This window comes from Cucumis melo, chromosome 8 (genome assembly GCF_025177605.1).
Source record: "Cucumis melo cultivar AY chromosome 8, USDA_Cmelo_AY_1.0, whole genome shotgun sequence".
Classification (NCBI taxonomy): Eukaryota; Viridiplantae; Streptophyta; class Magnoliopsida; order Cucurbitales; family Cucurbitaceae; genus Cucumis; species Cucumis melo.
In genome coordinates, this window is record NC_066864.1 from 31173455 (window position 1) to 31244324 (window position 70870).

A 70870-nucleotide genomic window follows, 5' to 3' on the forward strand; every position below is an offset into this window, starting at 1 on the left:
TTATCTCAAATTCTTTAATCTCCACAAGTATCTTGTCTTTCCCCCAAATCAAATTAGAAGCAAAAAGGTCATCTTACGACATTATTTAAAAAAAAAAAATTCCAAAGTTCAAAACAGGTACACAATTCGTTGGAATAGTAATAACACAATTGAGTAATTTCATATAACATAACTTAACTATATGTAGTAGTAGTAAAATGCTGCGGGCTACACATTTACTATTGCAGCCACTTCAGCCTCCCCTACACTGTTTTCAACGGCGGTAATTTTCAAACTCACCACCGCTACCAAACATTAAAACCACACACCCAACAGACAAACCAAAACCAAAACAATGTAAAAAAGTAAAAGTAAGAAGTTACCACACCTCGGTAACTTTTCCTACACCTAGGATTCGGAATTACACACACTTATAATTGCTGTAACTTTTTTAACCCTAAAAAAGACCCCCATTGTGACCAACCTACTTTTTAACTTCCTACTTCTCCCCACTACTCCAAACTTTCCCGGGTAAATAAGAGGGAAAATTTTGAAAAAAAAGGAAAAAAAAAAAAAAAAGAAAAGGAGGGAGTTTCAAACGCGGAAATTCTTTCCCGTGAATGTCTGACCGAACTGCCAATTAGAAGGAGCCACGTTCCATGAAGTTGAAGTACGACGGTCACTGCCGGTGACGCGGAAGGAAAGGGTCTGGCCCACTAAAACAGCGTTGGATTGCCAATTTTGCCCCCAGTTACGACTCATGCTCATCCAACCGGTGTTTGATCCTTTTACGCTGACCCTCACGATATCCCCTGCACCCGCGACGTTGGTGATTAACACCAAATTGAAGTAACGGAAACCGTTGATTGTGAACCTGATTCCTCCTTGTTTCCTACATGGCACCCTAATGATACAAAACATATAAAACGAAATATATATCATTAATACTTTTATGATTTTTACGAATTCTAATATCTTATATTATTACATTACAATATATCGACATTTCTGTGTGAGGTATGTTAACATTTACAAAAATTAAATTAAATTAAATTAAATTTATAAGATTTTTAATTTTTTGTTAACTAACAAAAAAAAATAATCCCACTAAGGGCAGTTTAGGGAATGTCACTCACTACATTTTCTCGATGATTATTTCAACATTATTGTGAGAAACAGATCCTAAAACAACTCTAATATGGAAACAGAGCAAAACAATTATGCTGGAAAGATAAGAGTAAATTTCCAGATCTGTTCCAAAAATGGAAATGGGGATTTCTCTTTCTAACTTTGCCTTCCTTTCCCAGTTTCCAAACAAACCAAATTCTTACACGTAATGGTGAAACCCAACCAGAGAAATCGAAGGAATTCAGTAAGAAACAGAGAGCAGAGAAGCAGACTCACCGGCGGTAAGAGACAGGTACGATTCCAGCGCGGTACTCAGCGATCTTGAGGAACATAGGCATAGCGAGGTCGAAATGAGTGCGAGGAGGGTTACACCAACCGCCATTGTCATTAGGAAGAGCAAAGTTAGGGGGACAAAAATTGGTAGCGGTAATGAAGATAGAAGGGCTACCAGGATGGCACCATCGAGGGTCATTAGCACACTTGATCTCAAAGCAAGCACCACAGCTGAGGCCATTGTTGAAGAGAGCAGTACTGAGAGCAGCTGTGTTGACGCCATAGCCCTGGCTGTAGAGATTGCCATACCCACAAGCACCACCTGAAAAAACAGAGAAAATCAGAGGAAGAAACCCCAAAAAAAAAATGTGGTAAGAAGAGAAGGAAAAGGGAGATACCCATGGTTCCGGAGGCATCGCTGCCGCCGTAGAAGGTGGCGTGAGCGTCCTGCCAGGGGCCGCCGGAGTAGACGCCGGGGATTCTGGCGTGAGAGAGGAGAAAGAGGGAGGAGAAGGCGAGGGAGAAGAGGAGAGAAAGAGAAGAAGCCATGGAGGAAGAGAGAAGAGAGAAGAGGGGAAATGAGTCTGAGGGTTGAAGGTGAAGGGAATGGAAAATGGGAGGGAAGCAGAAGGGGTACTTATGGAGGAAGAAAAGGAGAGAGTGTGGGAATGGGAATCAAAAACCAAACAAACAAACCCACTGTCTACTGGAAACCCGAAAAAGTAACCTCCCGATATTATCATCACTCACTCCCTTCTCTAATTAATGCCATTTGCCGCCCTCTTTTTTCCTTTTTTTTTTTTTCTTTTTTCAACTTTCTCCATTCTTTTTAATATAGGTTAAATTGTAAAAATTACCTCTCCCAACTTTGTAATTAGGGTTAAAATTACCTCTCTTTGCCTAAAAAATCATCCAAATGGCACTGGAGGGTGTAATTAATTAAATAGACATGTTTAATTCTTTGAAAATAATAGAATGTTTATTTATTAATTTAAATTTATTTTTTAAATTTTTTGTTTTTATAACTTTTTTAGAAATATTTTTTAAAATCAAAGTTTTCTAAAATTATTTGATCAATATTTGGTACGTTAGTTAAAACATAAAATTAACAGAAACACAAAATTTAAAAAAAAAAAAAAAGAATTGTCTTTAAAAAATTCTCATTTTCATAAATTTATGTGACTATTACTCAGTGTTAATTAGTCAAATACATTTTTATCTGATAATTATTAGATGTCAAATACAATAATTTATTGCTATCAAAATTAATTAAAAATTTTCAAATCATGAATATTTTACATTAATTAACGTTCACTAAAAAAATGTAGTAATCTAGATCAAATATAAAATTAAATCCAACATTAAATGTGTAATTGAAAAATTGTAGAAATGGGAACAAACCTAACCTGTTATCCAAAAATGTAATTCTCTTTTTTCATTTTTTTCCTAATTAATATTATTAAAATATATATAGAATTTAAATTAATTAGAAAATCTGACATAAACTTCAAAATTTGCTTGCAATAACAAAACTAGAAAAATATTTTTAACCTTCATTTTTTGTTTATTTAGAAAGATTTCAAAGTTCCAATGTATCAAATAGATTCTTATATTTAATCTTTTTCCATGTTTAAAATTATTTTATATATTTGATTTTTTTTCTTTTAACAAATATAACAAAATATCAAAATATTTACCTTGATAGAACAATTTCAAAAATAGAAAAAGTATACAATTTCAAAAATAGAAAAAGTTCATAGGTCCATAATGAAAAATATAAAAATTGTCTCATCAACCACATCATAATATATTTGATACACAATCGTTTAGATTTAGACAATCAAATCTAAATGATTTATTTTTTCAATTCTACGTACACGATGTTTAATTTGGTAGACGATCATTTAATTTGGTTATACGATAGTTTAGATTTTGGTAAACAATTTTATCCAGGATTATTAATACACGATCTTTTAGATTTGTTTACACAATCGTTTATTTTTTCAAGATTTTTTAGTACACGAGCATTTAGATTTGGCTAAACAATTTTTTTTTAAAGATTCTTTTGATACACAATCGTTTAGATCTATCTACACTATCGTTTATTTTATGTACGTACATGATTGTTTATATTTGACTATCTCAATCTAAATGATTTTTTATACATGATTGTTTAGATTTTGTTATTTTTTGTATACAATCGTTTAGATTTGGTTATTTTCTGTACATGATCGTTTAAATTTGATTATTTTTTGTACACGATTTTTTAGATTTGGGTACAAAACTAAACGACGTTTTTTCAAGTCTTTTATATTTAGTATACGGTATTGAACAACCCAATAAATATTGAAAAAAAAAAATAGATCTTTTAGATTTAATACACGATCTTGAACCAAATAAAAGTATGAAAAAAAAATGGTAGAAAGAAAAAAAAAATCAATTTGTAGAGAAAAAAGAAAGATGATAATAGAGAAGAACAAATCTAAAATATTTAAAAAATGACTATCTTTTTTCTTAGTTTTATTATAAATATTTTATAAAATTCCCTATCTTTTAATAAATTTTCTAAGTTAAATATATGTCTATATGAAAGATTTTTTTGATTAAACATAAAAGAGAACAAAGAAGTGGAAACACTACGTTACATCAAGAGGGTTTCTTAAAATTCATGCGTAGGCCATAGGATTAGCCTTAAGGTATTAATATTTTAGTCATTCACAATATTACATTTATTTAGTTTATGCTTCTTTCTCTTTTATAAATATATTTTTCCCAAGTCTTTTTTTTTTCTTTTTAAATTTCTACGTACGTTTTTTTTTCTTTCCAAATTAGATACTAGATAACAGTAAAGATTATGTAGCTACGTTAAATTTAAAATCAGAAAAATATATCTTTTTAGTCTCTAATTTTTAGAATATAAAAAATATACTAATTTAATCATACGTTTTCAAAATGTATATTTTAAGTTGAATTTTCAAAAACAAGTCTTAAAAGTAATTTTTTGTTTGATTATTTTAAAATAATTATAATAGGTTGAAAAATAGAAAATAATAGTTCGAGAGAAGATATAATTTTTATAAATTATTATTATCATTTAAAATGTCATATAATTATTTAAATAAAAGTTTTAAATTATTTTGATATACTTTTTATACCTATTTTTAAAAATTCAAAAAAAAATGTATGTCTTGAAAACTTGAAGATTTCGATAGTTATATATATGAGACTAAAAGTATACGATTTAGAAATTTAGGAATCAAACACGCATAATTTTCAAAACCTGGAAAGTAGAAAGGTAATTTTTTCTTAAAATTATTATTATTTAAAAACAAAATTGTGAGTATTTTGGGAATACTATTTAAAAATTTCAATTAACTATGGTAAACAATATTTCAAAATCCTTAATTTCCCCGTTTTTATAATTTGACATTCATTTTTTTTCTTTTTTTGCTACATTATCTATTATTTCCTTTTCAAATTAAAACATTCTACACCGTAAACACATAAAATAATATACATCTCAAACATATAAATTATTATAACTCGACTGAATATAATAATTCACTCCTTATCTCAAACGTCCATAAAAACAATATTTCGGCCTAAGACGAAATTAGGTTTGATGTTTGAGTTCACCGAAATACAAATTTTGACGTGCAATTTGCAATAATTTCCTTTTTTTGGCCCACATATTTTATCTTTATTATTGTGATTATTTTTGTTCCTTTTAATTGTTTTATTACTTATATTATTTACACTTTTCCTCCATTATATGCATTACATCCCTAATATGGACTATTTAGATTAAAATGGGAAAGTTTTGACCAATTATGCTTGTTTTCATTTTGTTAAAGGATGAACTATTCTATCAATAAAGTTATTCATTTCAACTCAAATTTGTATCTCTTCTCAATTACGTTGGGATTACAATCATTTCAATTTGACATATGATGTGATATAAATGAAATTTGATCGATATTCTTCTTCTAATTTCTTTGTCGTAGGTTTTTAGAGAATAATAATCTCTATCCTTTAAGAATGTATATAATATGTTGAGATGCAGTGGATTTCATATAAGAAATGACACGAAACTTACACTTCTTAGGTGGTAAATATCTCATAATTTTTAGACGTATCGAAAAGAAAGAAAATATTAGTCAAATAAAATATTACGTTTGAAAAAATATATATACAATACTCATGGAATTTAAGGTGTCAAAGTAGAAATTCACATATAATTATTGATGAAATTTGATGAGTTTATTAATTATCAGCAACAATTGAACTAATTAACACTGTTTTGGGATTTTAATTGAGCAACACCCATAGTGGATCTCTAAAGTTTTGAAGATGTTTTTTTAAATGGTTAAATTACAATTTTAGTTTTAAAATTTTGTTTTTATCCTCTAAATGTTTTTTTTTTAAATTTTTTTATTAAAAAACACTCTAATTTTTAAAAATATTTTTTTTAATTAAACAATTAAAAATATATTCCAAACACATCATTCATCTTTGAGAGGATTTTGGACTTATTTTATTAGTCTATTAGATCAAAAAAAAAAAAAAACATAACCTATAAAATATTTTTAATAGATAGGAATATTAAGAATTCTCACACAATTCCTAAAATTTATTATTTTCTTTTAGAAAAACAAACATAACATGTATGAGCTTATTTCTAAGTGTAATAACACTATATTAATTATATCATTCAAGTTACTCTAACTTTTTTTGTACGATATTTATTTTTTTGAGTCACATAGCAAACACATTGAAGAACCATTATCTTAATTAAAATGGTAATCAAAATCTTATCCATCAAGTTAGTTGTGATCATAATAGTTTATTTGGTACAAACTTCGAAAGAATTCTTAAAAAAAAAAGTCTACAATACATGATGGACAAAGAAACTCGTTTACATAAAACATTGATTATTCTTTTAGAGACTACAAAAATGGTTGCCACACAAAGCTAAGACAAAAGAAAAAATAAATAAAATGATAGGGGGAATCCACACTCATTGCTTCAATCACAAGCTGTGTGAAATTGCAATGGCTGTGATTGAATTTGAACCCCAAAAAGAAAAATATTGCTTATTTGTTACTCAACAAATTCTCATGCAACAAAACAAAAAGTGAAAAATGGATGCCTTCAACATGCAAATGCAAAGATTACACAAAAAGGAGAAAGACCAAACTGTGAAATCCAAGCCATCAATTACTTGATGCCATTCTATATTTTATATTAATATAATAATTCATCTCAAAGAATTTTGGAAAAAAAGAAAAAAAAAAAAAAAAAACTCTACATATTATGTTTAATTTTCTTTCTTCTTCTTCTTCTTTTTTTAAGAAAAGAAAACTTATATATATATGATGGGTTTTATTTTAAATAAATAGGTAAACACTTTCCATCTCAATATATCAACTTTGCTTTTTACTTACTCCACACAAGTTGACATGAATAATATCTTGGAGAGGAAAGATATAAGTTTGACAATAGGGACCTATATATTATTATTTTTAAGCCTTTTTGACATACCAGTTTGTTTATAGGAATATTATATTATAATTAATTAATCTTCTAAACTCAGTGTCTCTCTAATAATAAAATAAGAAATTTGTCATATGCTCGTTACACGTACCTTTAAAAAAATAGGTATGATTGTAAATATAGAAATTAAATTAAAAAATATAGCATATATAACAACATTTAAAAGAATTATAAATTTAATAAAATTTACGAGTTTATAAAAAATATATGTAAAAGTTAATCACTAGTAAATTTTGTTGTATTTATAAATTTTCTAAAACTTTGTTATACACTTAATTATTATTTTTAAAATTACTATATTAGGTAGATGTGTAATTGAATTATCTTTTTATTTTTATCTTTGACAAGGGATATAACCAACCTAAAGTATTTATCTATTCTTAATTTTTACTGTTTTTAGGAAACAAATTACCTTTTAAAGTTTTTGTCTTTGGGTGAATGGAGAAACATGAAGAAACTTATCCTGTGTATTTTAATTTTTGTATCAGTGCTAGAAAATAACAAATTGGTAAATAACCATTTAACCATTTTCCAAAACTTTTTAGTATAACAAATGCGATAGACATACGTTAACTTCCAAAGGTTAGGTTAATGAGTATATAGGCGAATTATCCTTAAGAAAATTGCATCTTTAGTCTCGAAACGTTAGGGTTATGTTTAGTTCCATTTAAACCTATTTCTAAAAACTCAACAACTAAAAACATGGAATTTTAGTCTCCAAATTAATCGTTAAGGTCACATTCTCCCATTGAAAAAACAATTAATCAATAGTAGTGTTAAAAATGAGTTTCATTCTATTATATTTGGTTTTGTTTATTTGTGTTATGCATTTTGTACTAACGCATGGGACGAAAAGTGATTGATGGACAGAACATGCTTAATCTAATTACGTTTGGAAGTTATAATGTATCATTACAAATATCGTTATAGTTATTATATTATGGTTGTCGTGTTATTCTTCCATATGAAAATTGTGAATTTTGATACGTTTATTTATGGTTACCATTACGGTTAATATTCGACCCTAAAAGACAATGGTAAAGGTAATAATAAATGTCAAATATTCATAATTCTAAATAAATATGATTAAAAAAAAACAAATTTAGTTATATTTGTGATTCATATTCATTATACTTGATTCATCGATAAAATTTCATTACGAATACACTAAATTTTATTACGGTTTAACGTACAGATTAATTTCAAAATTTACTAAAAATAAATATTCGATGAAAAATTATAACAAATAACACAATTTAGAAAATAAACTAAAAATATAGTTGAGAGATAAAATATTTGTAAAATTAATAAATACTGACTAGACTATTTGTATAATTTTTAAAAATGTCAAGTTTACGTTTTAGTGACTATAATTCCTTGTTTCTTAATATATGAATGATAAGAATTGATAGTACATTTTTGTTTTGTGGTGTTGTGTTGAGAAGGGTGGATGGATGTGAGTTTTTTTTTAATTGATGGTATATATTCTATTGTTATTATTATTATTATTTTAAATACCATTTATGCAATGACTCATATTTAATTGTACAGGAAAAAGAATTAAAAATATAAAGAATTAATTAGAAAAGAAAAGAAAAGAAAAGAAAAGAAAAAAAAAAGAAAAGAAAAGAAAGAAAGAAGGGAAAGTGGGTTAAAAAAAATAAAATGGGGGAAGTAAATAAAAAGGAGATTGAGGGTTGGGGAGAAAAAGTGTAAAAGGGTTGAGTTGGGGACCCACACACCCTCAGCCAAAAATGCTATCCTTTCAAACCCCTCAGCCTTGGGCCCTCCTCGAGCCTACAGTCCCCGTTTTACTGGAATTCCCTTCTGGCCCCACTTAGATTCCCCCCCCCCCCCCCTGCGTTTTTCATTTTTTTTTACTTCTACTTCCCTTCCCTTTTAGAAGCAAGTCAATCCACATTGACACTTTTCATATAATTAGGATCATAATATTTTCAACCACATCAAATTTAAATGGTGCTTAATACTCCTGTTTTAATAAACACTATTTTCCATCCATATTACACTATATATAAAATTAATTTCAAATCAAGTTTTTGAACTTTAAAAAAAAAAAAAAAAAAGAAAAAATTATTCGAAAACTTTAGAAATAGATTTGAAAAGATGGGGAATAAAAAGTAAAAACTTAAAAAGTGCGTTTAAGGGGTAAAATGGTCATAGAGATAAAGAAAAGAAAAAGAAAAGAAAGAAGAATTTAGATTACGGGGAAAGGAAAAACAAAACCCACTTTTTCCCCCGGAGGAGCGGTGTGTTACGAAGGCTCTCAACCGTGTAAGCTCATCTTTCTATAAAAAAACTCATTTATTATTCTCCCCTTTTTGGAATGACGTCCATACCCCTTCATTTTTAAATTAATTACTTTACCGCTTTTAATGTAGCCACGTAATCTTCTATTTTACCAAAAAGCCCCCACAACCCAAAAATCATCAACTCTGGATACGATTCGGTGCATCGGGTACCATCCTACTCACGGGTACTACACTATTCTATTTGTGGAGTTGAATTCCAGGTGGATTTTTTACTTTTATTTTTTATTTTGGGTTAAATTACTGAATTCTTCTTTGATTTTGAGGAAGTTGCAATTTCGTACTTATAGTAAATATATTTTAAAATCACGATGAGAGTATATTTATTGGGATTTATAAAAATAATATTTATTGTAGCAAAATATAATTATTATAATTAGAGAATAGTTTTTTCCTGATCAACCTCTAACTATTCAAGCTTTGAATTACGTAGGTGAAGAGTTATAAGATGGTGTGTGGGTGTAAGTTAAATACTTAATCATAGCCCTTTTCTTTTCAAAATCTGACTATGTTTGGTGATTAGAAATTTTAGAGATGAGCCCTACATTTTATTGCAGTTACAAAACATTCTTAAACAATAACAAATTTAATCGAAATGAGATATATTTTCTAAATTATCATTAATGGATTAACTACTTGATAATATATAACATTTCATCTCAAAACAAATCAACAATTAGATGAGAAATTTATCTATTTTATAAGAAGTGTACGAATTTACTTGGGTTTTTCACTCTAAGATTTTCCACATCTCACCATCTCCCATCAAAATGATTTCTTTTTGGCTTAATGAATCTTCTTGGTTGAGTGAGATGTTGGCACAAATAAAGTGAAATGGGGTGTGGTTTGATGGTTTGGAAGGGAACCCAAAATTTGCGCCCATAAACAAACAACCACAAAACTTATTATTGCCTTGTGAATTCAATAATATTAACCATTATTATTATCATTTGCTCTTTTTACACTCCAACTCTAAACAATAGTCCTTTGCAAGAAAAGAAAATTAAAAAAAAGGAAAAGAAAAACTTCTAAGGCATAATAATAGTAGTAGTAGTCGTCGTCGTCCATGTCCATGCATGGTCACACATTCCCATGTGCCTTCACTTATTGCACCCACCACCACTTTTTTAATTCCATTTTTTTCCTTATTATTCTTTTGATCAATAATATTAATTTATCTATAACTTTTAAAATAAAAAAAATAAATAAATAAAAAAGAAGAAGAAGAAAATCATGCACCTCGAATTAACCCTAACTTAATCGATATACAAACTTATTATTGTCAATGATTTGAAATTCATAATAAATATGTTATAATTGTGTACTATAAAATAAGATAGAAAAGTTAATTAAGATTTTGAAAACCAGGTGAATGGAGAGAAGAAGAGGGTGGGAGTGATGGAGGAATGAGATAATATAATGGTGAATGAGATGAAAAGCACAGGTGAATAGGGTACTGCCAGGTTTTCATCATCCCTTCATTCCATTTCATCACCCACTACTCTCTTTATACCCACATATCCAATGCTTTTTATATCTACCACATTTACATTATTCTTACACTCAAAAATATATATCCAAAATTATTTCTTTTCCTCACTTTATATATATATGTATTTTTTAAACCCAACCAAGTTAAACTAATAAGAATAATTTATAGTATTAATGATATTTGGTGAGTGAATTAGTCAATGGTTGGCTAAGTTGGGTATTGACGATAGTCAAAGTTTATCGAAAACGGTAGACGATATGAAATAGTTGAATATATATTTTATACACACGTTAACAAAAATTAAATTCAAACATTACATATGGTTGAAAAGGAAATATAACTTGCAAATATATTAAAGTTTGCTTATCCTATATATATATATATATGTTGACTTTGTTTGATTTTGAAATATTTTAATACTTTGGAGGAGAATAAGACAGATTACTTATAAGATGAAATATAAATAATAATGTGGATTGATAATACATGTGTAGATCCAATTGGATTAGTTGACTAAACACAATATAAAATTTCAAAACTAATTGTCAAGCATTGAACAAATATTATTTAAATGGGAATTTAGAACAAAAACACCTTTTTTGGTTAGCCCCCTTTGACTCTCCACTTCTAAGATAAAAACTTTAATTAAAAATTAACAAGTGGAATTATTATATAACTTTATGATAATAAAACTTACATGGAATATAGTAACATGCATTGTGTCCTTAATCCCATCATTATTTTGCCTAATTTTCATTGATGGACTTTGTTTGGTTTTAATAATAATAATAATAATAATAATAATAATAATAATAATAAGATGGAAAGCTACATTCTTGTAATAAAATATTTTATTAAAAGAACACTGGCAAATATAGCAATAAAAGAAATATTAACGTATGAAATAATATTTTAAAAAATTAACAGATATAGTAAAGCCAAGTCGCAATAGACTCCTATCGTTGATAAATTTTTATGATCATTTGTAATAGATCATTTTATTGGTGGTATGTTAGTGATAAAAGTCTATCGCTCGTAAATTTTTGCCATATTTACTGTTTTTCTAAATGTTGATTATTATACCTAAATTTATTGTCCACTTCAAAGACCCTTTACAATCAACTTATCTTTAATACATTAATATCGATTATATTAAAACTTACTAAATTAAATTTTTAGGTATCATTTGATAATTATTTTGTTTATTTAAACTCTAAAAATTGAGTTTATATTTCCTCCTATCACTTTAGGATAATTTACATTTTTTTTCTAAGTACAATGCTTTAACTCTTGATTGAATCTTAAAAACAAACAAAGTTCTAATAACTAGTTTTCAAAATTTGATTTGAATATTGAAAATGTTGGTAAAAAAGTAGACTATGAAGCAAGAATTTTAGAAATTAGAATGAGTGGTTATATGTTTAGTTTAAAAAAACCAAAGATGAAATTATAATCAAACGTGTTCTTCTTTTCTTTTAATTAAACAAATATAAGTTTGTGATATCAATAGGCTATTATTATTTTACTCTGGCAATTGGATGAATTTGCTTATTTGATTGCTTGCAATTTCTCAATTATATCAATATGCGTTTTATTGAAGTTTGTGATATATAATTAACTTTCCTAATTATAAGATTAAAAGCACATGAATGATGATTTGGATTTAGTATTCTTTTGGCTTCTTCAACTACTCTACCTTATTTCATTAATTCCTAATCTTTTATTCCTCTTCCCCCCTTCAATTCTTTTGTCTAAACAATTATTTATTTATTTATTTATTTTTTTTTTATTTTTTTGCTACATTCACAAAGGACACAATTTATGACAATCACAAGAATATTAATAAATACATAGAACTCAATGTCCTAATTACATCAATGTCAATTAAATAATTGAACTTTTACAAGAATAGGTCATAACACACAACTATAGAGTATTGTTTACATATAATTAAAACATGACCTGTGATATACTATTTTTAGAATAAAAGTTACATAATTTAATTAGTCATTTGAAGTTGACATGTATTGATTTTTTTTATAAGAAGATTAGCCAATATGGGAAGATTGTAACAAACAATTGGTAGGCTTTGATCAACCAATCTAAAAATTTGAGCAAAAACTAGAACGAGAAACTGCAATTATTCTTAAGAAAACATTATTGAATTTTTTATATATATAAAAAAAATAAGAAAAAAATGTGGATAATAGAAACAAAAAATACAAAAAAGAAAAAGAAGAAAAAGCTTGTGAGAGGACCCCTCAGCACAGATTCACTGATTGGATCATAAATTTTCTTACAAAGTCAGACAAAATTTTTCAGAATTCAGATGTTTCATTCCATGTGATCTCTCAATTAATTCTCCTCCATGGCCTTATCTCCCAATAACATTAATAAATACGTTAAAGTGTCATTTTTTGAACTTCAATTTCCATCTCTATTCAATCTTAAATTTTAGTTTTATTTTTGGGTTCAATTCTCTTAATTATTTATTAACATTTTCACTTATCTGTTATATTCTTTTTATCATATAAAAATTATTGTTGTTATATAACTATATTTAATAAAAAGAACTAAATATACTAATCAAAGTGTATGGACAAAAATATATTACAATATAATGAATAAATGAATACTGAAATAAAGTATTTTGGGGCCATGATTATGGCCCATTTGACCATCACCAATTCATTGGTCATATTTTCATATCCTGCAGCCTGCAGGCTATAGATTGTTTTCATATGTAATGTGTTTGTGTGTATGTGTGTGTGTATATATATATATATATATATATATCTATCTTTTTCCCTTGAAAAGAAATAAAAATAAAAGAAAATCACTGATTTGAAAGAAGAGAGTCGTAGAAGAAACCGTATTTATAAAAGAAATGGGTTAATATCGTCTTTCTAAATTTGATTTTGATGTGTCATTGGGAAAAGAAACAACATCTATAATCTACCCTATTTTTTATTTTCCCATGAATTATCAAATTCTCATATCTCGAAAATAATAATATTTACCAAAGAATGGCAAATCTGAGTTACAATTTTAAAAATAATAACTAAATGTATATCAATATTTTTAAAAGTCTATAAATATAATAAAATCTATTTAAATTTGTATGGTCATTGGTGATAGACTGACTACCAATGATATGATCTATCACAATAATCCATTGGAACTATATTTGCTAATTTGTAAATGGCTTGTACAAACATATGCATTTCGAAAACCTAACATTATTATTGAACTATAACGTAATCTACCGGCTTAACAAACTTATAACATAACATTCTTTTATATCTACAAAAATTTGAGTGCGATTATTAACTCATCTCAGGACTAAATAGATAACTTAACCATAAAAAAAATCACATACTAAACATAAGCTTGACCTCACAACTCCAAAGAATACAAACCAAACCCGAATCTATAGGTTAGACACTTGCAAATCTGTTTAGTTCAGGGGACTACATCTACAAAGACAACTTCAAGTTTTTATCACGAAATAAAGTCGTGGAGGGGATTTTAACTGTATATGAAGATCTTCAAAACTAACCATCAACCTGAATGATTTGAAATGTGGTATAGCATATAGACTATAGAGTACTTGATCAAACTTGACCTATAAAAAGATGTTTGACCATCCTCCCAAGTTCCTAACAGAATAACAGTTAACATCCATAGAGAAAAAAGAAAAAGAGAAAGAGAAAGAGAAAGGAAAAGAAAAGAAAAGAAAAGAAAAAGGTTGATGGGATAGGGAAGCAGAGTAGTGTCATTAATGTAATTGCAGAGACATAACACATGGCTCATAACACCCTCTGTCCCTTCTTTATTTGCAGGCTCTGCTTTCATGTGAAACCTTATTCAATTTGCTTACTAACTTAATCCCCATCAAATATCAACCAGTCACCATTTTTCTAAAATGGGTCTAGTAACAGTTATGGAAATTGTTCGCTGCCTAACTACATTTATCCTCTAAACTTCATCTACTTGCCTTCAATAACAACTGTTGGAACTGAATTAAAAAATCTGCTTGTCCCTAATAAATAGCACATATAAAATTTGGAGTGTTTCGTTTTATACTTCCTTGATGAAAAACTGTCGGCTACAGTGTGGCTGCTCAGCTAGAAATTTCTTGCTCCGGCATTTTACTTCTTGATTAGTTGCCTACTTGCTACAATAACAAGGACACTCCTTGAATATAGTTTTCAATGTTTCTTTATTCATTGGGATGTTTAGCTGGATTTTGATGTAAGGAATTAATATGTTGAAGTTGAGTCCACATTTGGAATGGAGTTTGGAAACACTAGAAGAAGAGAGTGGAAGATGTAATTCTTTAGTAAATGTGTAAGCTTCAATAGTGAACACTATTGAAGTTAATAGAGCTGAGTTACTCAATATTGACTTATAAAGTCAGTGGTTCAAATACCTCTTTAAATGTGTTTCCTTTCTCTATTCAAAGTCCATAATAACCTCACCAAACAGTCTTTATGTTTCATGTGCTAGCAAGTCACGTAAGATCTAGTTCATATTGATATTAAGCAAAGATTCAAGGATTCAAACTGCATAATTCTTGGTGTATAGGTATCTAACTTATTTCATAAAAGTTAAAATTAACCAAAATGCCTAGAACTTAACGTGTGGTACTAGAATTTGGAAAGTTCCGTTTTGACTCTTTAATTTTGAAATTGATAAATAAATTATGAACGTTGACGCGACTGTGATGCTTTAATACCATGTTTTACCTGTTTTATAGCTATCTTTGTGTAAACCAATAAAAAGGTTACCAAGCCCCATTTTTTTTTTTAAAAAAATGTTTTTAAATATATTTTTGTGTAAACTATGAAGGCAAATGAGAGCATGGAGTTAGATGCAAATGCAATCATCACTCTTGCGAAATTTATTTACAAAAACAATTATTGCAGATCGACTACCGTGCTAATTCATGTAAATAATATAAATGAAACTTTCAATCTTTCACATTAGTTCCCACGCCAATTCCCACTTATTTTAACAAAAAAGAAAAAAGAAAAAAGAAAAAAGAAAAAAAAAATCATAGTTTAAGGGTAAAAAAGAAACTTTCCAAAGTCTACAAACACAATTGAAACTTACCCCAATATTTTATATAATCTAACCTTACATTGCAAAATAGTAATAGGGGAAGCAATGAAGCTAAAGTTGTAACTGTAAGGCTTCGTGGAGTTCTGATGGACTATCCAACAATTGTTAATTCCTAAACGTTTGAGATAAAAATTTTCATAAAAAAATACTCTCCATATGTTCTAACAAGAGAAGCAAGCAAAATTTTCCTATGGCTTCCGCCTTTTGATGGCTTGGCTACACCTTTTTGAAAGATACAACATTCTATGAAGTTTCCACCTTAATGAAATTAAACGAACTAAGGCACGTTTGACCGAAGAGTTGGGCTTCAAATAGAATTATTCAACAATCAAAAAATATATGACAGCCATCATGTTATTTAGAATTATATTCTAAAGCAGATGAAGACAAGATGAACAATACCTAAAGTCGTACCTTTGAATGAGATTATGAGAAAGCATTGAATCAGCAATAGCAACCATCTGGAAAATGCTGTCACGTTCGACTGTTATCTTCTTTTCCACGTTTCAATTGATCTCCCAAAAGTCGCCATCAACTAATTTTAACTTGAAAGTATAGTTCCCTTCATTTTCTATCAAATATATTGCAGTTTCCAGTTTCCTACAATATCAATATCGATACAATTATCTTTATCAAAGATAATTCATTTACAACCTATTTTAATAAATTACATTTCTAGCTCAATATTAAGGTGGTTGTACTTGATCTAACAACAAAAATCACTGTGTAACAAACTAGAGGATACAAAAATGGATGCACGGCTGGCTAATGGCCCAAAGCAATTCTCACTTTCTAAACGTCCCAAACTTCTAGAATATGGCTGGACACATGGTCTCTTGGTGAATCCTCATGGCATCAACCCTGCAACTACCAATGTTGAGAGATGTTAGTTTGTTATAGTGTCAGAAAAACAAAAGAGTTACCAAACAGAAGATAAACAAATAATTTTTTAAAACAGAAAGAAGCAAGAGTTGCAATTGAGAGATGTGGAAGGAATACCAACCGTGCAGGTTCAGGGTGTAATACTTTGTCATAAAATATTTCACTTAAGAGGACCTCATATATCTACTGAAGGATCTCCTTCAGAGAAAGAACGTCATCACGTGGATGGGCATTCTCCACTCGAACTTGTACTTCATCTCCAATTTGTACTCCGAGAGACACCCACGCAGATGCTTGAATGCCCACCTACAAATTCCGAATGCATAAGATGTAAAATGTAATGATATTCATATTTAGAGAGACTATGTGCGCTTATAAAACCTTATACACGTCCTATTTTGCTTGAGCATAAAAGAAAGAATCTACTGGTGAAACTGATGATGGGAAAAAGAAAGTCATTTCTTCATGCATTTGATAGTCATATGTTTATAAAGCGTCACGAGGGGAGCAGTTTATTTCCTGGTTCATGGGCCAAAACCATTAACTATGAGATGCTATTGACAGTTGTCAATAATCAGTACTACGTGCAGAGGCAAACAACCAGGGAAAGCAGAAAATAAGGATCAAATCAATTTCAAACATGTGGAAAGATGAGAATTTCCCTTTTTTCTTCTTTAAGCGCAAGTCCATCTTTAAAGAATAGGGCTTACATCATGATCAAAAAGTTGTCATCAATCAATCCTCACCTCAACCAACAGTAGCAATGCATTTCGATCTTTGATAAACCGAAGAATCAAAGCCCGATATCTATTTTCTTTTGGTTGCCGTCTCAAGTACTCTAGTATCCAATAACGAAGACTAACACTTGAGAGCTTCTTTGCCAATTTAGTATTTATATTTACAGTTGCTGCCATCCCTTCTAATTGACCATGGGAGTATGGAAGAGAGTCGCCTCTTAGGAATGCCTTAACCTACGAATAAATATCAGAGTAAAACTAAGTTAAAACAAGTTAATCTCTGTCAACATAATCTAGAAATGCATGATTACCAATTATGCATCTAAAATCACGCACAACAAGATGATATTATGAGTACAGTTGCAATGATAGTCGGTGAATCATCAATTTTAAACTGACATTCCCGACTGTATTGAGCAACAAATATAGAACTAATACGTTAAAAAAATGACACCACTAAAGCTGCAAGCTTCAAGAGTTAGTCCCCTAAGATTGCAGGCGAGGAAGAGAGAACGAGAAAACAATTGAGTATGAGCAATAAAGATGTTTCAGACAACAGAATCGTCTATGAGGAATAAGGTCCATTAATATATAATATATGCATAAATTTACCTATATACCTATACATCTATTACCATATTAAAATACAGACAACATAATATATTTCTCATCTTTTCTCAAGCAAGGACAAAGTAAGAAATCTCACTTCCATAAAAAACGGACACTGCAAACTTGATTAAGAAAAATATAGGAAATTAGAAGAAATACCTGATAATGTGCAAGGAGATCCAAATACCTACGGATGGGAGATGTAAATTGGACATAACAAGGAATTCCCAAAATCCCATGGGGCATAGGCTTCCTAAAGTCGATTTCAGCAGCACGCATTGTTCTGACTATTGCAGAGCTCCTAACAGGCCCTTCTGGAAGATGAGCAAATGGAGATACATCTATATTTGCTTGAGGTTGTCCTCTGTAGGGTAACGGAATGTTATGGCAAGATCCAAAAGTGGCTATAACTTCCCCACATAGGATCATCATTTCAGAAACAAGTCGCATGGCAGGGTCAGCTTGGTTTTCAACGTAGAGATTGATTTCAGGCTCTGGGTCTTCAGGATTTGCTACCTTGATCCGTGTCTCCAAAGAAGCCATGTCAATTGCACCCTGAAATTTAAAATATGACACCAGAACATGAAAGGCAGATAAATACTTGCAAAAAAAAAAAAAAAAAACTAATAATAGTATATTTTTTAGGAACAAAATCCCATCAAACATGATAGATACAAATTACAAAAAGGTTTCTAACTAAACAGTTTTTATCAGAGCCTGATTAATAAACAACCAACTTTCTTGCCAATAATTTAAGCCACTATGGTTATAGAGGCACCTGTTGTCTTCGCCATGCTAATCGCAAAGTTGCAGCCTCAGATAGAATTTTAAGTTCAGCCTCCTCTTCCAAGTTCAAACTAAGCAGCTCCGATGCACTTTCATATGTCAGCATGTAAGTTGGTTTGATGATTGAGTTTTCCACAGAGTATTCTGCAATGCTATTAGGGCACAAGGTGTTATTGTTTACAGGTTTGCCTCCTTAGTAAAAGCATCTTAATGGATGCCATAGTTTCGTGAAAGCAAAAATTCCATTGTACAGTTTGACCGGATAAAAGATTTTTTTCACAATCTCTAATGAACGCTAGCTCAAACAACAAAAATAACAAACACAGACAAGAAGAGTTCTCACAGCAATAGAAAGTAACAATGAAAAGGAAAGAGCAATAACGTGCAAGCTACAACGCAAAAACTTTCGCATAGGGTTTTCCGATTTAAGCACATAAACCACCAAATCTTCTATAAGAACAAGCTTTGATTTCCATCAGAATAGAGGACAACAACATTTCTAGGGAAGAAGTCTTGCAATAAAAACAACCAAGTGCATAAACAAGCTTTACCTTCCATCAGAATGAAGGACAACAGATACAGTAACTGCATTGCAAATCTCTCCCTGTTTCAAACTCATTCCATCCATTGCTAGTTTCTCTGGAAACATAGGGTATGTGGCTGTTGGAAGAAATATAGAAGTTCCTCTTTTCATGGCCTCCCTACGAGTGATGAACAAAAAAGAAAGTCAGCATGGTACAAAATACCACAAGAAAGTTTAAGCTTTAAGGATTACCTGTCCACTATGCTCCCTGGTCGAACAAATCTAGCTGGATCAGCAACATGGATCCATATTTTAATTCGACCATCTGGTAATCTAGTTGCACTCAATGCATCATCAAGCTAAAATATCACATGATAAGAACGTGAGGTGGAAATCTCCCACAATTTCATGAAAGAATTATAGAACGTGAGGTGGAAATCTCCCACAATTACATATTCAGAGTGAACAGACTAACTAAATGAAAAATACGAAATAAAATATAATTGAATAAAAGAAGAAAAAGGAACAAAAATCTTCACATATTCAGATCGAACAGACTAACTAAATGAAAAATACAAAATAAAGTATAATTGAATCGAAAAAGAAAAAGAAACAAAAATCTAAATTGGATATACTTCTTAATTTTAATACTATCACCTCATCTGCTTCATCAACATCAATGGCATAAACCTTAAGATCTGTGAGATTCCTCCTGTCAACCTAAACAAAGAGGACGCCAAATAACACACAACAATTTTATCTCGTCAGATGCAACATATGATACATAGAGCACAGTACGTCATGAATTATAAATGAAAATTTAGAAGTCCTTGATGAGATTAACGGCTGACAAACTATAAGGTTCTCGTAGAATCTTAAATGATGATATGTATACATAACTTCTTGTTATATTGTTATCACGCATAACAAAACCAGTGATGGAACCCGATGTTACCTCATCAGGATCAGACGCCTCCAGTAAAAGTGATTCTGCAGCTGCTATAATGCCATCTGAATGATCTGTCCGAATGTTCAACTTCAGAAGATCAAGATTAACATGTCGAGGGAAATAACCCATGTCTATGAGAAGATTTACTGCTGATGATGCTGTTTTCACCAGTCCCATACTCTTGAGAATCTAAGGAAGAGATTATCAAACAAAGTAAGGGAAGTGGATGATAAAAATGTACTTTGCAGTTATCGAGCAAATCACATTAAAGGAGTTACCATCCCAGCTGTTTTCCTTTGTTCATCATCCATGCAAGCATCAATAGCATAAGATTCAAGAGACTCAACCTTGTATCTGGTTTTCTCTTCAGCTGTCCAGGATGATTTAGGTGGTTTGGACTTCAAAGGCATTGCCTTAGCAGATTTTAATAATTCTACAAACTCTTGCAGTTCTTTCTCTGCTGCCTCTTTTGCAAGCTTCTTACGTTGAAGTTCTTCAACCTGGCTTTCAAGCAAAGAGTTAGAAAATATTTTTAGACTTGGAAAAACACTGATAAAGTATTAAAAGCCTATTTATCACCTATAAAAAGCTTCAACCTAACTAGAGGTCGAAAAAGAGTACAAAAATAGTTGAACTATTATAAAATTCTAACAAAGAATTGATGCTGAATCTGCATCGAGGGATGAGTTATGCAGGGATTGGACTTGGGGCAGTATTATCTGATCTCATTATGTATTTGTTCTACTGCAACACTATCATATCAAAAGAGCAAAGGTTATGTAATGGGACACAAACATGTGAAAGAGCTTTACAAGCAGAGAGTAACACCAAGATATTGTAAAAGCACAAAACACCAAGAGGAATGAGAACATTAGATTAGACATCATGATGAAGTATACCAAGAGACCTTAAAATATTATGGGCATAATTTGGGAGATTTCCAGAAATTGCTATGTACATGCTGTTTTATATCACAACTAATGAAAATCCTATTCTGTTGCCTTTAGCTTAAATTGTCTTAAGAGATTGTTTTTGTATAATTAAATAGTTATAAGAGATACGCTATGCTCAGTTGTCTAGCTATTGCCTTTGAAAAAGGTTTCATAAGTTTAAGAGCCTTGTCAATAAAAGCTCATGGAGTAAAACACTTTAGAAAACATCTTTTTAATGGCTACGAGGGATGGGCATGGAATTGATTTGATAATATTTAATTATTCAGGATTGATAAATTGCCACCACATAAAATTATATGAACTCCAGAAAGATTTAAATAATTTTACCAAATTATCACCTACAACCTGTAGCTGAACATTCACATCTTTTGAAAGCAGAAAGTATAAGTTTAGAATCCTTTTTAGAGTATGTACATTCCAGAAAGCACCACCATAGAATAATCTATTAGCTGGGATCTAATCGTTAAATAAAGGGAAGTTTTTGAATTAAAATATAATGCGTACTTGGTCAGTAGGTCTTGGACCATAAAAAGATCGCGAACCTTTTGTCTGCAGAACAGTGAAGTATAATTCATCTCTTGATAATAACAAATGCGTACAATAGCTTTCCATAGGTTCTGTACTCCCAAAAATCATCTGTAGAAAGAGCTATAGTTAGTGATAGAACAAGATTGCAAAATGATCTAGAACACCAGAGAGCGCATAACCTCAGCTAATTCTTCGGTAGTCACTGCCTTATTTTGTTCAAGAAGTTCAAGCCATGCAAATTCCAGCAATGTCGGGTCCTGCACTCATAATTATTGGCTCAAATCACCACCAGTCAGCATGAATAGGGTTTATTTTCAGTTAGAGAACAAACCAAGTTATCCTGAGCTTTCTTAATGAAGTCTGCAATTTCTGTATGCTCAAATTTTTCAACACCTGGAACAATGTATGTAATTTGCTGTGGCTTAATAGACGATGTGACACCATTCTGCCAAAGAAAAGTGATAGACCAAGAGAAAATTAGAACTATGGATTGAATACTTTGATTCAGCTTTTAAAAAATTATAATAATAAGCCATGAATCAACCTAGTAGTCTATTCAAAATGGTGCGGTAGTTGTTTTTACTAGAACCTGATCGAACACCATCCAGTTTTTTTTCCCATCAGGTTTCTGAGCAACTGCCAGTAATACTCTCTCCGAATCCTTCTTGAACTCCAGCAACAATCCCTTTTCCAATGTTCGGTTCACAGGCTTATCTTCAGTAACCTCTCCACTGCCCATGCCGACCAATCCCATTCTGGATACATAAACTCTTTGTTCCTCATTATTGAAGAATAAATCGGGGGTTAAAAAAAAAAAACCTGTTCTAAATGCTCAACTTCCAGATGATCATAATTCATAAGAGCTTCAAAACAGTATAAACACTCTAACTTTGAGAAATTCATTTCGGTTATTTAACCAAATACCACAGACAAGATGAAATCCACACTATAGTACATATTTCCGCTTAATTACATTAAAAGAAACGTATAACGTAACAAAAAAGAAAAGCAAAAGAATTGAGGAGAAAAAACGTACTTAGCAGTAGCGGAAACTCTCTTTCGCCTGCGCGGAGCTTCCAGCTCTTCGATAATGCTTTCAAACAGACTGCAAAAGGAATAGAATCGACCTCCACCAGTCCTAAAAACTTGGTATCGATGCCATAACACAGGTGAACTAAATCTTAATTTGGAGCTCCATCGGAAGGCAGAGAGAGGCGGGGATAAAGAAGAGCGGAAGACGGAGAAAGTGTTAGCAGCTCGTAAAGCCATTATTGTTTGTGAAGGAAGAGAATTGAGGCTCATAAAGTTAAGAGGATTGAAGAATAAGGATTTCTCGTTGTTGGGCGTCGGGGTGGAGTTGTTGACATGGATTTGGTTTCTTGACGCAGTGAGAGAGAGAGAGAACGAAAATGTGAAGCAGAAGAAGCGAGTTTGAAGAGCTGATGATAAACCCGCGCGATAGCAGTGGTAGGTTACCTTTTGCGGGTTCTTCTTCGGAAAAATAACAGAGATAATTTTTTTCTAAATATATAGTCGGTCTAATAATAAAAACTTTTAAAAAATTCACGAGATAAAAAAAAATTAAAAATATATGAAAAAAACCGAAATAGACAATTTGAAAATTTTTACTGTACTCTGTAAATGTTTCAATTTTATTCTATATTTTGAAAATATTAAGAAATTTTCCAACGAAACTATTTTCTATCTCTTTTCTTCTTAATTTTCTTCTCCATCACGACCAACTTTGGCAAAGCCACGTACCAGCTTCGACAAAATTAGAGTGAGAAAGAACTAAGAACGTAAAGAGAGAGTAACGAAAGGGAGCGATGTATGAGTGAAGAATAAAAGGAAGAGAGCAAAATGAGCTTCTTTACATGCACATTTTGATACTTTCACCTAAATCTAAACGTCAATAAAGGGCAAAAACCCTAATTTTTAAAATGCGGAGTAAATTTTATTGTTTCTAAAATTTGGATCTTTTATACAAGAACTTATAGAAAATGCGTAAATTTATTTTTATGCTATTTTCATTTAGGTATATGTAAGACCTCCCATATTGCATACATATAAGAGGAGGGACAGAAAAGTAATTCAGCTGGACAGGAATGTGGGAAAAGGAAAATAAATGGGGATCGTGCGTGTGGGACCCAGGGAGAGAGAGAGAGTGTTGGATAATGCCTATATATAGCATCTTTTGGGGATTGGGGAGGTAGGTTTTTATTTTGATAAAAGCTTGGGAGGGCGGCTGCTGTAGCCAAGGTTACCCTAGGGTAGACTACATGTTGGTATGCTATTTGGGGTAGACTACATGTTGGTATGCTATTTGTTATTGTTTTCCCTTAATGTTCTTTACTGCTTTAAGCTTATGACTGTATTTGGCATTATAAATAAATAAAACTACAGAGGATACTCTGTTTTCCTGCCAATAAGTTAGGTTATTACAGTTTTCTTTTTGGGAAACCTAACATTTGGTATCAGAGCCTCTAGAAACTGGGGGTGATCACGAGACAAATGGCTCAAAGACAGATGGAAGAAAGAGTTGAGGGTACTGAAAAGGAGCTCCTGAGTATGAAAGAAATGCTGCTGGAAATGAAGAAGGCTGTAGAACGATTGGTTGACGAAATGAAGGAAAATCATAGTTACAAAAAAAAAAAAAAAAGAAGAGTCAGGTACCACATCAGACGGTTCAGTGATGAAGTTAAAGGGGAAGATGGATGAAACCGAGCCGATAACAGAGATCAATGGAACAGTAACTGACCGGAACAAGTACAAAAAACTGGAGATGCCGATGTTCCTTGGAGAAAACCCTGAGTCATGGGTGTACAGAGCTGAACATTTTTTTGAGATAAACAACCTGCCTGAGAGTGAAAAAGTCAAGGTAGCTGTGGTAAGTTTTGGCCAAGATGAGGTGGATTGGTACCGTTGGAGTCATAATAGGAAGAAGGTGGAGTCATGGGAGGATCTGAAGAGTAGAATGTTTGAGTTTTTTCGAGACTCGGGACAAAAGAGCTTGGGAGCAAGATTGATTAGGATTCAACAAGAAGGATCCTATAATGAATATGTCAAAAAATTCGTGACCTATTCAGCCCCACTACCCTACATGGCAAAAAGTGTGTTGGTTGATGCGTTTGTCACTGGTTTAGAACCTTCCCTACAAGCGGAGGTAATCAGTAGGCATCCCCAAACACTTGAGGATTGTATGAGGGAAGCACAGCTAGTAAATGATCGGAACCTCGCTTTAAAGCTGTCCAAAATGGAGTTAGGAATGACAGATTGGGAGGTAGGAGGATCATCTAAGGTCAAGAAGCTGGGAGATGTGGATAAGCCACCACCAAGGAAGATCGATTTCCAAATGAAACAGATCACCATACCTATTAAAGGTAACTTCAAGAAAGGGGAACCACCGGTGAAAAGGCTGTCGGATGCAGAGTTTAGAGCAAGACTAGACCGGGGATTGTGCTTCAGATGCAATGATAAGTATTCTCCTGGTCACCGATGCAAAACCAAGGAGAAAAGAGAACTGATGTTCTTCATCATGAATGAAGAAGAAGAGGATGAAGAAGGAGACAGCCAAGAGGAAGTAATCGAGGGAACCGTAGAGCTGAAGACTTTGGAACTTACCGATGAGGCTGCAATTGAACTGAAGACCATGACTCGCCTTTCCTCAAAAGGAACGATGAAACTTAAGGGATGGATAAGGCAGAAGGAGATAGTGGTACTAATTGATAGTGGGGCAACCCATAATTTCATCCATCAATCCTTGGCAGTAGATTTAAAGCTGGGATTGGATCCACACACTCCGTTCAGTTATACCATAGGAAATGGAACACGCTGTAGGGGAAAGGGGATATGTCGAAGAGTGGAAGTGAAGCTTGACGAAATTACCATCATAGCAGATTTCCTAGCGGTAGAACTGAGCTCGGTTGATGCTGTCTTAGGAATGCAGTGGCTGGACACCACAGGTACTATGAAGATCCACTGGCCTTCCTTGACGATGAGCTTTTGGAACGGAGGTAGACAGATCGTATTGAAAAGAGATCCTTCCCTCATCAGGGCCGAATGTTCACTAAGGACATTGGAAAAGACATGGCAAGAGGAGGATCAAGGATTTCTATTGGAGTGGGCAAACATGGAAGTAGAAACTGATGATACTTACAAGACTGATGAGAAAGAGGAAGGAGATGAAGCGAATATCCCTATGATTCGGTTCTTACTACAACAGTACACAGATATTTTTACCACACCAAAGGGACTCCCTCCAAAGAGAGATATCGACCACAGGATATTGACACTACCCGACCAAAAGCCGATCAATGTAAGACCATATAAATATGGACATATCCAAAAAGGGGAGATAGAGAAGTTAGTAGCTGAAATGCTGCAAGATGGTGTCATCCGCCCAAGCCGAAGCCCATATTCCAGCCCTGTTCTCCTGGTTAAAAAGAAAGATGGGGGGTGGCGTTTTTGTGTTGATTACCGGAAGTTGAATCAAGCTACAATCTCAGATAAATTTCCTATTCCGGTGATTGAAGAACTATTGGATGAGTTATATGGAGCAGCAGTTTTCTCTAAACTGGACCTCAAATCAGGTTACCACCAAATTAGAATGAAGGAAGAAGATATAGAGAAGACAACGTTTCGCACCCATGAAGGCCATTATGAATTCCTAGTGATGCCTTTCGGTCTCACCAACGCACCAGCAACGTTTCAATCACTGATGAATCAGGTTTTCAAGCCTTTCCTTAGACGTTGTGTTTTGGTATTTTTTGATGATATCTTAGTATATAGCAGGGACATCACTGAACATGAGAAACACCTAGGGATGGTTTTTGCTGTGTTAAGGGATAATCAACTCTATGCCAATCACAAGAAATGTGTGTTTGCTCATTCTAAAATCCAATATTTGGGACACCAAATATCTAAGGCAGGGGTAGAGGCAGATGAAGATAAAATTAGAAGTATGGTAAATTGGCCAAGACCTTCAGATGTGACCGAATTAAGAGGATTTCTGGGGTTGACTGGATATTACCGAAGGTTTGTTAAGGGTTACAGCAACATTGCAACCCCCCTTACTAAACTATTACAGAAAAATGCTTTTAAATGGAATGAAGACGCTGAAACAGCATTCGTCAGGCTGAAGGTGGCAATGACAACTATACCAGTCTTGGCACTACCCGATTGGAGTTTGCCATTTACCATAGAAACTGACGCTTCAGGCAGCGGCTTGGGAGCAGTTTTATCGCAAAGAGTGCATCCCATAGCTTTTTATAGTCAGAAACTCTCACAAAGAGCCCAGGCAAAGTCCATATATGAAAGAGAATTGATGGCTGTGGTATTATCTGTACAAAGGTGGAGGCATTACCTATTGGGAAGGAAGTTTTCTATACTCTCAGACCAGAAGGCTTTGAAGTTTCTGCTGGAGCAGAGGGAAGTGCAGCCCCAATTCCAGAAATGGCTAACCAAACTCCTAGGGTATGATTTTGAAATACTCTACCAACCGAGCCAACTCAACAAAGCAGCAGATGCTCTCTCAAGAGTGGAACCAAGGATAGAGCTTCATGAGATGACAACTTCGGGTATTGTCGACATCAGTGTTGTGTGTGAGGAAGTTGACAAGGATGAAGGGCTACAGAAAATTGTGGCAAAGCTGAAGAAGGAACAAGAAGTGGATGGCAAATTCGAGTGGAAGAATGGTAGATTACTCTACAAAGGAAGACTTGTACTACCCCAAACTTCCTCCCTCATCCCAAGATTGCTGCACACATTCCATGATTCAGTGCTAGGAGGCCATTCGGGATTCCTACGAACGTACAAAAGGATGAGTGGGGAACTTTATTGGCAGGGGATGAAGAATGATATCAAAAATTACGTGGAGCAGTGTGAAGTTTGTCAGCGGAACAAATATGAAGCTACTAAACCGGCTGGTGTTCTTCAACCCCTACCCATTCCGGACAAAATCCTGGAAGATTGGACAATGGACTTTATTGAAGGATTACCTAGGGCAGGAGGAATGAATGTAATTATGGTGGTGGTGGATCGTCTCACTAAGTATGCCTACTTCATCACTCTCAAACACCCCTTCTCGGCGAAACAAGTAGCGCTAACCTTCATTGACAAGATAGTTAGGCGCCATGGAATTCCAAATTCTATCATATCTGACAGAGACAAGATCTTCCTCAGCAATTTTTGGAGGGAACTATTCGCATCCATGGGGACCTTACTGAAAAGAAGTACAGCCTTCCACCCACAGACGGATGGACAAACTGAAAAAGTAAATCAATGCTTGGAGACTTACTTGAGATGTTTTTGCAATGAGCAGCCACACAAGTGGGATCAGTTCATACCGTGGGCCGAACTGTGGTACAACACTACCTTTCACGCATCTACAAAAACTACTCCTTTTGAGGCAGTTTATGGTCGTTCCCCTCCCCCTTTGCTATCCTACGGGGACAAGAAAACCACTAACAATGAAGTGGAAATATTGCTGAAAGAACGTGATTCAGCTCTAAGTGCCTTGAAGGAAAATTTGACATTAGCTCAAAATCGCATGAAGAAGTTTGCTGATCTAAAGAGAAGGGAGCTTAAGCTAAAGGTGGGAGAGGAGGTCTATCTCAAACTAAAACCTTATAGACAACGCTCCTTGGCACGGAAGAAATCAGAAAAATTGGCTCCTAGATATTATGGGCCTTACAAGATCATTGAAGAAATTGGAGCTGTGGCTTACCGGCTGGACCTTCCTCCGGAGGCAGCAATACACAATGTATTCCACATTTCTCAGCTCAAACCCAAGCTGGGGGCACAGCAAGTGGTTCAGCACCAGCACCCCATGTTGACAGAAAACTTTGTATTACAGCTTCAGCCAGAAAATGTCCTCGGAATCCGTTGGAATAAGAAGTTAGGGGCTAATGAGTGGTTAATCAAATGGCAAGGCCTACAGGAGAGTGATGCTACGTGGGAATCAGTTTATCAAATGAATCAACAATTCCCTTCTTTCCACACAAGGTGAATGTGGAACCAAGGGGTATTGTAAGACCTCCCATATTGCATACATATAAGAGGAGGGACAGAAAAGTAATTCAGCTGGACAGGAATGTGGGAAAAGGAAAATAAATGGGGATCGTGCGTGTGGGACCCAGGGAGAGAGAGAGTGTTGGATAATGCCTATATATAGCATCTTTTGGGGATTGGGGAGGTAGGTTTTTATTTTGATAAAAGCTTGGGAGGGCGGCTGCTGTAGCCAAGGTTACCCTAGGGTAGACTACATGTTGGTATGCTATTTGTTATTGTTTTCCCTTAATGTTCTTTACTGCTTTAAGCTTATGACTGTATTTGGCATTATAAATAAATAAAACTACAGAGGATACTCTATTTTCCTGCCAATAAGTTAGGTTATTACAGTTTTCTTTTTGGGAAACCTAACAGTATAATATATGAAATTTCAATATTACATCATAGTCTTACTTTCTCCTGGTTAATTATGTAATTATTAAATATATATATATATATATATATATATATATATATATATATATATATATATATATATATATATATATATATATATATATATATATATATATTTGTCGAACAAACTCTTCAAAATGGAATATGTCAAGTAAAGCTGCTAAAAAAAAGACTATATCATGTACTAATTCTAATAGAAAAACAGAGATATTGTACATTTAATATGATCGGTATAAGCTAAAGTCAACGTAGCACAATTGTAATCTAACATATATATTATGTTATATTCTCAGAACAAGTTCCACATTCACAACTCCAGTTACAAAAATATTCGTGTAACATGCTAATTTCTACAACATTCTTCGCTCTGCACAGGGAGTTAGCTCTCACAAATTCACCCCCAACAATCAACCAACACATTAGCCAACACAACCTGCATAGAAATCTGGGTGATGAGATTGAAAGAACCTTCAAACCCCAGCAAAAGAACTGAACTAAATTAACATAAATTACATAACACAAAACTTCCTCTCACAATGGCAGAAATGATGAGAAAAGAAAATATGGATTCATCACTCAATAGCTCAAACGTTTAATCCAAGAGTGATTAGGCATCGCTTCAATTTTATGTGCCTATGTCTATAATTCTAATATCTATGTGTGAGTGAAGGTATTAGAAATATATTAAAACCATAAACAAGAAGGGATTATTTAGATTGACTTTTCAGGTACTTTATCAACTTTTTCCTAGAAAGTTAATTTAATTTAAGCTGGCCCCAAATAACTTGAACTATTTGATCTCACTAAGTCTAGTGGCGGTGTAATAGCCCAACAAAAAAGCACAAAGGCATGGGAAGATATCTTCCTTTCATATAATCACCAAGGAAGTCGACATCATCATAATGAACATTTGATATCAGTAATAATACAAAATGTCCTTCAAGATTCCATCAATCAAATTGATTATGGAAGGATTACCAATCACAACCTTTTTGCATCTGAATGATAAATTAGTATATAATACATAGTTTTAAGTTTGTCAAAGAACAATTGGACTAGCTTCCACAGAACTGTCTAACATATGTCATCTGAAGATGGGAAAGCTTGTGCATGCTTTTCATTAATCAACTGTTAAAGGTCTAGTGAGCCTAAATACAGAGTTATCAGGAGAAAGTGGTTCTATTTTAACACCTGAAATATTCAATATTCAATTTCAATGGAAAGCTTTCACCATTTTCACAACCAAACTAATAATCCTCCAGCAAGTCCCCACCTCCCCAATTGGTCATCATCAAAATTACGTTCACGAGTAGAACCAATTTTGAAATGGTTAGAAATCATTACAAAAATGCTCAAAATTGCTCTTTTAATCATTCAAAACATTTTTTGTTCTTTAATCAATCAGAAGCATTGTTGGTTCAAAGAAAAACGTGTTAGAAAAGTGTAAAATCATACATCAAATCGTTTAAATAATTAAAAACATGATAAAAGTGATTTTAACCATTTCAAAACCATTACTAAAAATGGCTTATGGATGCAGCAACTTTACATTACCCTTCTCCTAAGAATGCAATATCAGGAAAGAAAACTGAAAAACTCATCGAAGTAAACTTGTATTCTTAGTCCGTATCATATACTAACAAAGCATTTGAAATTGTCAATCTTCTGGTTCTGGCAATCTTTCTTCATCAAACCACCGAGGAGGATCAAACCCAGATCCACCTACAAGGCAGCAATGGCCTAAAATCAGTATTTGACAGAATCAAAAACCAAATAACATAAACACGGACAAATCCCCTTCCTGAAGGTTCAAGAAGATGATTATGACTCATCTTATAGGTTCCTTTTGAATGAGAGCATTACCAAGGGGATTGCAGCGACAGAGACGCCAAGCAGTCAAGACAGTACCCTTGGCAACACCGTATTTCTTGTAAGCTTGCATCGAATACTCACTACATGTAGGTAAATAGCGACAACTATTTGGCAATAGCGGCGAGATTTCTCCTGCTCCCATTTATTCAAGTAAGAACTCAACGGTATGTGTTATCTTCAATCGATCGAATTCTGAAATTCTTCGAATTAGAATCTTAAAACAGAATAAACATCATCGTTCTACTTACGTTTGTAGAATTTAAGCATGGACAGTGCAGCTTTAACCCCCAAATTGTCCACTTCGCCATCTGTGAAAACGATTAAAATGCCCTTATTCACCGAAATTTATACAAACATATGGAGTGAAGAGGCAAGTACCTTGGTCGCTGTTCGCGCTTGACTTCGATGTGGCGCGCGTTTGGCTTAGGATTAACGGGCGACGGAGCTTCCGGCAATTAAAACGAATACTGAAGCCGGCGGCAAAGAAGGGCCGTTGATGGCAGCGGCCGGTGAAGAAGATTGGGTTCAGGTTTTGGGGTGTGTTGCAGTTTGTGGTGGGAAGAACCGCCATGTCAATCTGCTCTTACAGTTACTGCCAACGCAAATGAAGTTCAACTTTTTTTTCTTAAAAAAAAAAAAGATATTTACTTTAGGTCATGGATTTTCGATGAAGAATACTAATGGGAACTGAATCATAATATAATTGGATTGTTCTCCGTAATTTTACACTAGTGTTTACTATGATATCATCTTCGGTTTTGTAATAGTTTGTTGATTACGTATGAACAATGGGAACACAGAAAAACAAATATAAACATAATCATGACATTCACTTTTCATATCACTTTAGAAAAATAAATATAGTTTTAGTTCAAGAAGGTAGCAAAGTCATTTCGTTAGTTACACATTCCTGATATATCCAAAAACATATGCTAGATATGGAGAAAATTTGCTTCAACTTCCACTTTAAGATCTTCACTTGGGGAGTGTTATCAATATCTTAAAGTTAAACTTCTCACTTTGTTAATTTATTATATACCCCAAAGTTTTTGCCTTTATTAAGATATTTTTACATTTGTCTTGTTCAAATTTGACGGTGAATCTTTACTTAATATGGAAAATACAATATGACAGAAATTATATTACAAACATCAAATTGATTGGGATCTCAAAAATTTTAAACCTAACGCTAATTGAAAGTAATCATGTTATAGCGGTCTTATTCAATAATTGAGAAAAAAGATTTAAGAAACCATTAGAGAAAAAGCAGAGTTGTTTATTACAACAGTCTCAGGAACAGTTTATTTGAAATGCAAACTAATGACGTGCCAACCAAAGCAGCAAATTGAAAGAGATTTAGCAACCTCTAATTCTAATGCATCAATAATCTAAGATCCTTACAAGTTACAAAACCTCTTCTCTCCCATACCTATTTTAATATCACAGTTCAAAATTTAACAGCAGCACAACAATTCAGAACAATTCTCATTGATATTACAAACTCTACCCAATCAGAAACGCGTTGTGACTTGAGAGAACAAGGCCTTGAAATCCTTTGTCGGAGTACCTACTCCCTCAGGCTTTGAGGCTAGATCGAATGCCTTGAATTTGGCCTCCTCAAATTGTAGTGCCTGTTCAAGAGTTCAGAACTTGGATTAAATGATAAACAGGAAAGATAATGGGACTGTCCTTGAGGAATAATGTAAGTAGCGTTCAATTTTGATTTTTCACATTCGTCCCTAAAGTCTAATAACGAGTAAATTTTCTTAGTTATATTGATGGTTCAATGCCCCATTCTCATTCACTAAGTTCTTGATGCTCATTCCTTGTTTACTATAAGAAGGTTGGTTTTGGCGGAGTCAAATACCTAGGAGATCAGAGTTTCTAAGATAGTCTCTCCAATGCAAAAACACTGTAGACACTGGACAAGTACCTGAATGCAGACTTCGGCAACATCGGCTCTGGCAATCGTTCTCGTCTCTGTTTGAAGAAGTTCATCGTCCTTCCCGACTAGCAGTTCTCGGATCCCACCATCCTTATCCTGCAGACCTCCAGCCCTGAGAAAAGGTATTCCAATTTGGTAAATTGACAGGTTGAAGGCAGGTACTTGTAGTCAAATATTAAATACTCAAAGGACTAATAAAGACAGAAAGCTTAAATTGAAGAGGAAACAGTAATGTTGACATCCATCTATAAATAAATTCATAAACCATTGAAAAATTCATTTCGGGTCAGGTTGTATTTTAAAGACTTTTGAGCCAAAGAAAGATCCTGGAATTCCCAACAATGCTTTAACCATGCTTAATTCTTTAATTTTAACAAATATTCCAAATAAATGAGTAGGCAAGAAGAAGCAGTTTCTGAGAATCTCAAGTGTTTATGATTTGAGCGAAGGCACAGAACTCTTTGTAGTGATAAAGATCCATATGAAATGCAATCAACGACTTACCTTATAATGGTGTATGGAATACCGGAGTCAGCCAAATACTGCTCAGCCTTCCTTTTCCAAACCTATTGTATAATAAACAGATTTTAGACTCAAACAAGTTCTTGTAACAAACTAGTTTCTTTGATATTTTGTTTTGCAATTAGCTAGAGACAGAATTTTAGAGATGTGAAGAGGTCATGTGAACTGATGAATTTGAGAGGTGATGAGGTTCAATCCCTCCCAGTAAGTGCCAGTCACTAAGCCTTTTTCGTAACCATGATCTAAATTTAATTTTGCTGGATTGGAGTTCCTTTAGTTTATCTAGGTCTCCTTTTCTTTTTGGCTTATTTTTATGTAAGCCCTTGTAGATTCTTTCATTTCGCTTGATCAAAGCTTAGTTTTGAAGCAATTGGAAAGAGAATACTAACCAATATATTCCCATTACCCAAACTGTTCAAGGGATGGTTGATATTTGTTCCACCCATAGAGCCAACCAAAACTATTTGTTTAACTCCAGCTGCCTTGGCTGTATTGAATCATTAGATAAACTTCAGCATTTTAAACTCGTGAAAAGAAAATGGTACCAAGAAGAAAGGAGCAAATTCACCACTCACCAGCATCAATCTGATTCTTCTGGCCAATCCAGTCAACCTAATGGAAAACTTCCATCAGAGAGGGAACAACATAAAAAGATATGTAACCTAGAAAAAAAAAAAGAGAAAGTTGAGGTACCTGTTCAGGATATGCTCCATCTTCAAAGTAAAACTCAGGTCTGCCACCTTTGGTAGGATCAAAGCCTGGCTTCATCTTTGGCACTGCACTCGTAAGAATGATGAGAACATCAATGCCTTGAATTGCAGGACCAAGGCTATCTGCATCCCTTATATCACCAACAAAAAGATCATCTGCTCCACCGATACTCTGCTTGCTCTCTTCAGTTCTAACCAAACCTCTTGCAGCATACTGATCTGATCTCTCCTTCAATTTCTTGTAAACTATTTGACCTGCCCAAAAGGACCAATAAAACCATTTAAAATTTTGCATTTGTTTTTTCCTCAACAATCGAAATCAACCTAGAGTCATAAACAGTATTTTAGGGAGTGTTTGGAACAACGAGTAGAGTTTGTGAAATCAATAGAGTTATGAAGTTCGGAGAATTGTGAATTGATAAGGCTCACCATGTAAGGAGTTAATAAAGTTACAAACTCCTTGAACAAAAAAAGGAGTGAAGTTCACAACTCCACTCCTCTCAACTCCTACTCTCTAAAATCCTAAGATGTTTGTTTTGAAGGAATAATTTGTAAGAATGTAGGGAATAATAAATATTCAAAGAAACTATGTTTGTTTTCCTTTGTACACCTTATGAATGAGGTCCTTTCTGTACCTTGGGATATCTTTGAATATTTCATTCAATCAATGAAATTGTTTCTTATCAAGAAAAAAAAAACTATGTTTGTTTTCCAGGATCGCCGTATGAGAATGTCTTGAGATTATGTGTTATGCTTAATAATACCCTCGTTGAATACCGACAAATTGTGCAACTGTTAGAAAAGTAAAATTAAATGAATATGGAATTTTAAATTTCAAGTGAAAATAAATCGACACATTCTTCAATTTAACTAAAGTTTATTTTATAACGAAATGTAAAATATAAAAAATAGTTAATGAGACATGATCACTTAGTAGTGCATAAATACATTAACTTATTTTTAAATAAAAAATAGTAATATGAAATAAAGAAGATTGATGTAAACCATATGCATAAAACAACAATATTGTTAAATGATGCCCTTGTCATGGGTATCTTACAAACCCATGATACAAAAGCACATCCAAAATTGGTTTGATACCTCGAAGGAACATCTCGAAAAACTGACTTATCATACCTTCCTACAAAAACAAACTTCGTAATCCAGAAGTTGATCTCATCGAAATCTTGAATTCCCACCAAACAAATGACCCCTACGAGAAAACTTAATCATCCAAAGTCGTCCCTCATCTTTACCATCTTAAGTATGGTTAAATTTCACTACAATTAGAAGATATCGAGCGCTTAAAAGCCTTATGTGTAAAGGATATATCGACCCTATAGAAAAGAGAACTTAAAAATATCATCCATCAAAAGTGCACGGTAGAAACTTGAGAACTTCCTCCATCCATTTATGTCAAGTTGGACTTCCATGACCCCCAAACAATCGAGCTCATAGACACTCAAAAGCCTCTCAAAATCAGGATTCTAGCAACCATTTTCGAAGCACAATGTTTAGGAACAAGCAAACAAGATGCACAGCTAAAAAATCAGGATAAGAACATAATTTGAAGCCATTCAGTAGAATGTAAACAATAATAATAAATAAATAAGTTATTATATAAATAAACTTAGAGGTCGTTTGCGCTAGCAGCATCGTTATCCAGTGATATAAAATGGCTAAATATTAATATAGAATGTCTCAGATTCCGATGTGTAAAGGAATTAAGTCGGCAGTGGTTCCAATATATAAATCGAAAATAAAATCGTCAACAGCAAAGACAACAGTTATAGAATAAAAAATTCCACACCCAGATGAAAAAATCGAAACCCCATTACTCATTTCGTCTAAAATATGCCCAAAAATTCCCTCAGCAGACAAACTAAACAAAAAACAAGCAAGTAAAGAGAGAACAGCTGAGTTACCGGTTCTACCACCAGCTCCGGTGACGAGGACGGTGGGGGGAGCAGAATCCGCCATTGCAACCACCGAAAGAGCAGGAAATCGACGCCTTCTAAAACCCTTGTGGGAGGTGGTGGAAATGGAAGAGCGAAGGATTTGAAGAGATGAAGATGGGATTGAATTAGAATTGGCTACGAAAGAACATTTATGGCATTGATGAAAGGGCAGTGGTGGAGAAGGTGTGGGCTTTGTGGCGGAGTAGAATAATGGGACACGTGTAAGCATCGCCATGGCCCGAGAATTATGGAAGCTAAAAGGGTCTGGTTTCCATCTGGAAAGCTCTGGTTACGACATATAAAGCTCTTTCGTGAAGCAGTACGAGCAAGGGAGAAGAAAGATGGAGATTTTGTATGGATAATTCAAAATTTTCTTTGTGTCGCTATTCCTTCGACATGGATTTTGAAATTAAGAAGGTATAATCTTCTGTTTATCTTTGTTTAACTAATTCTACACAATAATATATATCCTCACAAGTTCGAAATTTTCTTCTTTCTTCAACTATTTACTTGATACTCACACAAAAGAAAGTGAGACAACCTAGTAAAAAAAGAGCCAAGGGTGGTCTAATTTAATAAAATACATTTTTACTCTTTTAAAATTCACCTACAAAGAGCCTATTTAGTGCATCCACTTCTCAAGTTGGTGACTTGCTAGGAGTCTATTTGGTGCATCCACTTCTCAAATTGATAACTTGTTTGTACACAGACTTTTCAAGTTGATGACTTTTAATAAATTAATCCAATTTCACTCACATTTATTAATTTTATCGTCTTATTTTTTTTAATAATCTTTATATTTACCAATAAACTTAACATGTTAGCCTAAACTAACTCAACTATACTAATAAGTTTTTAGAATAGATAGTGTTTAATGTGTTATACTCCTCACATGTTGGTAAATTATCTGTGACGAGTAAAATTTTATTTTTTATTATTTCAAAACTTGGATGAAACAAGACATTAAATTTTTGTCATAAGTATCACGATACTGCAGATAAAATTTGAGCGACACAGGCAATCTTAGAGTAGCATCAAACATTTTCTAACAAATTCAATATTCGGCTGTGAGTTTGAAGAGGAAAACATTAGAATTCGAAGCTGAAACAGAAAGTAAAATTTACAAATTGTGAGAGGTGCGTACAAGATGATATATATTAGCCCTTAGAAAAGCTACATACAACATTTCATTTATTATTATTGTTAGAAGAGGAGGCCAAGAACAGAGGATGACACTTGATAATTAATTTGTACATAACAACTTTATTCAACTTTTGATATAGAATTTAATATTAGGGTTTGAATTATTAATTAAGCTGTGACAGAAGTCTCCACTGCTACATTGTTATTATTGGCTGAATAATTGAGTTCTGATTTCATTTCAACTTCACAAAGCTCTGGTATTGCTTCCTTTATGTTGTGAATGCTTTCAATTGCATAATCTGCTCCTTTACTTCTATGGGATGTCCCAACCTACACCCACACAAAAGAAAAATAATAATAATAATAATAATAATAATAATAATTATGCCCCCAAGTTCAAGATTTGTTTGGGTATAGTTTCAAGAACTCACTCTTAATTCACTAGCAAACTTACCAACACAGTTTGAAGCCCAAGTCCCTTGCCTGCTTGAATGTTCCTAAGGCTATCTTCAAAAAACAACTAAAAAACAAAACAAAAAGAAAAGTTAGAAATAACCCAAAATCTTAAAGGTCCATGTTTATGGTAAATTTAACAATATAGATACTTTATCATTCTTCTCATTGCTTCAAAATTTGTACGTAAGAATCAATATTAATAGAGATAGAAACGACAATACAAAAACATACTCTTGTATACTATATCAGATCATTAAAAAAAAATATGTATATATATCTAGTGGATCTTAATTCTTAAGTATGCATCAAATCACAAGTTTTTGTGTGACAAACTGATAAAATATTTTTTTTTAATATTTTCTTCTTTTTTTTGTAAAAGATGTATAGGAATGGGTGTAGTTTAGGCTACACCCAAATACTACGACCATTTAATCAAAAGAACTAAGGTATGATGAATTACAATAAATTTAGGATATTTTTGGTTTAATGTTTCAAGTGGTTAAATTTTGACAAAAAAAAGTTTTTGTAAACATTTAAAATAGCTTTTGAAACCGTTTTGAAGTGCATATATTAGAGTATTAGACATGACTTTTTCTAAAAAATTAAAAAAACAACTTGACAGGGCCTTTGAGATCAGTTAATCATATAAATATTTAACATGACCTATTGATATTACTAAATCTAAAGTCCAAGATAATTTTCTTACTGTTCTTTGAGGGTCAATGTTTGCAATCTTGAGAGCCCATTCAATGGCAGCTTCTGATGGTTTACAAACGATAGGTGTAATAGGCAACTCCATTAGAGGGTGATTTGGTTGAGAGAAATGGGCAATTATATCAAAAATCTCACTGCTTGGAATATGCTCTTTTTCATCTAAAACAGAGCTTTTTTGTGGAGAATTGAGGGTTTCAAAGCATATAATGCCTTCAAAGCAATCTTCTAATCCAAGTTTGTTCAGTACTTTGGCTGTGTGATCTTTGTCTGCATTGGTAAATATCTAATTTTTCAAACAAAACAAGGATCTGTTAGAAAAAAAAAATGAAAAGAATATATAAATGGGCATGTGAATTGAAAGTACTTACAAGCTTCCTGTATGGTAGGGTTAGGAGAAGGTTTCTTAAAATGGGATCAGGTTTTAGGTTGTCATAAGGCAGTCTCCCATGGACAAACCTGTCATATTGAAGCAATCGAAATTGTAAGGAAACCAAATACATAATTTATTTCCTTGGAATGTCGGTTCTCTTTTACCCTTTGACCCGTTATCTTTGGATGTGATGTGATTTTCACATAACCGTAGTAACTTTTGTCATTTTAAAATCCATCCAAATTTTTTTATATATTTATAAATATCATACTCTATTCTATTCCCCCGATAGTCCATTAATATTTGTGTTTATTATAATACAAATATAGAATTAATAATCTATCGTAATTTATATCGAATTATCATAAATATAATGTGATATTTTGTTATATTTATAAATAAGTTAGATGAAAAAAGAGAGAAATTTGAACATACAATATTTCCACTTTGTTTCTACAATCTCATCTCTTGTTACATAATGAAATCACTGCTTTTTGTAATGTACATGACATCGTTTGCCCTTTTGTAATCATTCAATCCATCAAATTCAATTTGATCGTTCCTCGTAAACAGGAAAAAGAACTCAGATTTTCTTTTAGATTTCAATAAAAATGGGTTTCAATAGAACCATTGTCTAGTTTTTTTTTTCCCAATGATAGTGAGACTTTAGTAACACTCAAATACTTGTTTGTTGAATGGAGAATAAAATATTTGATTGTTAGTTGACTGCATCCATTTTTTTTCTTTTTTGCTTATAACTCAATCTAATCAAATAAGAAAAAGAAGCTTAAAAGTGGAGTTACTATGGTAAGTGGTTATTATAATTTACGGATTATAATAGATAGTGGAGTGCATAATATCTTAGTTCTAGTAAGAAATGTAAAAGGACGTAACAATTACTATCGCAATTGTAAACGCTACTATTATGCTTGGAGTCTCAAACATGAAATGTATTATAATAGTTCATACCATCAACTTAAGTATGAATGCAAACAACCCTTGAGCCTTTTTCAAAAAAAAAAAAATACAAAAATATTCAAGCGTATCTTAAACATCATCTATATATGTGTATTCTACTAAATTATATACCAATAACTTGTCATGTGGCAAATTTTGTTTTAAAAATATTTTAATAATTTTGTTTATATAAGTAGTAAGAAGAAAGGTACAAAAATGAGTGATGTTTGAGATGCACACAAGTATTACTTTTTTTTAAAAAAAGAAAGGCAAGTTGCATAAATAACATTTAAGTCAAAAACAATAAAATATATAGCAAGGATAGAATAATTGCATATATAACACAAAAATTGGTGAAATATTATAAAACTCACGTCCAACTACAATTTCAAAAGTTTTTTTTTTCGGTTTCTCAATATTGAAAGCTATTAGAAATAGTATCATTGATAGCTTTCAATTTAAGAAATATACTATCAATTCTATCATTGATATCGATTATCTTTGATAGCTTTTTTAAGTGATAACCACTAAAAGGTAAGCTTAACATTTTAAAAACCGTTGATTTATTATTTTTGCAATATTTTAATCTTGTGGTATATTTTTAAATTTATTTTGTAAATTGTATTATTATAGCCAAAAAAAAAAAAGGGAGGAATTGTCAGGTGGCAGCGTTTGATGAGGCCTCAAGGCCGTGTGGCAAAAATGTCAATCAACCCATCTAGCAGCTAAATATGACACTCCGATCCGAGAGTTTTAGGTAAAATCACAAAGTAAAGTAAATTCTTGTGGCCTAGATTAGACCAAACAAAATTGTCAATAAATTTTAATACCAAAGCTTCACGAACTATCACAGCATTTTTCTTAATAGTCAAAACAGAGTAAAGAAAAAGATGACAGAGGAGGCAAAGCCATACCTATGATATTCATCATAGTCAAAGTCATAGCCAATGGCCTGCAAAATAGAAACCAAAACAAACACAAACTTGAGTAACGATTTTATAATCTTTCTGTTTCTTGTTTTACGTTTCAAGGATTTCTAGATAAGATGAAAAAAACGTACTCTGAGACCAGCCATTGTTGTTCCATAATTCTTGTAAAGTAAGTTGCTCAATTCTGGGATTTTGCTGGTTTCTACCCCAAGTTTTTCAGCTATATAAGCTGACAAATGAAAAAGACCATATTTCTTTATGAGAAAAATGAAAAAATATATACATATATATTGAGACAGAAAAGTTACCATGTATGTTGTTTTTGCAAGCTGTTGCTAAGCCAGAGCTTAAAGGATACAAAGTGTCATCAAGATCTGCAAGATTTTAAAATACAGATTTATTTTAAAATTCTATCCATGTTATCAAAATGATGAGAGAAAAAGGGTAGAAAATCTACTCCAATATGGACCTTGCATTACAAGTTTTTGGAGTCCGATTATAAAGAATTCGAAACTTGGGTGCGGGACTTTTGTCGAAATGGAATGATTTTATCTTTTTTTTGTTCTTCATTAGTGGGTTAATGGGTTAAGGGTGAGGACTCCGCTATAAATTAAATATAGTATAAGATCAACATTTTTCTTTTCACTCTGTAATTCTTCCTTAGCAAAGCTCGGTTAGAGAATGATCGAGCAAGTACAAGTATATTAGTAGAATAATAAAGTATTAAACACATCAAACTTACCAAAAAGAAGACAATCAAAATTTGGAATTTGTGCCTTTGATCTGTAACACTTATCATATTCCATTTTTATATGTTTCTTGGTGGTAAATGAACTGAGAAAATGTTCCCCACTTGATAAAAATGGGGAAAGAAGGATAGGGATACAGGAAAAAGGAAAGAAAGGATTTGAGAAGAAGAAATTAAAGAGCTTAGATATAATTATGTTAGAAGGAGAAGGGGGAGGAGAAAGCGAAGGATACGATGGTTTAAATAGGCCAAAAAGTTTTTCTCTTTTTTTTCTTCTTTTTTTAATTTTTAATTTCAGTAGGACTCTGATTTAGAAAATTCAAACTTGATTTTCCACTCATAATTAAAGGTTAAAATTGTAATTTAGTCTTATCGAAGAAAGCTTTAATCTTTATGGTTTATATTTAAATTTTAGCTTTATGATTTGGCAAAACTACAAGGAAAACACTTTTTCGAATTTTTATCTAATTATAAAGATTAAATTCTCACATTTAAAGCTATATAAAGTTTTTAACTCTTTTTAAAATCATATGAACATACATCTTACAATTTAACCTAACTGCACCTATTAGGTTTTTTCATTTGTTTCAAAAGTATATTTATTCTTTTTAAAAAGTTGCAATTTTGTTTGTGATTAGTAGTAAACGTTTAAAAGCTATTTTTGAACGAAGAATTACGTTATTTAGAATGTATAATAAAATTTGTCGCTTGAAATGAATATGGTGATGTGTATATCCTAATTCTTATTTCATATCAATGTCAGATTTTCTTATATTTTAATTTTTACGAATACCATAAATTGTACTTTCGAGTAATATTCGAAAATAACGGAGAGGAGAGAAAACATCCAAGTTGTTTACTGATTGTACTTATTTGGACTTTGAACTCTCCTTTCTTCCTTCTTAAAAGACTCCAATACTTTTCAACCCACCAAGGTCCTAAAAAATTGCCATTTTTTCTGCCATTGGAGGCCAGCTATTTCTAAACCATTGTTTTTATGTGCAATCTTTGTCACATCTTTCATTCCTAGGAGTACTTTTCTTTATGTTTTACTTTTTTCTAAAAGAAATTTTGGAAATTGGTATCACAATTATTTTACATTCGAGTTTTCATCATTCTCTTAAATTATTCAAAGCTAATTAAAGTGGCTTTACTTCAATAACGTAGTAAAAGAACTATTTTCAAATAAGATAAAATGTATCAAAATATTTACAAATATTGTAAAATATCATTAATATGCTTGTAGACTACTATCATTCACTATTGATAAATGTTGATAAGCACTAATATATATCTTTTAATAATGTTTGGTATTGTTTATTTATTGCTAATCAAATATTTTTAATAACTTTGCTATTAACTATCATTTTCCTTAATAGAAAGTGTTATAAAAAATAATGTTACCGAAATGGATTTTTATTTTTAAACTTTTGTGCTAAAAAAAGAATTTATTTTTATAAATAATTTAATTCTAATCTTATCTTTTTTTCCTAAAAAAAATAATCAGTCTAATTCTATATGATTTCATGAATGTTAGTTACTTATTTTTCATAAAAACAAAATCACTAAATTCTATCCCTTTGTTTATACATTTTATCGATTTGATAATTTGTCATTATTAAAAAAATATAAACGTGTTTAATTAATTAGTAATTTAAATCCTTCGTTTGCAAAACAAAGATTTAATAAATAATTGAAACCTTTATCTAGAAATAATCTTTGTATTACTATAAAATATCCCATATCTTTCCAGCGTTTGAAATTCAATATGATATATAAATGGCGATAGATATCAATTTTAGATAATTAAAAGAAAAAAAAGACAACTATTTAAAGATAAGGTTATACTCAAATCATAAACCACTAAATTCAACTCTATAATTGAGAAGAAGGAAAAAAATGAAAAGAAAGAAAAGAAAAAAAAAAAAACCACAGTTACCTTTAAGGGGTAATATAGAAAAAAATATATATATGCATCAATAATACATCATAACCTTTTAAACAATAATTGGTTTCATTTTCTTTTGAGTAAATTCTATCCACTAATTCATGAAGCCTTTAGGTTTGATATTAAAATGATTTCTACTATATTATTGGAAAACTTATGGATGTTTGATAGTGAAATATTTATATCGAGAGCTTTTGAATTTATTAGTGATTTAACCGTATTATATTCGTCGATCATTTTTCAATAATTAATAATTTATGGTATTTTATATTAAATTTTCGTCTTCTGTAGAACCTAACTATTCATAGTTCCTAAATGTATGTATGTATTTATTTTATTGGTTATGAATTTGAGTTTTGAAGTTATAGATTCATCGATTCATTTAAGATAATGGAATTAAGAAGTCCTTTGCCTTCCAACTTCAATTCAGTGAAGTTGGGTTATTATTATCTATTTAGTTTCTAACCTCCAATTAAGTTATTTGGTGTTTTCAAGTATTATAACTTACAATTAACTATATTATTTAAAATATTTTTCTTTTCTTTTTTTTAATTAAAATATTTACTATTTTTTACTCAAGCTAAATTAATATAAATCTTAAACACTTACTCTTGAGAGACCGATTACCTTTAGATATAGACTATTATAAATTTCAACAATACCACTAAATACTTACTATATCAAAATGGGTGGAATATAGTTGATCAAATAATTCCCACCCTACTTTTGGACCATCAAAAGAACACAAAATTATTGGGTAACTTTAATTTTTTGGGAGTTTTATTTTATTTTTACATCAAAGTGCTTAATGTTGACACATGATAACACTTCCAATGTTGTGTACAACTCCATCATAAGGGGGCATTAACATTGGCTACAAAATCAAATACTTATGCACACCATCACTATTACCGACAATTATTGGAGGCTTTACTACTACTATTGACAAAAGTGAAAGTGACCAACCAAATATAGAATATGTTTGCGCTTTATTGAGTTGTAACTTACATCAACCTATTTTTTTTACGTCGAATAACATTCAAGTCTTCAAATTTCACTACTAAAAAGCTAAATGAACACTATATGATTGGTAACCTTTTCATGAAAAGGTTTTACGATTGATCAAAGTACATAAGCAAAGTAAGGAAAAATTATAACGATGAATTTTCTTTAGATAAAAAGTTTAGTCCAATCTCGTTTACTTTCTTTTTTTTGAAAAAACAATATGATTATCGTGAATACATCATCCTACACATACTGCATATGAAAAAGTTTTAGGTTAAATAACTAATAGAGCATATCAAATAATGTAGAAATTGATTGGTTATTATTTCCAAAGGAAATACAAAATCCTAAAAATGATTATGTTTCTATAAATGAAATAATGGTGGGCCTTTATAAGACAACAAGTTCTAACTCTTTTCCTTCTGTATGATAAGGTCCATGACCTTTGTAGTATATTTTATGTAACAATAATTGAACTTATTTTATTTTTAAAAATCAGAAGTTATAAGTGTGAATTCAATAGTAAAATTTGATTGATATTGAGTACGTGAAATTATAAAAATGAAACTAGAATAATGAAAAGAACGTATATATTGAGTTATAGTTAAATATGATTGATTCTGATTAATATGAACACATACAACAAAAAAGATAATTAAAACAGAAGATTATCATTAATTTGAAAGGAAAAAAAGGGTTCATAATTGATAGAATTAGAATTATTAGAGTGTTGAGGTTGGGGATTAGATTTTGAGTTGTGTGGAATAATATGATTATTACAAGGAACACAAAAGGGGGTTTTGGTTCGTCGATGCATATGGGAAAGCTTTTGCAAATAATGCAAATTTATAATGATAAAGTGTATATGTGCAATGAATGAAATATATAATAACAACCCATTATATATATTCTCACTAATAATAATAATAATATTATTATCGATAATAATATAATAAGTCATTACTTTAATTATTTGAATAATATAAGAAATTCCCGATTGTTTTCAAATATAACAAAAAAAATAAAAAACAAAGCTAATTTATTTATAACTAACAACTAAAATTTTATTTTATTTGTGATAGATTTCGATAGATAGTTATAAATGTTTATTTGTGAGTCTACGATGATTTATCACGGGTAGAAAGTAAAATTTTATAATATCTATAAATATTTTCAATAGTTTAATTTATACCATTGGAAACAATTTTTCTTTTTTTTTTTTTTTTTAATTCCAATAAGATAAATTATCTTACAACTATAAAGTTTTTTTTGGTTATAGGTCAACAATGGACTATTCATATTGATTGGTTTTATTGATTTGATATCTCTTTGATTTTCTATTCTTTGTATTTGCTAAAAATAATTGTTTGAAATTTCGACGAACGATTGATTTGGATTGTATGTTTTCAAGTTTATTGTGTTGAATGAAAAAATGCATGTGGCATATGTTGTTTTTTATTTTATAGATTTATCGTAAATTCTTACGACAACATTTTTATGATTTGATTTTTTTCAAAATATTTAATTATAAATTTCATGATGAAGATTTTTATTTAAAAAGAGAAAGAGAAAGTTGACATTCATGTTGTAAACTCCTTGATCTTTAGTTTTAGAAAAACATAAATCATATTTTTAATTGCAAAACATTAAATTATGTATAGTATTTGAATTTTATATGAGGTTGTAAAATAATAATTATTCAATCATTTACCTAACACATGTTTTATTTATTAATTAATAATAGTTTATATCCAACAACAATAATATATTCACCAAGTATCTATAACTAGTTTTTATCATTTTAAATATATTATATTAATTTATTTTAAATTATTGTTTAAATTGGGATCAAATTTAATTTCCAAATCCACTATCCAACATAACGTAACATTACATTATATTACGTGCATGCATGCATACATACAACACAAACAAACCCACATATATACACTTATATATAATTTTTGTTTTTAGATTATCTATCGATAAGGCTTAAGAATCGATGGTTTTCAAACTTTTAATGAAGTCAAGGAGTAGTATTGAAACTCTTGAAATTATAAATAAAATTTTTAAACAAATGACGAAGTCTAACGAGAACCTCTTTGGGATGTTATTAAAAAGTATCATGGAAAATTTGAAGTTGGTTTAACTCATTAAACTCCCTAATTGTTATTATTAATTGAATCGATTTATAAATTAGACTCGGAAAATCATATCAACCTTTTTACGTGTAGAAACTTCTTCAAATATCAATTAAAATGAAGCCAAAGCCAAAGTGATTTTCAAATAAAATCCTAACTAAAAACTAGATTGATTGGCCTTTAAAAGTTGTACATTTATGAAGGTTAATGTTTAAATTATAATTAATGCAACTAAAATTTTACGAATAGAAATCAGCAAAAACCAACATTTAAAAATTGTTTACTATTCCAGGCAACAACATGCTATGAGTAATTATTTTGTTTAGGGAAATTGAAAGAAACAATTAAAATCAAACTTTCTCCTAAAAAGAAACGATAGAGAAAGTACTATCTAAGAAAACGTTTTTTCATATTAAAGAGCAACTTTGAAAAATATTAAACTAAATTGTATTCTCTTACTTTTAAAAGAAAAGTAGAAAGCACAAAAATGATAGCCTGCTGGAAAGCACAAAAATGAAAGCAATAATGGTGGGAAATAGTCGATCCTTAGGCTATACAAAAATGTTCATGTTAGAAGATGATTTAGAGTACTTTAACTCATTCCATTCTTAATTTTTCTTGTAATTTATTACGTGTCAAAACAAGTTTAGCTCGATAATTGATATAATCTTCTTTTTTTTTAAGGATGGAGGATAGAGGTTCGATTCTCTGCTCTTATAATTATTGAGGTAAAAACGATATTAAACAAAGGCGTGTTACCTTTTTCATATAATTGTTAAGATGAGTTCGAAAAAAGTGAAAAGTCATTGACACTAAGGCTAAAGCCATTATTTTTTGGAGATGTTTAGCTCAATGATTAAATCACCTAATTTTGAAATTTAGAGGTTGCGTCTATATATTTATTAGGTGATTAGGTTTGTTGATTTCAAAAGAGTCACGTTTAATTTCCTTTCATTAAGATAAACATAATTCAAGGTCTATAAATGAGTGAACTACTTCTTCCAATCGAGTGTTTATAGTATTACGATTTTGGTTCTTGTAGCTTGAGTTTCATGTTATTTTTTATTTCTAAGATTTCTAAACATATATTTTAATCTAAAATTAGATATGTGGTTCTAAGTTTTGTATGATCTTTTTTAATCATCACTTGACATGACAGAACATTAACGTGGCAATTAATTAAACTTTGAAGATAGTGACAATTTTACTAATGTGATGCTAGAGATTTCCTTTCTCCATTCAGCTTCCCATTGATTCTCCCTGTTCTCTTAAAGATTTTGTTGTCCTTGTCGTCCTCTAAAAGTCAGATATTCCTAATCTAGTTTGTTTGTTCTCAATTGAACAAACCTAGTAATTTGAAAAATAACAAGCAATATGTTGTAACACTGACAAAGTAACGTCAAGGATTCAGATGGTAGCTAGCAACATCCAACAAGCGACGATGTTGGAGATGAAGGGAGAATAGAAGAAGAAAAGCGAGAGAGAAAGTGATGCTTATATACATATTCTAATTAAGAACATTGTGTAAGGACCCTAGATGGGAAAATAGTGCAGTAGAAAATGAAAATGGTTGTTAGAGGAGGCATATTAGTAAATAGTTAGAAGTTGGTTAAGTCTTTTTGTTATAAATAGTACAAGAGGGATTGGGAAGAGGTACGAAGATTTTATAGAAAATTTTCCTTATAAGGAATCCTTGAGAGAGTCTAGCCTTCTCAAAAAAGCTAGGGTTACTTGTTACTTGTTACTTGCTCTTAGGATCTTCTAGTATATATACTATATTTGAATGTTCTTTTAAGTATTCTTGAGTTCATCTTTTCTTTTTGGAATAATGATTGTTAGGTGTAATCCTAACACATTGTTACGAGATCAAAGTTGGAATTCTAACACATTGTTATGAGATCAAAATTTAACCAACATATTGACCACTAGGTAAGAAACTTAAGCAAATTTCTAAAACCAACTACACAAATTCAGCTTGTTTTTCAACAGAGTGTAGAATTATTGAGAAGCTTTTTACATTTTGAAATGTTAAAAGGCCAACGAAATTTTGTCCAAAATGACTTTTCCAATTCCCACATCATAATTAATTTATTTCTCACATTTTCCACGAATATAAAAAGAAGGAAATCTAGGTCAGCTCTGATAATTTTAACCCTCATGATGAGTTAGTAAACAATGACACTTTTTACATAGTGATTAGTTTTATCATAATTTGTATCTTTTCAATACATACTGCAAGCGATGGAATGAACAGAACCACATGTTACCTTTATATTTGTTTGAAATGATCTTCTAAGTACATAAAACACATTTCTTTGGACTTCTAAGAGGTCATTCCAAACATGCCATGAGCTTTTGGAAGAAGGCGAAAACACAAAGTGCGTGTTAGATACCTCAATTAGTATAGGCCAGGGATATAAAGATAACTAGATATGTGGCAATTAGATGATTATAAATAGGAAGTTGGGGAGAGGAGAGAAGGCACAAAGATTTTAGTGAAAGCAAGGGATTGCTATACCTTGAGAGAGGGGGAGCAGAGAAGGCCAGATGCTTTTGTTCTATGCTTTTGTTCTAGTTATTTCACATTGTAGTTTCTGTTTAGATATCAATAAAGTAGAAATATTATGAGTCTTCTATCAGTGGCGTTATTCATATACAAATTTGCCTCACGGAGATGATACTTATAGGCATTTATAGTAGCTTCACAATTTCAACAAAAGCAACCTACAGAAAAACAATACACTTCTAATCAAAGATGAGACCTCAAGATTTACCTCCTCAGTTGTGAGACTCCTCAGGTTCAAGAACATTTTTTTGTTTTTTTCTCTTTTTCTCTGTATGTACGAATTGATAAAAAGAAAAGAAGAAAAATCTTTGAGGTGATGGGATCACAGATGCTTGGATTAGGAACCAAATCCTACCATGGCAACACATTCTCTTGTCATAATGTAGGTACTATATCTGGTTCCAGGGGTGGTGATGAACTGTTCCCTGCATTTCCACGTTCTGTTTTCTCTTTAGCTCCATCAACTTCATCTTTGAAACCTTCCTTGAATCTATCATAATTTGTGGGCTCAAGCGTCTTAAATGGCCGCTCCCCCAATACGCGGACCAAGTCATCTTGATGTAAAACCTCCTTTTCAAGCAATAGCTCGGCAATTTGAGCTACATGCTCTTTGTGCTCCTCTATCAACTGAACTGTGCGTTGATAAGCCTTAGTCACCCACTCTCTAACTTCACTGTCTATAATTGCACCAGTCTTGCTGCTGTAGGGCTTGGACATCTCAAACATCTCGTCCCTTTGGGGGAAAGAAAGAAGACCTACCTTTTCACTGAAACCATAAACAGCCACTTGAGCGTAAGTCATCTTGGTCACTTTCTCCAGATCATTCTGAGCTCCAGTTGATATTTTCCCCAACAGAACCTGCGAGCAGAGAGAAAGTCAGGTCTATCACTTGCACGTCAGAAAAGAATCAACAGTTAAAAGGAGAAGAGAGTTCACGGGAAGGAAGTGGCTGTGTTGGTGCTGCAAAGCAAAACTCACATTTGAGTAAGCACAAGACAAACAATCAACATTCTTGGAAAATTGATGGTTTGTTCATAAGCAGGAAATAAGCACAATAATGGCAAATAGCAAACATTGTGCAAACGTATTGTTTAAGCTTTGAGGTCCTAGCACGAGGGTAAAACATGCAGGCAAAGACATATAATTTGAAAGCTTCATAATAAGAGATAATGCAAGATAAACACTTTCACTGTTTGATCATACAATTTTAAGACAAGCTCTATAGGTGGCAAGAAAGTAATCAGGAGAAAATCAGGATGTTTACCTGCTCAGCAGCTCGACCACCAAGAGTCATGCATGTCACGTCAAAGAGTTGTTCCTTTGTCATAAGAAGATTCTCATTGGGAACATATTGAGCAAACCCAAGAGCGGCAGTACCACGAGGGACAATTGTTACTTTAAGCAGGGGCTCTGCATGTTCCAAAAACCAACCAGCAACAGCATGACCAGATTCATGGTATGCAACAGTCCTTCGTTCGAGCTTGCTTATCACCTATATTACGAGACATAGACTGCAGTTAGCACATTTCGGGGCTTCAATGAGACTGCATCCTCTTTATTTGACAACCGAGAATGCCAGTAAATCTTTAAAGAATATAGATTTTTATTAACAATTCAATCACCATAAACAGACAACTGGAGATTCTATAGTTAGCAGTTACATTAGGAATTTTCCCCTCTTAAAAAATGTTTAAAATGATCAAACTGTCTGCATGCTTCAACCCTATATACCCTCTGAATCATTCCAATTTATGATTTATCATTGCAGAGATGTCAAACCCTTTTTCTCACCTTAACTCATATGACAGTGCAAACCAAAACAATCCTGGTGTATTTGCAAGATTAGACATCCAGACATCTCTTTAAAGGCATCATATCTTGTAACATCGACACTTTGATAGATCAGCTGGATAAAAAACAACTAGATGGGGCTAGCACAATGTGTTTTGTAGGTCACAGAATGGCTAGACAGGAGTAAGTTACCCTACTCTCTCTCAAACGAATGGGATTGCCATGATCTAATTTTCTAGTTTCGGTGTGGAACTCACCATTGAAATCATACCTAATTAAAGTAGAAGCATGAATGAGACTATTTTTGATTTTTTACATCCGTAAGTGTATGGGCCAACTTACACGCACCTCGACTAATCTCACGGGACAACCCGCTTGACCTTACAACATTTGAGTGTCAAGAAAACTCGTAGGAAATTAATTTCTAGGTAGGTGGCCACCATGGATTGAACCCATAACCTCTTAGTTAGTTACTGAGACTATGTCTCCCTTTTTACCGGCATGAATGAGACTAATTAAAACTAAGATTCATTGTTTCTAAGCAAATATGGCTTTATAGCAGCGCAATGCTGACTGAAAAAGTCCTCTACGACAAGCCAATCTACTACCAGCACAAATTTAACAGATTGATTGGAAATGCATAACAAATCAAAGTTTTCATTTCATGATTCCCAGTTTTAAAGCGTTCAAGGACAGACTTATTTGAACTTCTCAAAGCAATTTGTAAGCTTTATGTTTTCCCTCCAAGGATGAGTACAGCAAAATTAAATCTTAGATTATACAGCCAATAATAATGGGAGGGGCAAAATGGATGATAAAATAAAAGGAAAAGAAGGTATAAAGAGATAGCAGGAAAGAAATGCATAAGACAATGGTACTTTGATTGGGTTAATGTTTTACTCAGAAGAAAGACATTTCGATGTTTCTTTCCAGAAAAGGAAATAAGAAGAAAATCTGTTGTCCATTCAAGTGGTGGGTAATGATAAATACCTTATTCTTTTTCTCCAGACCGCCTATAACTCTGTCTATAGCTCCCTCAAAATGTTCCATAGCGATCACTCTACTTTCATTTCTGGCAGCAATTAAAGCAGCTTCGTTGCAAACATTAGCGATGTCTGCTCCAGCAAATCCAGGAGTCAGAGCAGCAAGCCTTTGTGAATAGTATGATGGCTCATGATCAAGCTTTAATTTCTTCAGATAAATTAGAAAAATTTGGTGGCGTCCTTTAATGTCAGGTTTATCAATTGTTATCTGCCGATCAAACCGACCAGGTCTCAACAGAGCTTTGTCCAAAATATCAGGCCTGTTCGTACCAGCAAGTACAACAACCCCAGAAGTAGTTCCAAACCCATCCATCTCTACCAGCAACTGATTAAGAGTACTCTCACGCTCATCATTCCCTCCACCAAAGCCTCCCCGGCCCCTTGCTCGTCCAATCGCATCTATCTCATCAATAAATACGATACTTGGAGCACGTTGTCGAGCTTCTTGAAATAGGTTTCTAACCCTTGATGGCCCAACCCCCACAAACATTTCCATAAAATCCGATCCAGAGATGGACAGGAAAGGCACATCAGATTCACCTGCAGTTGCTTTTGCTAGAAGTGTTTTCCCAGTACCAGGGGGGCCAACAAGTAGAGCACCTTTGGGAATTTTTGCTCCTAACTCCTCGTATTTCTTTGGATTCTTAAGAAAGTGCACAAACTCCATAATTTCTTGCTTTGCCTCGTCGCAACCAGCTACATCTTTAAAATAAACCTGAATCATGAAGACGAATGTAAAGGCATATTAAGCTATCGAAATCACCAAAAATTTTCACCATGTAAATCAATGAACCGGAAAATAGAAAAAAAAATGAAGGGAACAAAGGATTCTAGAAGGAATTAATAAAGTACCATAACGCATATGCATTCATGGATGGTACAATGCAAGAAAATAAATCTAGAAAATGGTGAATCTAACCTTATTTTTAGCATTCTTATCCATTTTAGTTATCTGTGCCTTTCCTATGTTGAATATCCCACGCCCACCTCTTCCACCTGGACCACCAACGCCTAATCCACTCTGCATCCTTCTCCCCATGAAATAAAGGGTTCCCAAAAGCAAAGCTGTGGGTGCAAACCTCAACAATTCCTGGAACCAATTAACTTGGTTGACATAAACCACTGGAACAAAATCATGAGGATCGATCCCCAAAGACTTTTGGGCCTCCTCCAACTTCTCCTCGAACAATTCAACACTTCCAACGTTGAACGAGTATTTATATCGACTTACATTACCCTTAGCGGGCTTTCCATAATCATGAACCTGAGGAACATTATCTTCTTTTTGCACTGTCTTACGTGGAGTGCTCCTTACATACACTTTTGCAACAGATCTGTTAGCAATTTCAATTCGATCAACTAAACCAGGTTCAAGAAGTTCCTTTCTAAACTCTTGGAAACTAATCTGCAGAATAAACCAAGCAATGTGGAGATTTATAAGAAGAGGGAAACGAAAAACCAAGCCAAACCAAACATGGGTTGACGTCATAGGCCATTCCGTAACTTAATTAGAACTTCTGTAAAAATGCAATGAATTGAATTTTAAAAAATCCCAGAAAGTAAAGTTAAACAGCAGAGTCAGTTTGTTAAGGATCAACAGAGTCAGATTTAGTACCATGAAGTCGACTATTTTAGTTTATTATTACTATACATAAAAGAGGCCTAAAGGAGAAACTCTGATCTTCTTGCCCCTCTATCATGTAAATTCAAATACAGCTTCTCCATCTTGATTTAATCGCCACAAATTATATTTCTAGCTAGAAAATAGTGCAATAAAAAGGTATGTGTAAGAGATCAATAAATTTGGACTATTGCTTTTTAATGCCAAGGAAGAAAGTAATATTACATATTATTAAATTGTTATACACAGTCATATTCCCAGACTTTTTTTCTTATAAAAACATTCCAAGACATTAAATTTTAAATACACATTATAAGCTTTAGAAATATTTAATATCACAAAAAAACTAGAATTTATTTATAAAATAAATAGGTTATCGTTGTTGTTTGAGCCTATGACTATAACCTCAAAGAAATTTAGGTTTACAATTTTTCATTTTGACCACTAAACCAGCCTATGGTAGTATAAAGATACCAAATACCGAAACAAGGGTGATCAATGTTTAACAAACCATGATAGCAGGTTGAAATAAAGAGGATATAATTATAGACACAAGAAAATTCTTCAATGCAATTAACAACTTGTAAGGCAATCTGATAAAATACATGCCAAAGAAATATTTGTTTGCATTAGTTATGAATACAGAGCTTAGAAAGTTACCTGCTTCTGTTCATTAGAACCGTCAAAAAGAAATGATGCTAAAATGCAGCCGAAAAATAAAATCATCAAATCCTGAAATTGCTTAGTAAATTTCTCTTGTATATCTGTATGACCAGTATTAGAGTCTTCTGGCAAAGGAAACATAAAGAAAACATAAGTCTAAGTAAGATCAGAAAACTATTTAGCAATGGCTTAATATAACAGTAAAGGATGTGATTAGGAATAATTAAAAGAAAAAGTGTACAATAATTCCAAATATGAAAAAGATGGTAAAAGGTCAGATAATACACACTTCAAGTTGTGAGAAGAAGAAGAAGAAAACTTGGTGGCAAAAACATACACATAAATCTGAATAACATAATGCTCAAAAGTATAAACTTCTATAAGATCGGGAATCTAGTGAATGAAAATAAAATGATACCCTGCTACCAAACCTAATGACAAGTTTGAGCCTAACAAAAGAAGAAATCATTCACAAGAAAAATCTTTGAAGACAGTTTGACATATTGAGGTAGAGAGATCAAAAAACCACAGCATACACTAAAAACAAAAGAGAGGGTAATATTATAGTAGAAACTACACAGGTATAAAGACGTGAAATGCCACCCTATTTTAAACTTTCAAGCTAATTTAACGTGGTTCCCCACGGACTCTAATCCTGGTTACTACGTCTTGTAGTTTTCTATTAGATTTCATGCAGAGAAGAACAATTAAAAAATCGTAAGATCACCCCATTCAAAATCCATAAATATACCACTCTCTCTCTCCCTAAAATACAGCAAAACGCAAGTGAAGAAGATAGCATGAATTTACAAGTAGAGGGAAAGGGAAAACACTAGGCTAAATTACAAGGTCCAGTACCTTTAGAATTTGTCTTCTGATCTTTTGCTTTTGGAATCTCCTTCTGATCCTTAGGGTAGTAATTCTCATAGTCTAAATTAAATGATCATACATGATAAAGACAATCAAATGCCAAATACGATCAGTAAGTGAAGAACAGTTAAAACTATACAAAAAACTAACAAAAAAACAAAAAAAAAAAAAAAAAGAACGATCATTTCACTCACTTTTTTTCTTCGGCGATCCGCTGGAAAACAGACGTCGAACCCTAGGGTTAGCCAGAAAATAATTGACATTCTCCAAGTACTTTCTAGAAACGAGCTGCTTACCAGCTGCAACCCCAGTTGACGATGAATAAGCCTTGGCAAGCCCTAAGCAACCATGAACGCGAGAAATGCATGGATTACTTAAAGGGTTAGCCTCTAAACAAGATTCCCTTACCGACAGAATCCTCCCGTTGCAGAAACCAAAATGCCCATTCTACAAAACAGAGTTTTTTTTCCATCCTTACCACTTGAAAACAGAAAAAGACTGAACGTAATCAAAAGAAACTAAAAACCCAGTTCAGAAAATTACAGATTGTAGTTTGGAACGTGCAGAGCGAGATAGAGAAGCTCCGATCCTCGAAAAGATCATCGTTTTGGCAACAGTAACATGAAATCACCGAGTAGAGGATTAATGGTTTGTTCAAAAAATGAAGAACACGGAAACGAAAGGATCGAGAAATGCTTCAAATTTCAATGTTGCAATTCGCGGTGGCAGTGACAAAACGTATTTTGAGAGAAACTGTTTCTGCGTAAAACAGCAGACGGAATCTTGGCTTTCTCCCTGAAGTTTGGTTACCGCCTTGTTTTTGGGATTTTTATTTTCCCATCTCTACCCTAAACTTTAACAAATGAAACTAATTTTGGGAAGGGTATTTTCGTCTATTTGTCATTAGTTCCTAGATGACGTGTGGGCAGAAGATTGGCCACAAGTTCATCATATATACCATAAGACGCTTGGGGCCCAATTACAAAATTGGAATTGCTTTTTCTTTTTTTCTTTAGTACTTAATATTGAATTAATTAGTATTTGGCAAATTTAAATTATAATCTTGAAAAGGTCACTCTAAATTTTTTTGAAATGATTAGTCTTTTATTATCGTAGTATTTTAAAATTGAATCTCTTAAATTTTTTATTAAGTCTGAACTAAGAATTCTTTTATGCTCGTTTTTTGTTGGTTAAATAACCACTTCGAAAGCTCTAATAATGAATTCCGATTACATACCATAGTTGAATACACGTAAATACAGATATAAATACAAGAAGAAGAAGTTTTACTGGGTTTCAAATCAGTAACCCATTGAATACATATTTATATAATGTAACTATATATATATATATATATATATATATATATATATATATATATATATATTATAGTAAAATATCTTTTATATTACCCAAAAAATGTCAAAAACAGGAAGTCATGAAGGAAGGAGACGTGGAGGGTGATGGAGGGGTGGGTGGAGGTGAGCGGTGGGATAAGCAAGAGGAAGAATTTGATAGAGCGTTGTGATGGGTAGATGGATTTCGAATCAACCATGGGACCATGTCCTCCAGCAAGCCTTGTGTGCCGGTTGATTCTATTGGGTCGAGGAAAGGTGGTTTTTCATGGGCTTCAGGCTCTGGGTCGATTGTCTTGGGCTTTTTGGTTGGAGATTGGGGTTGTGGGTTTTGGCCCATTAGGAAGAATGGATAAGCAAAGTGGAGGTGAAGGCCTTCGTAGGTTATGATGAAGGTGTCTGGATCTTCTATCGACCTTTCTACTTGCTTCTTTGCACTGCATCTTGGATTTGAACACCTATAGTAGCTCCTAAATTTGTCACAAAAAAAAAAAAAAAGGAGAGAAATTAATTAATCTTAGGTTAAAAAGTCGATCAATTAATTAGTCATTGAGTTTATCTATTCAGTCCCTAAACTCTTCTAACAACTCATTTTAACATTTCAATTTTGCATCTAATAGGCCTCTCACATATTTGATATTTTAAAAATTAACTGGCATCTTAATTTAATTATTGGTTGTTTGAGGGAATACTTTTGAGTTGCTTCATAAAGATCACCAGAAAAAGAGGCCGAATTTGCACTAATTAATGAATTAAGAGGGTTAATTTTGTGGTTAATTAAAGAAAAATCATGGTAGATAAGAGAGTGGTTTGGGAAGTTAATGACATTGATTTGGTTGTATTATTGATTGAAGTGGGTGTGTTAAGTAGAAAAAGAATATATTAATTTTAGGACTCGAAATTTGTTTACTGGCATTTTATTATTTGTCTTCGTCTCTTCCACTCTCATTTTAGGACTCTATCAATATAATTCAATTTAAGAAGGAAAAAATTAAAGATATTATAAAAGCAGTATAGCAAGGTAATATTATTTTATTAATGTTCCTTTTAAGTTTCAACATTTATCTAAAATTCACTTTTAACAATCCTTGATTCAACACACAACAATGGATAATAGAAACATCTTTTACTTTTAAAAGGTCAACACCTTGACATTATACTCGATCCCTAAGAAAGAAGATGTTTATTTAGTTAAGTTTACTTTCACATCCTCACTTCATATTTGTTATACTACAAGTTTCAAGAACTCAATAAAGTAAAAGTGATTCATTAAAAATATATATATATATATATATATAAATTACTTTTATCAAGTAAAAGCGTTTACTTAGACTGGGAAAATAAATAGACAAAAGAATAAAAAGTAAAGAAAAATTACCTAGGATTGGGGCTATTTTTTATGGACTTCTGACCATATTTCCTCCACTTATATCCATCATCAGCCACCATATTCCCTCCACAGCTCTTGATTCTAAGGCTATACTTATGCTCAACCTTATTCAAGCTCCCTCTTTCCACAATGGAAAATCTGTCATTAGTAAAAAAAACAAAAAAGATCCCAAAATTTAGATTTTGAATTAATAATGTAATCTACTGTGTACCAAGACTTATTTAATTCAAACTCCTTGTAATGTCGTTTACCCGGTATGAGAAATGTGAGCGTGGGAATGGAGGTCTTTTGATCTAGGAGTACCAATGGAAAGTGCATTCTCAATGTCCTCAATTGTCGGCCCAAAGTAGGTTGCACCACCGGGGACAGGGAGCCTGATGGATCGATTATTGTCGTCAGCATTATCTTGGGGGAGGAGGAAGAGTGGAGAGGAGTCGTGGTTGTCGTCGTCGTGGAGAAGGTTAGTGAGGGTGAAAAGGTGGTCATCGGACGAGACAGTGGTGTAACTATCTGACCAGGGAATGGCTGCTAGAGAATCCATGAATGAATAAGAAAGAGATTGAAATTTTGAAGAAGAAGAAGAAGAAGAAGAAGAAGAAGAAGAAAAAGAAGAGAGGATAAAGTGGAGTAGATGGGAATGGAAGATATAGGGAGGAGCTTTTTGTTGGCTTCTTGACTTTTTATTAGCAATATCACTATGATTGCCTTTTTTTTCTGTTCTTTCAAAATATATAATACAATATGTGTATTTGTTTTATACATTTGACTTTTTAAAAGATTAGTTTTTGTCTTTTTAAATTCTACATCTAATTTTTGAATTTTTTACCCATAAAAAAATAACTTTTTTTTACACCACCACGAGCTTAATACACTTCTATAATTAAAAGCAACTCTCTTATCTAACCTACCCATAAAAAATTAACTTTTTAAATAATTATTTTATATTATGAAAAAGTCAATTATCTCGTGATAATTTTTATTTTGGTGTAGTAGAAACGCATTCAAATTGTTATCCGATGATCACAAAATGAAAATTTATTAACCGAGAGAAACAAAAAAAAAGAGTAAATTTAAGAACATGTAATACATATATGATTTGATTCCAACTAAATTGGTAAAATATTTCAACTTCCCTTATTTTCAAATCTTATTATCAGTAAAGAAAAGAACATTTAATATTAAAATTATTATAATATATTCAAAAGTAACAAAAATAAAGTAAACAATTAAATCATAAAGTTAGAATAGATGAAGTCAGTTTTAATACAAGAGAAATGTATGTACTTTTAATTATCAATATCACATTGAGTATTCAAAATCATCTTTAAGTTCCAACATAAATATGAAATGACAACTCTACCCTTGTATGGAAAAATAGAAAATAAAAAGTTTGGTTCATAAATTATTTTAATAAAGTTTAGGTCCCAAAGGTAGCGAATAGGTAGTCACAGTTGACCTTCTCCACTTTAACTTGTTTGTGTATTGGATGATAATATTATTTTTGTGACTTTGGGTTGTAATGAAATGAAATTAATTAATGGATGCATTTAATAGGAAGAAGCCATACAACCATAGGGGAAAAATGTGTTGCACACATACATATATATATGGAGATATATATATATATATATATATATATATATATATTATATAGTACTTTTTTATTTTGTTTTGTAATGTCAGAAAATTTCATTTAGTGTTGGCATTGTGTGGTTATTTTGTTATGATGTGATGGGTGAATTAAAGTGGACCAAACTCTACCTGACCCATGAACTCCTTCCCCAACTTCAACTAATTCAAGAGTCAACCACTAAACAAAAATATATATCAATACAATAATAATAATATGATTAAATCAAAATAAATATTGTATATGGTGTTTGATGTTTGAATTCTATGTCTGATTTAGATAATACTTTATCTTATACTAACTTTTATTATTATTATTATTATTATTATCATTATTATTATTATTATCATTATTATTATTTTAGATATAGCCACTTTGTTAGTTTAATAGTGAAGTTGTTTTTGTTTGATAATTATTTATTTATTTTTTGTCATTTATAGAAATTTAGTCTATAGACATTTATTTCATTTTTTTACTTTTTCTTGTTTGCTTTCAACAGATGTTTTAAAAAATAAAAGTAAATTTTAAATATTAAATAATGATTTTGTAAAAGGATAAATATTTATGGATGATAAAAAAGAAAAAAAAAAGAAAGAAAGAAATTGAACCTATTTTGACTGTGGCAAAGGAGAAAAGAACTTTAAAATTTTCAATTGGTAAATAGTTTCTTTTTCTTTTTTTGTTATACTTGAAAATGTTTAGTTTTTTTAATTTACAATTAAAATAATAATTATGATAGAAAAAACTGAGGGATGAAAAGCGGTTTTTAACCTAATGTTTTTGAAAAAGAACTACAATATCAACCAGATTTGAAATTAGTAAACATGACTAGAAATAACTAAAATAGAATTTTATTACCAGCCTACTTATAAATTTTCATAAAAATGAAATTATTGCAAAATATTTACAAACTTAACAATATTTTAGAATCTATTGTTAATAGACTTATATATATATATATATATATATATATATATATATATATATATAATGTCACTAATAAATATTGATAAAAGTCTATCAAGATCTATTTTTTAATATAATCTAAAATTTAGTTATATTTTATAATTGTTTTTTTATTTTATTATATTTAAAAATATAAAATTTGTTAGATCTTTTAAGTTTATCGATCGTGTATGATTTGAAAAAGTATATTTAAGAGTATAAGATATATATATATATATATATAGACATTAGAAATTTGAATAAATAAAGATGATAAAAATTAAAAATGATAAAATATAAAGATGTTTTGATAAATTATATATTATTAATTATGTTCTTAATATTGATGGAGATCTACCTTCAAATATGAGCCACCTATTATTTATGAGAATTTTGCTATAAAAGAGAAAAATCAAATCAACCTTATTGTAAGTATCATAAAAATACCAACCACAGGGAGATTGAGAAAAGTCACATTTTAGGCAGCTAACATCCTTTTAAACAATGCCCCATATGGCCAAGCCTACAATTCTCTCACACACTACTCTTTCTTCCCATTAATACTCTAATTTCTATAACTTTCTTTTATGATAGATTTCAAAAAATCACTTCCATACCTACGGTGATAGTTGTAATTATACTTTTCGACTTTTAAATTTTAAAATTAATTAAGCTTTCAAACTTATTATCCAAAATTTAAAATTGGATTCTCAAACTTATATAAGTTTGAGGATTCAAATGATCCTATTTTTATGGTTATTGTAATCTTTAGGGGTCTAATTTTAACACTTTTTGAAGTTTAGAAGCCTAATATTGTTGCTATTGAAAGTTTAAATATGTAATTGCAATTACCACGATGCTTTAGTGGTGGTTTTTGTAATTTGACTAAAACTCCTTTGATGACTATTTAAAACTAATTTCTTAATCGTACATAAATGAATTAAAATATAGTTGTCTTTTTTTTTTTTTTGCAATTCACCACTTATATACGTAAATAAAACTTTAAAAAAATTGCATGAAGTTTTCGAAAAAACATGTTTCATGTAGTTGAATTTGTGTTTATGCTGATTTGATGTGATGTGGTTTGATCTTTAGCGCTAGTTCTTTATTTGAAGAAGTGGAGCGTGTGATGGTCTTAAAATTAATAAAGTCCTGAAAGGATATTCAAATCTTTTGAACTTCAGCTTCAAACAGTGGTCACTTCGTAAGTTATAGAGTTTTTTTATATATAATTATTGTTGAAAGAATTCTCTCCGGCCTCATGGAATGTGAAATTTCTAACCCCTACTCAAATTAAGGGGTGTTCATCTATTTATAAAGTGGTAATCATAATGGATAGTAATTTTAGAAATAACAATTAAATATATAACAACGTTTTGAAAAAATGCAAATATAACAAAATCTATCAGTGATAAACTTTTGTCGCTGATAAACTCTTATGGTTTATCAATGATAGACCAATATTTGCAACATAGTATGTCAATCCTTTATCATTGATAAACTTTAACAAATTTTGCTATATTTGCAAATTTTTAACAATGTCACTGTACACTTTATTATTTTGAATATAATTATTATATTTGTAACTATCTTTTATAAAATTCTCCTAGTGAATTTTGTGAGTTTGAGTTTGGTTGATTCATGGACTTGACCCTTAGACAAAACTATTGGATTTTGGCTTTGCTTGACATTTAAACCAGGGGAATTGTTATGGATAAAAATTATAAAAAAAAAAAAAACTATTTACAAAATATAGCAAAAACTTAAATAAGCTATAGAGAATTTGATAAATTTTACGCTATTTTGCAAAAAGATTCAATATTTTGCTACTTTTTTAAATGCTCCTTTTACACTAAATCAAGTCCATTTTTGGACTCTATTGGATTTTTTAGGACTTTTAGCCTAAATAACAATATTCAATTGAACTAAATATTTAACATGATTCAAAAGATCAAAACGAAAACATGTAGAATCATTTGGATCAATTAATTCTTGTCTTCAATTTTAATATGAGACATATGTCAAATCTTTAATTTGGTCTCAATTTGATGATTTGTAATTTTGTCCATTCATTTGAGAAATAGCACGACAATTTATTATTATTCCAAAATTTCTTATTCAACCGTTTGATTTTTACGTTTTCACATTTATGTGTTGGGTATGTACTTTGATCAAAAATCAAATTCTAATTTAAAATATGTTTGTTAAATTTTATATAAATTATAAAACTAGTTATAAATCTGCTTTAAAAGTTTATTATTAATTTAAAAGGTTAAAAAAGGTTTTTATAATTATTATTAATAACCAAATTAATTACAACCATACCAAAATGGTAAAAGAGAAATTTTAATGAATAACGAAAAAAAGAAATTATTTATAAAATATCGAAACAAAAAAGAAAAAAACTTAAATGAATTATAAAAAAAATTGATAGATTAATTTATTTTATTTTAAAATAAAATCCTAAACTTGTATAGAATAAAAACATAAATTGTAATTTAAGAATTTCCACTATTTTCATCACAAAATTTGGAATTAGTCCTCGAAAAGACAATCTAAAGATATATTATCAATTTAAAAACAGAAACAAATAATCTCCTTTTAACTATTTAATTTTATTCAATAATAATCGTATTTATCTATTCGATAACTTTTTTTTTTTTTGGTAGAAATTAAAATATTAAATTACAAATTTGATTTTTAAAACTCGAAGAAATTTTCTAAATTTAATTCTTAAAGTTCAAGTTTAATCTTTACTTCATAAATAATGGGTATGATTTCATATATTTGTAAATAGTGTTTATTAATTGTAAAAATTATTTATGAATGTAAACTAGCTAAAATTTAATTATAAACTTTAAAAACTAAATTCAAATGTTTTTCAAAATTAGAAGCTATTTAACCAAATTAAAATATTTATTTCATGTAATAAAAATTGGGATATTGTTTTTAGGTAAGGATAATGAATGAAAGTGTTTAATTAATTCGTGATACACAATACATATGAAAAAAGTATAGTCGAATCCTAAATGAGATTGAGGCCACATTCTCTCTTTATTCAAATAATTACAACCAATCTTGAACTGTGTGACAAAAGATTTGGATTATCTCAAACTTTTATTATAAAACAAAACAATGAAAAAAAAATCCTTGGAAATCGAGAGGAAAAAAAACATGAAAAGATATCCGAAAATTGTCTAAAATAACAAAATGGACAGAATATGTAATAGATTTTTTACTTTGGTGGTTTTCTTTTTCTATTAAGGTTATGTAGTTTGTTTTTTGTTATTATTTTTGAAAAGACCCAAAAAAATATTCGATATATACTTTTAATAAACTAGGGATATTTAAATTTAGATTGACGTTGAAAGTTTGAACTTCAATCATTTAATTGCGAATTTCAATATATTTCCAAAAAGTTTATTTCAATCTATATATGTATGTCAAATATATCACCTAAGTCACAATACAATACAAATACTTAAGAACTCGTATAAAATAATTAAGGTTGAACTAAATAATATAATGAAAATAAATGAGTATTCCGATTTTCTTCTGGAACATAAACTTATTTTATTCTATAATTTTAAAGAACTAAAGAAAAATAAGGATAACAATATTTTGCTATATTTTTTTTTAACTAAATAGAAATGATCGAGGAGCGAAAGATCTTAATTAGATCGACACATTCATCGTACCTCATCTTAAAAGTCAATGTTATCTCATTGTTTAGAAAAACCAAAATCAATTAGCATCAAAATTACAAGATATTCAAGAAACCTCTCAAAACTCAAAAATATATATAATTTGAAGTCCAATCAATTTCTAAGTCTCCTTAGATTTTATTAATAGGAAATAAATTTTAATTGTAGAGGAAACGACAACGCAGAGACTGGAACATAGATCAATTCACCCAAAAATTTAAGTTGGTAGTTAAAGGTAAATTTAATTATATATAGGATCGGAGGTCCTTAAACCTTGCATTAAAATGATGTTTATATATTTTCTGTTTTTGTCGAACAAAGTCAAACTTTTATGAATTTACTAATTTATCTCTAAATTTTTAATTTTCTTTTTGAAGAGAGAGTCGATCTCTAGGACAAGAAACATAATTTTTATTTTATCATCCAAATTGATAAAGTATTTAAGAACATTTTATATTTTATATTATGTAAAAGTTCAGTTTTTCTTTTTGTCAATACTGTACGTGTGATATAATATTGAAAATTTTCGTCTAAATGATTTATGAGTAGTCCTAAATCACTAATAGACTAAAAAAGTATTAAATTGTCGAGGGAGGGTTTGGAGTACAAGAATTTTCATATTTTTTTTTCTAGCAAAAAGAGTTTAAAGGAAGAGGATTGTTTTCGAAAAGCAAATTAAATCGTTTGATTTTTTGAATATTTTTCCATCTCTACGTGATAATATATATACATATAAATTTAGTTTCATTCATTAATTAAGCTATTGGGTTAACCAATAACTTAAGATGATACCAGAAGTAGACTAAGATATATATCCTTCAAGCCTTTGCATTGTTATTTCCTCCTTGTTCAATATTGATTTCTAGTATTTGTGGCGTCTTCTTCATATTTCAAGTCCACAAGGTGAGAAGAAGTGTTAAACTGATATGATGTTAAAGTGGGATAACTGCACTTATAACAATTAAATTCAAAATATTAGCATTATTGAAGCATTTTAAAAAAAATACAAATATAGTAAAATATGTTAAAGTCTATCATTGATGGACCATATTGCAAATATTGATATATTACTAATAGACTATATAGTCTTTCAGCTATGTTTACAAAAATTTTAAAATAGTGCTATATATTTAAATATTAGTCACAAAACCGCTACCCGTTATGATTACCTAGTTATTAAAATTTACTTCGTCCATCAATTTAAGCTTGTATATCATCTAACATCAAATAAGATCCTAAAGTGACTTTTATTTTTGTTTCACATGTCTACTGAAATTTAAGCATAAAACTAGTTAAAAGAATCTTTTTATGAAAAGAGAGTTCATCGGTCAAACTCGAATCGACAACCATAGACAGGTACTTGTTTACAACATAGTCCAACCAAAAAGGAAAGTCATCAAAATGAATGTTAGAAGAACAATAACTTAAAAGCAAACTTAGCTACCTTATGGGCCACCCTATTACACTCTCTAAAATTAAAAGTTTTGAAACCAATTAAAAATATTTTAAAACTTTTATTTCTATCTACGTTAAATGCACGATAAACATTTAAATATTAAATTTACAAAGGTAATAACGATTTAATATTATTTATATAGGTTGAGGACAATTATCTCGCAACTAATGTGAGATACTTTGAGTAGTCATAAAATAAACGGAAATTGTCTCAAATGGATCTTAAACTTTTCACTACCCAAAACTAGCCTCCATTTTTGTAAAGTCGTTTGATTTGTTTTTCTTGTTGCTTCTCACTCGAGGTTGATACCAATATTTTGTACAAAAGTTAACTTTTCAAACTTATACCCACAACTATCAATTCTTTTTAGCTATCTTAGTGAGTCTCTCGGCAACCATGATGAAGATTCATACGATTTTTTCAAAATTTTAACTTACTATTTTATCTTTTTAAAAGTTAAAAATTAAACCATCGAATGATTGTTAAAATATGAGTAAACTTTGTAGATAATTTAAAAAGAATATGAGCATAAAAAAATTGTACCGAAGTATCAACCAAATCCTTTTCAAATATTAAACAATCTTTCGAAATCTTTTAACAAGGCAATCTTCTCACCAAAAATTTGAAAAGTAGTGTTCTCAAATTTCATATAAAAATGTTGCTATAAATTCATTTGTAAGTTTGTATAATATTTGAGAAATTATGTAAAAAATATATAGGATTTGATAGAGATAGGAGAAAAATAAAAATAAAAAAATTAGCTAAGACTTGCTATAAAATTTGGAAATATTATATATATTTAAAAAAAAACTATTAGAATGTCGGTGTTAGATTTTATGGACGAAACCAAATTAACCAAAACAATTGGAAATTAAATTTTTAAGATAACCAATCTTGAACAAAAGAACTGTTATTTTGATAATGTGAAAGCTTTAATGGACTAATTTGGTAAATGTCTACAAAAACAAAAGTAAAGATATGTAATTTCTATGTTACCAAACCAAGTATGACACAGTAATTTTATTGTCCTTGTAAACCCTTTTTTCAAAACTATATAAAAAAACCAGCCCGGTGTGTTCATTGGTTTGCTTCAAAGTGAAGTTAAAAAATGGAACCCCACAACGATGAGTGTGTTGATTGGTTTACTTCAAAGTGAGCAAAAAATTGTCTACTTGTGGCTTTGACTTTGTAACACCCGACCCTACAACCAGACCGGTGGTTTGTTTGACTGAGTGTCCGGATCCGAGCCTTAGCCACGGTACACTGAAGCAAAGAAGTCAACGGTTTCTGTGAGACACGTGTATTGGGACCCAGTTATAACTCAAGGATCTCGTGTTTGAAGGATGGAGCGGCTCCGAGGTGTCCCAGTCCTTGCCTTGGATCCCACACTTGACCACGACTCCTGTCGGACTCCTTTACATCCAAACAAAAAGAACACCCTACAGATCCCCTCCTCCTAACCCGACTATTTCTCATATAATTTTTTATTTGTCGGATTTGAATTTTGTGTTTATTTGCTTTATACAGTTTTGAAGAGGGATTTTTTTTTCGAAATTTAAAATTGCTCGTGGAATTACTGTCGAAAATATGACAGGACATAGTTACTTGTGTCACTATCAGTTTACTGTTATTGTCCATGATTTATTATTGATTCCACAGTTCTCTCTCTCTCTCTCTCTCTCTTTTTTTTTTTTTTTTTTTTTTTATCTAAGGAAGGATGGTTTGGATATGGGGAAAAATGGTTTTAATTTCCCATTTCAGATGTTCTAAATTATTCCATGCCTTTTCTTTCTAGATATATAGTTCTAATGGTGGTAAGATACCAGCACAACCAACCACAGTAAGTGGTGATGCTTGTAAAGGAGATAGGAGAAAGAGAAGGAAAAATAAGGGAAGATGATAATTCATAGAGTCCAATAGATATAACATATTGCAATATGGTTTGAAAGTTTAATAACAAGTGAGATTCAAAGTTGTTATTTTTGAACTATAGATACGAACATATATCTAATATATCTATATATATAGATTCGGCCTTGGTTCCCTTGTCTTTAACACTTACCCCTTGTTTCTCTTGGGAGGACTTCTCCACCTTAATTGATCAATAGATACTACTTGGCCTGAGGATACTACAACAAAACCAAGAACTTATATATCCTGCTTCAACAAGAGCAGATAAGAATGAAACTAACTCTGGAGGCTTTGTAGCAACTGTCAACAACCGTTTCTACTTACGAGAACGTTTGTGCATATAGGTTGAGATTATATTCTTAAACAAGATGTCAAAAGTTTTAATATTCATATCTCAAAATTTAATCACTAAAATAGTAACTTTTTTTAAGGATGAACTATTTTAAAGTTACATTTTAAATGAAATAAAAAATGGGCTGAAATTCCTCAGTGGTGACTGTTTGAAGGTTTTTTAGTGCCTAATATGTAATTTAACTCTTAAATTTAAATGAACAAGGCTGTTTTGCTTCTATAAGCTGCGTGTGAAAGTGTCATCTTGACCTCAAACCATGCTAGAAGTTTTGAAGCTAAAACAGATTTTTGCTTCTTGTTGTAGTTTGTAATAGGTTTGTTGTTTATCCTAAGACATACAATTTTTCATTAAAGAAAAACTAGAAAATAAAGAAGAAAGAGAATTTTTGTCTGGAGAACGAAGAAAAAGAAGTCTGTAAGAAAAGAAGAAAGAAAAGAAAATAGAAGCAGAAGAAAGATGACGACGAAAAATGCAAAAAAAAAAAAAAAGAAAAAAGAAGAAGAAGAAGAAGAAGAAGAAGGGAAAAAAAAAAAAAAAGAAAAGAAAAAGAAAAGAGAAACGAAAGAATAAACGAAAAAAACAAGAAAGAATAAAAATATGAAAGTAAAAGAAGAAGAAAGAAGAAAAAAACGGATAATAAATGAAAAGGAAAAAGAGGAACAACTGAGGAGAAAAGAAGGAAGAAGTGTTAAAAGTGTAATTTCATAAAATCAACTGTTTTTCATTTGAATCCTTAAAAAAAAAAAAAAAAAAAAAACTTGTTATGTACAACTATTCCACCCGTCAAAGCTAATTACAAAAATGCATTAGAATAGCAATTTTAAGATATTAACTAAATGTATAACAATATATTTTAAAATAATTGTAAGTATAGGTCAACATTAGATTTCTATAGCAGATATAATTAGATCTTAAATCTAGGATGATAAACTTCTTTTCATAAATTTTGCTATATTTAGGTGTGTTCCGACCATGAAATTGTATATGTATCCATATGCTAATACTTGTTTTCTTGGTGAGGTGAGATTGGGAATGACAACTGTATCCATCGAATCATCGTTGGGCTTCTATATTTTCGGGCCGAAGAGTCGATGGGTATAATTGCGAACCTCATCTTTTGATGGATTGAGATGAAGAGCTAGCCCACGTCAGGAGTATGGGCTCTATGTAAGGTCATAGCTGGCCGTTGGAATTTGAATGGTTGGTTTTTTCCCCCAAGCTTTCAGGCGAAAAAAACTCCATGATGACGTGTCCAAAACATATGAACGGCAAAATTAGTAATTCCTTCATAATAATATGACGCGAAATAATTACAAACGATAAATCAATTTTTGAAAAAATCAACCAACAATCACAAAAAGTGAAAGTTCATAATCTTATTAAAGGGAGACTTTAACTTTTTTTATATAACAAATCACCTAATTTTAAAAAATGTTGAGTATTCAAAACATAAATTTTAATGAAAAACTTTTAAAAGTTAAAAAAGGCACAAACTCAACAGCTAATGGACTACCACACTACACTTGTGTATATATATATATATATATATATATATATTTGGTTTAATGGTATTGTGTTTCTTTAGAATATAATAACAATAGATTGTTAAATAAGAATACAATAATAAGAATACAACTAGTTTTGAGAAAATATAAAAAGAAAAATTGTTTAGGAAAAACTTTCCATTTATGATTTTTATTAAAAAAAAAAGGAATGAGTATGGATAGAAAAAGATGAAATTATTTAAAAATATAGCAAAAGAAATTTAAATGTGTTAGAGAATTTAATTGATTTTGTAAATAATTTTAAAATTTTTCCATTTTTTGAAAAATTTAAAAAGAAAGAGTTTTTTTATTTTTATTTTTTTATTTTTAGATTATGGCTGAGAGTAACTTATATTAAAATATAAGATTAAAATTTATGACTAATTAATAGCAATCTAGATTTTTAATTTTGTCATTTGTGTTGGTTAGGTTTATAAATGTAAGTAAATTGAAAGGTTAAAGGTTTAAATGTTTGGAAATTAAGCTATAAATTTTAAACCATTTAATTGAATTTTTTTGGGTTTTAGGGTGAAAACGCAACCGTTCCCACCAAACTTTCAAAATTTTCAAATTTCAAACGCATTATTTATTTATTTTTTAACGTAAAAGCCTCCAAAATTCATTTCGTTGTATTTTCGCGGTTTTCATCTCCTTCGACATGTCGCTGCCGGAAATGGAGAAGACCGACAAGAACGGTGATGAATGTCTGACTCCAAAGAGCTACGCATGTAGAATTCCGACGTTTTCCAAATGCCCTCCACCGCCGAAGAAGAAAGCGGTTACCGGCAGGAAGTTGGCCCCTCCGACAAGCGGTTATTTCCAGCCTCCCGATCTTGATGCTCTGTTTTCCATTCCCCCTTCATCACGATGGGAAGCTTGTGCTTAGCTCCATCTTGGTATTCGATTCGCCAAATTTACAACATCATAGTCGGAATTTTAACTGTTTGATCGATTCGTTCATTAGTTTCGTCACTTTGGTTCCTCTGTTCGTGAAATTTGGAGGTTTCTTGTTCTTCCGAAGGCATAGATTTATTACAGGCAAAATTTCAATACATGTATTTTGAGTGATTTTTTTTATGGAAATGTTGGACGCAATAATTTGATTGAAATCAATTGCATTGCGTAGACTAGTTCGGTAGAATCTCAATCACTACATCTCACATTCACAGACATCACTTGGATTTAATTGTCGCATACTTTCTAGAACTGTTTCATCTCTAAGAACACATACACGCACACATTCAAGATCGGATTCAAGATGTTAAACATCAGGGATCCAAGGATGGCAAAAGCACAGAAAAGTA

General features: G+C 31.3%; 8 protein-coding genes across 14 annotated transcripts in view; all 8 read right to left on the reverse strand.

Moving 5' to 3' along the window:
* Positions 1–129: 129 nt before the first annotated feature.
* On the reverse strand, positions 130–1969 carry EXP1 (expansin-A4; the record flags this gene model as incomplete). Its single annotated transcript, NM_001297542.1, is given in 3 exon segments — positions 130–883; positions 1384–1702; positions 1779–1969. Coding segments are annotated over 3 exon segments (780 nt in total). The 3' UTR covers positions 130–573.
* Positions 1970–15845: 13876 nt separating this feature from the next.
* On the reverse strand, positions 15846–23346 carry LOC103490298 (ribonuclease II, chloroplastic/mitochondrial). Of its 3 annotated transcripts, XM_051089279.1 has the most exons (16): positions 22880–23346; positions 22433–22598; positions 22175–22288; positions 22023–22100; positions 21820–21951; positions 20641–20862; positions 20369–20551; positions 20071–20133; positions 19666–19772; positions 19442–19591; positions 18883–19042; positions 18264–18659; positions 17505–17729; positions 16880–17064; positions 16291–16737; positions 15846–16181 (listed from the first exon to the last, which is right to left on the reverse strand). In XM_051089279.1, the coding sequence occupies exons 1-14, from the start codon at positions 23143–23145 to the stop codon at positions 16942–16944; spliced, it is 2385 nt and encodes a 794-aa protein (XP_050945236.1). In that variant the 5' UTR covers positions 23146–23346; the 3' UTR covers positions 15846–16181; positions 16291–16737; positions 16880–16941. The 3 variants fall into 3 exon arrangements, with proteins under 3 accessions (XP_050945236.1, XP_050945234.1, XP_050945235.1); XM_051089277.1 differs by having other exon boundaries at positions 15846–16737; XM_051089278.1 differs by having other exon boundaries at positions 15846–16743.
* Positions 23347–29465: 6119 nt separating this feature from the next.
* On the reverse strand, positions 29466–31952 carry LOC103490314 (UPF0161 protein At3g09310). 3 transcript variants are annotated; one of them, XR_007823281.1, is made up of 5 exons: positions 31558–31923; positions 31428–31487; positions 31171–31311; positions 30862–31029; positions 29466–29740 (listed from the first exon to the last, which is right to left on the reverse strand). XR_007823281.1 is itself a non-coding variant. In XM_008449789.3 (5 exons), the coding sequence occupies exons 1-4, from the start codon at positions 31748–31750 to the stop codon at positions 30965–30967; spliced, it is 459 nt and encodes a 152-aa protein (XP_008448011.2). In that variant the 5' UTR covers positions 31751–31926; the 3' UTR covers positions 29466–29740; positions 30949–30964. The 3 variants fall into 3 exon arrangements, 2 of the variants coding, with proteins under 2 accessions (XP_008448011.2, XP_008448003.2); XM_008449789.3 differs by having other exon boundaries at positions 30949–31029; positions 31558–31926; XM_008449781.3 differs by lacking the exon at positions 29466–29740 and having other exon boundaries at positions 30772–31029; positions 31558–31952.
* A 482-nt stretch (positions 31953–32434) lies between these two features.
* Positions 32435–36956, reverse strand: LOC103490333 (uncharacterized protein At5g02240). Its single transcript, XM_008449809.3, has 7 exons — positions 36282–36956; positions 34340–34611; positions 34222–34258; positions 34036–34133; positions 33629–33690; positions 33113–33236; positions 32435–32810 (listed from the first exon to the last, which is right to left on the reverse strand). The coding sequence occupies exons 1-7, from the start codon at positions 36547–36549 to the stop codon at positions 32691–32693; spliced, it is 981 nt and encodes a 326-aa protein (XP_008448031.2). The 5' UTR covers positions 36550–36956; the 3' UTR covers positions 32435–32690.
* A 511-nt stretch (positions 36957–37467) lies between these two features.
* Positions 37468–41839, reverse strand: LOC103490338 (uncharacterized protein C24B11.05-like). 2 transcript variants are annotated; one of them, XM_008449820.3, is made up of 8 exons: positions 41626–41839; positions 41192–41257; positions 41015–41112; positions 40869–40906; positions 38996–39083; positions 38620–38910; positions 37912–37977; positions 37468–37787 (listed from the first exon to the last, which is right to left on the reverse strand). In XM_008449820.3, the coding sequence occupies exons 1-8, from the start codon at positions 41687–41689 to the stop codon at positions 37626–37628; spliced, it is 873 nt and encodes a 290-aa protein (XP_008448042.2). In that variant the 5' UTR covers positions 41690–41839; the 3' UTR covers positions 37468–37625. The 2 variants fall into 2 exon arrangements, with proteins under 2 accessions (XP_008448042.2, XP_008448051.2); XM_008449829.3 differs by having other exon boundaries at positions 37558–37787; positions 37889–37977.
* A 7489-nt stretch (positions 41840–49328) lies between these two features.
* On the reverse strand, positions 49329–56080 carry LOC103490352 (ATP-dependent zinc metalloprotease FTSH 10, mitochondrial-like). Of its 2 annotated transcripts, none has more exons than XM_008449857.2 (8): positions 55823–56080; positions 55474–55726; positions 55268–55339; positions 54407–54531; positions 53045–53530; positions 52073–52840; positions 50556–50783; positions 49329–50149 (listed from the first exon to the last, which is right to left on the reverse strand). In XM_008449857.2, exons 1-8 carry the CDS (start codon positions 55880–55882, stop codon positions 49667–49669), a joined length of 2475 nt encoding a protein of 824 aa, XP_008448079.2. In that variant the 5' UTR covers positions 55883–56080; the 3' UTR covers positions 49329–49666. The 2 variants fall into 2 exon arrangements, with proteins under 2 accessions (XP_008448079.2, XP_008448063.2); XM_008449841.2 differs by having other exon boundaries at positions 54407–54534.
* A 378-nt stretch (positions 56081–56458) lies between these two features.
* LOC103490372 (probable WRKY transcription factor 49) lies at positions 56459–58660 on the reverse strand. Its single transcript, XM_008449866.3, has 3 exons — positions 58276–58660; positions 58013–58162; positions 56459–57104 (listed from the first exon to the last, which is right to left on the reverse strand). The coding sequence occupies exons 1-3, from the start codon at positions 58563–58565 to the stop codon at positions 56702–56704; spliced, it is 843 nt and encodes a 280-aa protein (XP_008448088.2). The 5' UTR covers positions 58566–58660; the 3' UTR covers positions 56459–56701.
* An 11341-nt stretch (positions 58661–70001) lies between these two features.
* Positions 70002–70870, reverse strand: part of LOC103490381 (protein FAR-RED ELONGATED HYPOCOTYL 1-like) — a 2646-nt gene continuing 1777 nt past the window's right edge. Inside the window, exon 3 of the mRNA XM_008449876.3 lies at positions 70002–70870. This exon is cut by the window's right edge and continues 50 nt beyond it. Within this exon, the coding sequence (XP_008448098.2) occupies positions 70835–70870 (36 nt within the window). The 3' untranslated portion in view covers positions 70002–70834.

Coding starts and splice junctions, on each gene's coding strand:
- LOC103490298 (XM_051089279.1), bottom strand. CDS start 23,145: ATGAGCCTCAATTCTCTTCCTTCACAAACAATAATGGCTTTACGAGCT. Junction 20,863..21,819: donor GTCCAAGACCTACTGACCAA/GTACGCATTATA, acceptor CTTGAAAGCCAG/GTTGAAGAACTTCAACGTAA. Junction 17,730..18,263: donor ATCTCCTTGCACATTATCAG/GTATTTCTTCTA, acceptor ATTTATTCGTAG/GTTAAGGCATTCCTAAGAGG.
- LOC103490314 (XM_008449789.3), bottom strand. CDS start 31,750: ATGGCGGTTCTTCCCACCACAAACTGCAACACACCCCAAAACCTGAAC. Junction 31,488..31,557: donor AAGCGCGAACAGCGACCAAG/GTACTTGCCTCT, acceptor TCGTTTTCACAG/ATGGCGAAGTGGACAATTTG. Junction 31,030..31,170: donor CTGTCGCTGCAATCCCCTTG/GTAATGCTCTCA, acceptor GCTGCCTTGTAG/GTGGATCTGGGTTTGATCCT.
- LOC103490333 (XM_008449809.3), bottom strand. CDS start 36,549: ATGGCGATGCTTACACGTGTCCCATTATTCTACTCCGCCACAAAGCCC. Junction 34,134..34,221: donor GAAGAATCAGATTGATGCTG/GTGAGTGGTGAA, acceptor GATTCAATACAG/CCAAGGCAGCTGGAGTTAAA. Junction 32,811..33,112: donor TTGCCGAAGTCTGCATTCAG/GTACTTGTCCAG, acceptor ACTCTTGAACAG/GCACTACAATTTGAGGAGGC.
- LOC103490338 (XM_008449820.3), bottom strand. CDS start 41,689: ATGGAATATGATAAGTGTTACAGATCAAAGGCACAAATTCCAAATTTT. Junction 39,084..40,868: donor GACTATGATGAATATCATAG/GTATGGCTTTGC, acceptor TCAATATGACAG/GTTTGTCCATGGGAGACTGC. Junction 38,911..38,995: donor CCCTACCATACAGGAAGCTT/GTAAGTACTTTC, acceptor TTGAAAAATTAG/ATATTTACCAATGCAGACAA.
- LOC103490352 (XM_008449841.2), bottom strand. CDS start 55,882: ATGATCTTTTCGAGGATCGGAGCTTCTCTATCTCGCTCTGCACGTTCC. Junction 55,727..55,822: donor CACGTTCCAAACTACAATCT/GTAATTTTCTGA, acceptor TCTGTTTTGTAG/AATGGGCATTTTGGTTTCTG. Junction 53,531..54,406: donor GTTCTAATGAACAGAAGCAG/GTAACTTTCTAA, acceptor TTTATTCTGCAG/ATTAGTTTCCAAGAGTTTAG.
- LOC103490372 (XM_008449866.3), bottom strand. CDS start 58,565: ATGGATTCTCTAGCAGCCATTCCCTGGTCAGATAGTTACACCACTGTC. Junction 58,163..58,275: donor GCTCACATTTCTCATACCGG/GTAAACGACATT, acceptor TACTAATGACAG/ATTTTCCATTGTGGAAAGAG. Junction 57,105..58,012: donor AAAAATAGCCCCAATCCTAG/GTAATTTTTCTT, acceptor TGACAAATTTAG/GAGCTACTATAGGTGTTCAA.